The 67,261-nt window shown below is 48.0% G+C and overlaps 1 protein-coding gene across 2 annotated transcripts; it reads left to right on the top strand.

Moving 5' to 3' along the window:
• The first annotated feature begins 13,040 nt into the window (after positions 1-13,040).
• On the top strand, positions 13,041-64,432 carry HELZ2 (helicase with zinc finger 2). Of its 2 annotated transcripts, XM_083447233.1 has the most exons (22): positions 13,041-13,218; positions 26,816-27,934; positions 28,963-29,146; positions 29,978-30,085; positions 31,221-31,747; positions 32,635-33,267; positions 34,601-35,387; positions 37,073-37,148; positions 37,809-41,319; positions 43,782-43,867; positions 44,884-45,018; positions 45,374-45,529; positions 47,704-47,848; positions 48,880-48,996; positions 51,391-51,586; positions 54,038-54,172; positions 55,216-55,437; positions 56,697-56,853; positions 58,947-59,114; positions 59,744-61,756; positions 62,184-63,490; positions 63,756-64,432. In XM_083447233.1, exons 2-20 carry the CDS (start codon positions 26,934-26,936, stop codon positions 59,866-59,868), a joined length of 8,469 nt encoding a protein of 2,822 aa, XP_083303359.1. In that variant the 5' UTR covers positions 13,041-13,218; positions 26,816-26,933; the 3' UTR covers positions 59,869-61,756; positions 62,184-63,490; positions 63,756-64,432. The 2 variants fall into 2 exon arrangements, with proteins under 2 accessions (XP_083303359.1, XP_083303360.1); XM_083447234.1 differs by lacking the exons at positions 47,704-47,848; positions 48,880-48,996; positions 51,391-51,586; ... (5 more) ...; positions 62,184-63,490; positions 63,756-64,432 and adding an exon at positions 46,435-47,284 and having other exon boundaries at positions 45,374-46,042.
• The last annotated feature ends 2,829 nt before the right edge of the window (positions 64,433-67,261 follow it).

Below are 67,261 nucleotides of genomic sequence, written 5' to 3'. Positions count from 1 at the left end.
ATCGGTTGGTTGGCATCTGTCTGTCTCAGGAGACAAATGGAGGAGTGCAGCTTTGGGGATGAAGTCAAACTGTTGGGAGGTTGCAGTGCCTGCCGTGGCTGTAGAGACACATATGAGAGAGACATGTTTTGTTACAGCTGGGGCAGGTGAAGGTGTCTGGTTCTGCTGCTGTAGGTGCACCGTGGTCTTTCTTGTCCCTGCGCATCTCCCAGCGGTCATTTCTCCTCTGGTCATTGCTGTGGCTGCACAACTTCACTGCTTTATCTCCAGGCTCTGCGGTCATCTGCAGACATCTTTGCCAGCTTTCCCCAGATTTCTGCATCTGTCTTTCTTCCATTTTGGGGGAACATCCTGTGCTTATGTATTAGAATAAATACCCGTGGTGCTTTACAATGCAAGATCAAAGTCCTTGAAGAAAGATCCATAAAGCAGATTGCTCCAAAACCTAAAAAAAGTCAGGAAGACTAGGAGAGGGGCATACATTGTGTGGACATATCCCAAGTTGATGTGGAAGAGACTTGATGTGAAAGAGAAACTCTTTCTTTTGCAGCCACTGGGTGTAGCTGGAGAGAAGCTTTTCGGCAAAAAGAACTAAGAGTAGATTCAGAATGAATCTTAAAATTAGGGAGGGTTTTGTTTTTCAGTAGGACTGATGTTTAAATGTCACCCAATAGTGAGCAAGCTTTCGAGTTCTCAAAAACATTAGTACTTCAGATCACTGCTAAGCAAAACAAGGAAAGAGGTAACAGCTGGAGCACAAACATTAATACCCAACAACACAGATTACTATGACGCTTGCATTTTTTTCTGATGCAATGCCATAACTATCAGGGGTGTGCATTGACCACAAGTTTCAGCATCAATCCTGATTCAACCCTGGGGGGAAACTCACCTTGGCTGAATAACTTGGGAGGCTGCCTGATTCATCTCAAGATCTTGAGTCCACTGGCGGGGGACAGGGACAACAAAAGTTTCATTTTCCCCACTACCTTTCAGAAACTGAAAACATTAAAATGATTGTTATTTTCTTTTTCTGTTTGACAGAACTGAACAGGGAGTAATTCCCTGCCCTGATGTTACCACGTTGTCTGCTGCTTTTAAGCAGAAATTATGCCCTCAAATAATACTTTTCCCCTATGGAAAGATGACACAGGATACAGAGAAGTGAGCAGTTGATGTTCATACTGGTTCTGCCCCTCCAACGGAGGCTTCTCTCCTGGTTGACAAATCACTAACACAATATCCATTTTAATTTTAGTGTTGCCCAGAACCTGATATCCCTTTATGAAGGGCTTGGTGAACTTGGATCAGTCTCTGCCTCTCGGTCTAACCAGGATTGTTGTGAGAATAAAATGGGAAAGTGGAGTGGGGTGGCGAGATCCTAATATGACGCCTAGAGATCTTGGGAGGAAAAGTAGAATGTAAACATATTAGCATTAGCATTTGCTCGAGGGTGTTTCCAATAGTAATCTATAGCGTTTGGTCAATAATAATAATAATAATAATAATAATAATAATAATAATTTATTTATACCCCGCCCATCAGGCTGGGCTTCTCCAGCCACTCTGGGCGGCTTCCAACTGAATATTAAAAACAATATAGCATCAGACAAAACTTCCCTAAACAGGGCCGCCTTCAGTTGTCTTTTAAAAGTAGAATACCCCTGGGAGGGGTGGCTAACACCCCAGAGGACAGGATCACACTTCAAAACGACCTTGACAGATTAGAGAACTGGGCCAAAACAAACAAGATGAATTTTAACAGGGAGAAATGTAAAGTATTGCACTTGGGCAAAAAAAATGAGAGGCACAAATACAAGATGGGTGACACCTGGCTTGAGAGCAGTACATGTGAAAAGGATCTAGGAGTCTTGGTTGACCACAAACTTGACATGAGCCAACAGTGTGACGCGGCAGCTAAAAAAGCCAATGCAATTCTGGGCTGCATCAATAGGAGTATAGCATCTAGATCAAGGGAAGTAATAGTGCCACTGAATTCTGCTCTGGGCAGACCTCACCTGGAGTACTGTGTCCAGTTCTGGGCACCACAGTTCAAGAAGGACATTGACAAACTGGAACGTGTCCAGAGGAGGGCAACCAAAATGGTCAAAGGCCTGGAAACGATGCCTTATGAGGAACGGCTAAGGGAGCTGGGCATGTTTAGCCTGGAGAAGAGGAGGTTAAGGGGTGATATGATAGCCATGTTTAAATATATAAAAGGATGTCACATAGAGGAGGGAGAAAGATTGTTTTCTGCTGCTCCAGAGAAGCGGACACGGAGCAATGGATCCAAAATACAAGAAAGAAGATTCCACCTAAACATTAGGAAGAACTTCCCGACAGTAAGAGCTGTTTGACAGTGGAATTTGCTGCCAAGGAGTGTGGTGGAGTCTCCTTCTTTGGAGGTCTTTAAGCAGAGGCTTGACAACCATATGTCAGGAGTGCTCTGATGGTGTTTCCTGCTTGGCAGGGGGTTGGACTCGATGGCCCTTGTGGTCTCTTCCAACTCTATGATTCTATGAATAGTTGTTTATTGCCTTGACATCCGCTGGGAGGGCCTTCCACAGGGCAGGCGCCGCCACAGAGAAGGCCCTCTGCCTGGTTCCCTGTAACCTCACTTCTCACAGCGAGGGAACCTCCAGAAGGCCCTTGGAGCTGGACCTCAGTGTCTAGGCTGGACAATGGGGGTGAAGACGCCCCTTCAGGTATACTGGGCCGAGGCCGTTTAGGGCTTTAAAGGTCTGCACCAACACTCTGAATTGTGCTTGGAAATGTACTGGGAGCCAATGAAGACCAGTGTTGTATGCTCTCGGCGGCCACTCCCAGTCACCAGTCTAGCCGCCGCATTCTGGATTAATTGCAGTTTCCAAGTCACCTTCAAAGGTAGCCCCACATAGAGCACATTGCAGTAGTCCAAGCGGGAGATAACTAGAGCATGCACCGCTCTGCCAAGACTGTCTGCGGGCAGGTAGGGTCTCAGCCTGCGTACCTGATGGAGCTGGTAGACAGCTGCCCTGGGCACAGAATTGACCTGCGCCTCCATGGACAGCTGTGAGTCCAGAATGGCTCCCAGGCTGCGCACCTGATCCTTCAGGGGCACAGTTACCCCATTCAGGACCAGGGAGTCCTCCACACCAGCCCGCCCCTTGTCCGCCAGGTGCCCAAAGGACAGGATGACGCCACCTTACCACTATTTAACGTACAGGTGCCAAGTGAACAAGCACTCAGATCTTGCTTTAACCCTGGCAAGGAGACAGCATCTTCTGTCCTCAGGATAGCTTGGTGTGTTCGCGGGGTGGTGGTGGTGGTTTAGGGCAAGTTGTCTGGTGAACAGCTCCAAATCAAATTCTCCTGATCAATGCAGGTAAAGTGATATGTCTGAGCTGGATCTGATACTCTGAGCTACCTTGTGTACTCTCTGGTAAAGTCAAAAGATGGTCCTTTTCTCAAAAGGAATGCAACCAACGAATTGGATTAGAGTGACCTCTCTGGGCCACAAACAAAATGATGCTATAGCTGACCCTTGACCGCTGTCCAAACATTGCGAGTCTGACTGCGGTTGGGTTGTTAAAGGGTAACTAATCCCTGCTTGGGTTGCAAGCTTAAGCATATTTATTTAGAGCATTTTTTGCCCTGCTCATCTGCCAAAAGGGCTCCCATAGTGGTTTGCAACGATCAATAAAAAAGCTAGTCCCTGCATCTTCAAGATTATAATCTAAAAACCATTATGCAAAATGAATTAGAAGTGATCGGCAGAAGGGACAAACACGGCCACTACTTCTTAGAACAACCAGCAAGGCTGGAAACAGCCCAAGGAGAGGGCGAACCGAAAGTTGCTGGGCGACGGAGTGGCCCTGCTTCTCTCTGCTGCAGCCTGATGGAATGGCTGCTGTTGGCTTCTGGATGGATGATGTTATGTACTGAGTTGAATAGGATCCAGAATGCAGCAGTCTGATTGGTCCGCAGGAGCCACCCAATCCAGCTCCAGGTGGAAGTGAATCCGCAACCTGATTGGCCCTACAGGAGAATCCCGGAATTAGCCAATCACGTGGGGCCCATTGTTTAAATAATGTATATAAAGCAGACACTTTGGGGGAACTGGCATTCCTCACTACTATGAGCCGAATAAAGAGCATGCAATCCACACTCAACTCCAAGTATATTTCAGATGAGCTTCATGGAGTTGCCCTCTGAAGAGAGCCAGTGAATTGGCCCATGAACTTCTTGGGAGGAAATTCAGCACAGAAATGTAATACACTTTCAAAATTAAGATGCGTTCATTGTGTTGCTTGTGAAATGAGATCTGATTTCAGCTTCTCGCTCTGCCTGCAATGCAACCCCACCATGACTCTCACTGGGTAACCTTGGGCCAGTCACCATCTCCCAAGCTGACCTACTTCACAGGCTTGTTGTGAGAATAATACAGAAGAGGGGAAACGATGCGCTCCATGGGCACAGCCAGGATTTTTGTGGGTGGGGGCAGGCCTTTTGTTGGGGAGGGGGACATCAGTTTGCTATGCATTTTTATTTATTGGGGGGGCAGCTGCCCCTCCCTGCCTGCCCCCAGCTACGTCCATGATGTACTCCACGTTGGGGTCATTGGAGGAAAGACGGGGTGGAAATGCATTGCTCTCTGCCTCAGCTGTCCATCAGCTTCCCTCTACAAAAATTAAGCGCTGAGTTGTGCCTTAAAGGTAAAGGTAAAGGGACCCCTGACCATTAGGTCCAGTTGCGGACGACTCTGGGGTTGCGGCGCTCATCCTGCTTTATTGGCCGAGGGAGCCGGCGTACAGCTTCCGGGTCATGTGGCCGGGTCACTGGCGAACCAGAGAAGCGCACGGAAACGCCGTTTACCTTCCCGCCGGAGCGGTACCTATTTATCTACTTGCACTTTGACGTGCTTTCGAACTGCTAGGTTGGCAGGAGCAGGGACCGAGCAACGGGAGCTCACTCCGTTGCGGGGATTCGAACCGCCGACCTTCTGATCAGCAAGTCCTAGGCTCTGTGGTTTAACCCACAGCGCCACCCGCGTCCCTTTGAGGTGCACCTTACCATGCAAAAATGAAAAGAGAGGAAAATAGGATGGGTGGTGGTTGTTTTTCCACAAGGCATCGCTCTTGAAATCCAACAGGTGCCGTAATCTGAAATCCAACAGGTGCATTTTCTCCTTATGTACAGGTTGGGGAAGCTTTGCCTTTTGGCTTTCTATCTGTCCTACAGGAGCTCTGCCAGAAACACTGGTCTTTAGCTTGTGGATCGTGACCTGTTCCGAGGTGGGTCACACAACAGGAGCACTACCAGCATGCAAATATATGGCAAAAGATTAAGAAAGGGGTCTCGAAATGGGTTATAAGAAGCAGGTCTTGGGTTTGAAAGGCTGAAGACCCCTGCTCTACGAAAAGCCAGCATCTTTCACCCCAATCCTCTGTTTTTGGCATGTATTTCTTTAATCGCTCTGAAACTATGGTAAGCAGGAAGTCATCCGAAATAACAGTATACTGTACAGCTTGTTTCTCTCTCTCTCTCTCTCTCTCTCTTGCAATTGGTTGCAACAGGCAGGCAGGCAAGCTAAAGCAAGGAGCCTGTGTGTCATTACTCGGAGCTGCAAGGCGGAGAGACGTCACTGGAAACCCGTGACAGGCAGAACCACAAAGGGGAAATGGAAACCGAAACTTAACTGCTTTACAGCTGCGTCTGGCTTAAAGCCCTAGTGCCCTTTGCTCTCTGCACATCGATCCTGGCTCCCTCCCTTTAGGAGCTGCAATCCCATTCAGAAGGACGGGCTCGTTATTGCAAAAACACTGCAGGGTGCCTGATAATTACCGGGTGAAACTCTGTCCATCTCTCCAGACCAGTATCACCTGGCAGTGGCTTTCCAGGGGGGGCTTTCCCAGTACACCTGGAGGAGGACGCAAGATAAAAAGGGGGGGATAAGGATGAAGCTTCGCTTGAGAGCTGGGGTTCATCCAAAATCTCTCTTAAATGCCAAGACTCAGCCAGGAATAACCATTGCTGCAGAGTTCATAGAATTGTAGATTTGCGATGCAGGAATCTTAAGTTGCTTTGAACATGTGCAGAGTGCCTCTTGAGCTTTATCAAAGGTGCCGTTTTCACCTGGGTTCCTCTGTTAAGATCATACCTGAGAAAGGATCCTTTCCACAGAAAAGCTTATTCACCTCCCTTCCCATTCCTCCAGGGGAGGAGTGAGTCGTGGACATTTTGTGTATTTTGCAAACTCCAATCCCACTGAATCCAACGGGGCTTACGCCCAGGTAACGTAACAGGTTGAACATCTGTTTCCTTCTGCTGCCACGCCATCAGTCTCCAGACCTTTCGCCATGCACTGAAAAATGGGCTCTAAATATTAGCCGCCTCATCATCCTCAGTAGACAGTCTCTCTCCTAACCAGCTACTCAGAGACACCGTGTCACCCAGTGGCGTAGCGTGGGGGGTGCAGGGAGGGCCGGGGGCAACATCTGGGCGGGGGGCGCGCTCGCACTCGCAGCTCTCTGCCCCCTGCTAAAATCCACGGGTTAGGGGGCGCAAATTACTTGCCTTGCCCCGGGTGCTGACAACCCACGCTACGCCACTGGTGTCACCTATACAGTACAGTATAGGCTTAACGTGCTGATTCGTTTTTCTGAATTCAGATCAAAGCTGGTTTTGGAGTAAACACACTGAAATGTGGTACATATAAGAAAAAACAGGATAAATATAGAGGGCAGCTAGCATTGGCCATATGGGCTCCCTGCTTCCCAAAACATCAGTGAGAGTGTGTACACAGCCCTTTTCAGGATAGAAGGGGAAAGGAAGAACGATGTTCACTGCCTGGAGCCCTAGTTTGGAGGAAAAGCAGAATGCAAATGTCTATAAGTGAGAAGGTTAGCAATACTACCAGAGGACACTAGCTAAATCCGCAGCAGGAAAAGACAAGTGAAATGGGCATAAAATAAATTTGCAGGACTGGATTGCTTTTGCTTTTCTTTTGAGAGTCTTCAGTTCACTTTCAAGGTTTCTTGCATCAGACATTTTCCTCTGCGGGAAATTCCTTGCAACAGTTTGAGAATGCCTGGGAGAAAGGAATGTCCAGGACAATTACAAAGCGAAATGGACTAGGGCTGTGGTGGTTTGCCTTACTAAATGGAAAGGGAAAATAGAACCCAGCCCTGCAGGAAGAAAGGGAATGGATCAAAACAGTTTGGATGTGTCAGTAATGACTTGGCTGACTAATATTCTACAGTCTTTTAAATGTGTGGAAAGGGAAGGGGTATTGTTTAGCTGTTTTATTTTAACCATTTACTTGTTTTTATCCTGTATTTTATTCCATGAACCGGAATAAATAACAGCAACTGCATCTCAGCATCCAGGACCCAAGTGACCACTCAGATCCATGCAAATATTTTGATCAGATTCAGAATGACAATCCAAATGGTAGCTCAGTCAGTAGAACTGGAGGCTCTTAACCGCAAGGTCAGGGGTTCGAGACCCTCATTAGGCAAAAGATTTCTACAATTCTATTATTCATTTGCAAACCCCCTCGCTCCCCCACTTTTCTTTCATCTAATGCGGACTGTGAGCTATGGGGGGGGGGGTTATACTAGATACAATGACTTGAACACTGTTCATGTTATATTTCAGTTATTAATTCAGAATTTTAATTGTGCTTAACAGTTTCAGCAAGAATCCCTATGTGGTTTACGGAAATTATAAAATCGGAGTAAAGCAAAGTAATGCAACCAAGGATAGGAATGAAGTAAATACATCATTATTAAATTTAGATCGCAGGGCGGTTTACAGTATAAAAACACAAAAATACATAACAAACAACAACCCCACCACCAATTTAAAAGGTCATCGATTGTTTAATTAGCCAAAGGCCTGGTTATAGAGGAAGATATGTAATGTAACTGAAGATATGTAATGAAGGTGAGAATTCCACAAACGGGGAGTCGTTGCAGAAAAGAACCATTCTTGTATTGCCCCCCTTCAGATGATTTCACATTTTAATTCTGATTGTGTCTACTCAGAAGTCCTGTAGAATTGAAGGGGGCTCAGTCCCAGGTCAGTGAGGATCACAGCCCCAAACTACTGAGCAGGATCATTTTAATGTTTTATCTTTTATGTAAAGTGATTGGCGGTTTTGATGTTCAAGCGTAAAATAAAGGAATAAAAATTCTCACATCCAACTAGTTGTGAGTGCCTTCAGTAGATGCAACTCCCAAACTTCTTTTGGGTGGTGTTTCCTCTTGCAATTGCTTATCTCTCCTCCTTTTTTCCTTGTAAAGGCAACAGTTTATTTCTGCAGGATTACCTTCTTGATCCTCACATATGGTACCCCTGGTTGTACCCCACCCTATCAATAAGCAGCTGACCATCACAAGGTGCCCCCCACCACATTTCTTCCTTTGAAGCAAGGCAAACTAAGTTTTAGAAACAGCATGCATTTTATTCCCTCCCCTTTTTATTTATTTATTTGCTGCAATACAAATTATTGGCTGGTTGCTGGCTACAAGAGCCTGGGGGAAAACTCCATCCAGATACTAGTTTAAAAGGCTTTAGTTTGGCTTCCAGTCTACAGTCAAAGCAGGGAGGAAGCAAGTCCCAAGAATAGATATAGTGGTAAATGGAAGTTGATGTGGTCATTCAAGGTCACCTTGGTTCAAAGGTAATCCCATCAAGCCAGCATAACAATAGGGTGCCCCTCCTAGTGATGGGCCCATTAACCTAGAGCCTAAATTCAATCACACTGGGGAAAGGATTGTTAAGACCACTCATCTCCATAAAGAAACAAAGGAGTAGCCCAGCCAAGGGGAGGGGAGAGGCTCTCCATCCTGCCAAAGGATGTTAGCCTAAAGGAAGTGCATGGATTATATATATATATATATTAAAGATTTATTAGTTTGCAAAAATACGCGTGTTGTCTCACTTTTCAAGCTGCATTTTCTGCAGATCAATTTCATTTGTTGCGAGACATTAGTACAGCATACAATGTTAGGCTAGGAAGAAAAGGGGAAAGAGGGGGAAGGGGGAATGGTGAAGTGGAGTGGGGCTGGGTGCCAATGCTTCTATTCTTTTTTAAAATATATATATATCTTTATTAATTTAAAATAAATACATTAATGAAAAACAGACGTACATACAAGTAAACGAACATACAATCAAACAAACAAACAACAGAAAAGTCAAACAAACCACCACATTATAAAAGATTAATATAATTATCATCATGTATACTCCTGGTATTGGAACAGAATTACAAAATTTATAGAAAAGAAATTTAAAACTGACTTCCAATTAATCTCACTGTACTTTGTCTATCCATTACTTTATACTGCACAGTTATGTATTTCTTATATAATTTCTTTTTATCTCCCTACAAACTTATATTTATACAATACAATGCTTCTGTTCTTTGAAGCCCATCCCCGTTCTGACTGTGATACCATTTGCTCTGCTGAAACATTCCTTGCTGAGAATTGCTTTGCTGCCTGAAGTTTGAGAACAGAATTAGAATCATCGAATCGCAGAGTGAAGGGGCCCCGAGGGTCATCCAGTCCACCCCCCTGCAATGCAGGAATACACAGCTGTGTCCCACACGGGGATCAAACTTGCAACCTTGGCATTATCAGCTATCCAGCTATTGCGGGTCCTGACTCCGTTATTTCTCCTGCTTTGCCTTCATCGTCTTCCTTCCTCTCTGGGTACCTGCCCAGGGAAGCAGAGATCCTTGCTGCCGTCCCTTCCAGAGCTCTCTGCCTGTTGCTACTTCCTTTCAGTGGCGTAGCGTGGGGGGTGCAGGGGGGGCCGGCCACACCGGGTGCAACATCTGGGGGTTAGGGTTAGGGGGTGCAAATCCACGGGTTAGGGGGCGCAAATCCATGGGTTAGGGGGCGCAAATCCACGGGTTAGGGGGTGCAAATTACTTGCCTTGCCCCGGGTGCTGACAACCCACGCTACGCCACTGCTTCCTTTGCAAAGTCCTTCTCAGGGTTCCTTTTCCCTGCTCCTTTCCTTGCTGCTATTGCTGCCTGCCTGACCCACACATTTCAACTTGCTGGAGGTGATTTCCTACTAATCGTAGGTTTCGCCTCTTGCTCCCCCTTCCTATTTTTAACAGTGTGTGGCTGTGCTTGAGATAGTTTTTGGTTTCCTATCTTTAAGAGGGGTTGCTGTATTTTGAACCTGTCACTAGACAAGCATTCTGGTCTTCCTGAAACTCAGCTTTCCGCTGAGTTTATTATGCCAGCCACACATGGCTGAGGCCTAGCCTGCAATGTCAGCTCAGAGAACAGGTGGGGGGGCTTCCCTTCGGAAATCCCACTTTGCCTCCTGTGTCATAGGCTCACCTTGCATGATTGCTCTTCCACATATGGTGTGTGTGTGTGTTTAACCGTTATTTTAATTATCTTGCCAATTCTCTCAAGCGAAAGGGCTTTTCGCTAAGCTAAGCTATTCCTGTTGCCTCGATAGATGCACAATACGATATGATACAATAATCTTTATTGTCATTGTCCCATACAGAACAACAAAATTGAAAAATCTACACAAAACATTCAAAACCCAACAAGCCTGCTATGCCAGGTATCCCAACCTGGCTAGCCCCCTAAAAACTCTGATACCCCATTTTTAAATACAATATACTCCCACGGAGACTCCTTACACTGCGTTTAAAACCAAAATCGCATTTGGATAGAAACTGTTTCTCTGGTTCGCCAGAAGCGGCTTAGTCATGCTGGCCACATGACCCGGAAGCTGTACTCCGGCTCCCTTGGCCAATAAAGCAAGATGAGCGCCGCAACCCCAGAGTCGTCCACGACTGGACCTAATGGTCAGGGGTCCCTTTACCTTTTATGCCTTTCCTCAAAATTTAAAAAGATAATGCTTTTTTCATCCTTCTGGAACCCATTGTTCGCTTGCAAGTAGAAGCTGCATTCATAGAAAGAGTTAGAAGGGACTCTGGAGTTAAGGTTACCAGATATTTTTCCAATGAATCCGGGGACTTTTCAACTACAGTAGGAATGATAGGATTTTGTCAGGGGACCGATTTGTAAATCTGGGGACTGTCCCTGGGAAACGGGGATATTTGGTAACCTTATGGAGACCGTCTGAGCCAAACCTCCAAGATGTCCTCAAAATTTTCTGCTCACCTGTCTCTAGAATTTGGACAATAGCTTTTGTTAACCAACTGCAGGTATTTCCTGTGATGGGACGTTGACCAATCATGTTATGGAAAGGTGGACTTTTATTTGTCAGTTACTGGAACATTGAACACCCCTATGAATAATATATTCCAGGGTATCTTGAGGTGGGGAAGGGATATTGTAAGCCCTGCTACTGTAGTGATAGTGATGCCATGCTCTCTCTGCAGCTCAGAATCTGCTTCGGAGGCAGAAGGCCCTGGGTTCAGTTCCTGGCACCTCCAGACAGGCCTGGAGATTTCTCTGGAAGCATGGAAGAAGAAGAAGAGTTTGGATTTGATATCCCGCCTTTCACTCCCTTTAAGGAGTCTCAAAGCGGCTAACATTCTCCTTTTCCCTTCCTCCCCCCCAACAAACACTCTGTGAGGTGAGTGGGGCTGAGAGACTTCAGAGAAGTGTAACTAGCCCAAGGTCACCCAGCAGCTACATGTGGAGGAGTGGAGACGCGAACCCGGTTCCCCAGATTACGAGACTACCGCTCTTAACCACTACACCACACTGGCTCTCATGGAGAGCCACTGCCAATCAATGTAGATCAGGGGGAGGCACTGTGGTGTCTTCCAGGTGTTGTGGACTACAACTCCCATCATTCCTGGCCACCCGCCATGGTGGCTGGAGCTGATGGGATTTGTAGTCCACAAAACCTTCCTGGAGGGCTTCAGATGGACCACTTACCTACCACCCATGTAGACCCTGCTGAGCTACATGGTTCTCCCTCGAAAGCATTCTGCGTTCCTATGGAATTAAAAACAGAAGGGCAACATTCCCTGAGCTGCCATTCTCTTGTGAGTTCCTGATCTCCAGTTGTCCACTGCTGGGTTTTGGAATCACAGAATTGTAGAGTTGGAAGGGAATCCCGGGGGTCATCTAGTCCAACCCCCTGTTTTGCTGGAATCTTTTCCCCAATGTGGGTAGCCAACTTGAATAAAATATTGGGGGGGGGGCACACACAATTGATCACATGATGCAATGCGTACACACTACAGTGGTACCTCGGGTTAAGTGCTTAATTCGTTCCGGAGGTCCGTTCTTAACCTGAAACTGTTCTTAACCTGAAGCACCACTTTAGCTTATGGGGCCTCCCGCTGCCGCTGCACGATTTCTGTTCTCATCCTGAAGCAAAGTTCTTAACCCAAGATACCGTTTCTGGGTTAGTGGAGTCTGTAACCTGAAGCGTCTGTAACCCGAGGTACCACTGTATTTGAATGGCAATGCCCATCAACTTTGGGGGCCAAATATTTTATTGGGGGGACCGAAGGGACCTCAGCCCCTAGGAGTTTGCTCTTATGGCCACTGTGAACATATCATGTGGTCATTTTGCTTATTCCTTGTTTGATTTGAATGCTGATCACTCCCCCCACCCCAGCCCACCACATACTGGAACAATGACCCAGGAGGGACCTAGTTACAGGTAGGTAGCCGTGTTGGTCTGCCATAGTCGAAACAAAATCAAAAAATCCCTTCCAGTAGCACCTTAGAGACCAACTAAATTTGTTATTGGTATGAGCTTTCGTGTACATGCACACTTCTTCAGGAAGACCTGCAACTTATTATTATTATTATTGCACTGCAAATTTGCTATCTATCCATTTAAAAGAAGACATGGGATGGAGAGGCAAGGGCCCCGCGCCGAAGCACGATGCAAGGCCTCCCGGGTCATCCTGGCGCCGGAACCCATCGCGTCCGCGCAATGCCCCGACTTGCTCCAGAAAGGCGGAGGCGCGCGCAGAGGCAGCCGGCTGCGCGGATCTGGCTGCGCCGTCGGGGCCGAGCAGGGGCGGGCGCGGCTTGCCGGGCTGCCCCGCCCCGGGGCTGGAGCACCGCCTGATGTAATTTCCGAGAAGCGCTGCCATAGGTTTGGTCGGCGGTGAGGCCCCAGAAAACGAAACCGTGGCCGGGCTTTAAATAACTCTCCGGCTGCCTCCTCCTCCACCGGCGCATCTTTCCGTCCGCCCTCAACTTCATCCCAAGGCTGGTCGCGGGCATCGGACGCGCATCGCGATTCGGCCGCGTTCCCACGGTAAGGCTCTGCGCGGGGCAGGTTGAGCGGGCGCTTCTTCCGCCGGCGTTTCCAGGGGGGGCATGATCTCGGCCGCCCCCATCTCTCCCCGCCACCCTCCTGCTCCTAGGGAGGTTGGATCTCGCGTGGGAACCGGAGCGGCGGCACGACCCGTGTCTGAACCCGATCGTCTGAATCCAACCCTCCCCCGGGGGCTTGGAACGGGGATCGCGAGGCTGCTGGCTGCTCGGAGTTGCGGATCGGGGAGCTTTTGTTGCGGGGGTGGGGAGGGGGAGAGTCGGGACTCCCCACGTGGCGAGGGCAGGCTGGGACGGGCTTGCTGCGGACCCCGTGGCGGGCGAGGGAGAGAAGGTATTAACGTGGGAATGGACGGTGCCGCTTCTAGCCTGGTGCCGGGATGCGCTCTCCATCCCCACTCCAGGGATCTGGGATCCGCCGCGTCTCTGCTTCCCTTCCTTGCCTCTCCACAAAAGAGAGAAAAGGAGAGACAAAGGAAGGGAGAGTTGAGAGCGCCAGGCGGCAAAGCAGGTTTGCTTGCGCCGATCCAATCCCTAGGATGGCACGGAGGAAGGGAGGCTAGTGCGCCCTCGGGGCGCGCGGAGCTGCCGGCGCGTCTCTGTCTTAGTCTCCGTGCGGGTGATGAGATCAGCCGGCGGAACTCCCCGAGACAGCATCTCTCTCATCTTTCCGCAGAGCGAGAGGTGTTTCTCAGCACTGTCTCTCTCTCCCCTTGACCTTTTGCCGTCCTTAATATATATATTTTTAAATAGAAAATATGTATACTAGTCTCTATTCAGATAGATACATGTTCCTGCGCCCTGCAGCCTTTCGCAAGCTGGCTCCCTCCAGATGTTTTGGAGCACAACTCTCCCAGACATCTGGAGGGCACAGTCCATAGCAGTTTGGGGGGCGGAGATCCTGCAAACCTGCCAGGTGTGCTTCTGCCCCTGTGGACTTTGCCAGACTTTGGTCTTCTCTGCATGCATCTGAGGAAATCGCTCCAGCCCCATCCATTGTGAGCCTTGCAAGGTCACACTCCCCCCCCCCAATCTGTGGGTTTGTATTTGTTTTTCTCCGCCTCTGGAACTGCCTCCAGGTTTCGAGGTGGCTCAGGTTGCCAGGCAAGACTTGCCCGCATCTGTTCAGGGCTGTCCTTCCTCCAAGGCTTAGTGTTTATTCTGAAGGCTGAACAACAACAGGGTGACGTAGCAGAGTCTGGCTGGGCTGCTGCTGCTGCATTAGCAACAAGGACTTCTGTGGCACCCGAAAGCTTGCACATTGCGGCAGGAAGGATTTTCATGTATTCCCCACCCACCCAACTGCTGCCTGAGCTTATTTTTTGGGTTTGCGGTTTTGTTACATTTCCACCCCACTTTTAAGGAGCACAAAGTGGCTTGCATAATCCTCCTCCTCCCCATTTATCCGCACAACAGCCCTGTGAGGTAGGTTAGGTGGTGAGGGAGTGACAGGCCCAAGGTTGCCCAGCCAGCTTCATGGCTGAGTGCAGATCTGAACCCCGGTCTCCCAAGTCATAGTCCTGGCACTCTAACCCAGCCCTTTCCAAACTCTGTCCTCCAGCTGTTTTGGGACTACAACTCCCATTATCCCTATCTACCAGGGCCAGTGGTCAGAGATTATGGGAGTTGTAGACAAAAAAACAGCTGGAGAACCAAGTCTGGAAAGCACTGCTCTAACCACTACACAACACTGCCTCTCACAAAATTGTGTAAAAACATGCTCCCCCCAAAAATAATATGAATATATTTGCAATCTCTCTTTCTTTCAAGGATTTTGGGGTAGCATTCATGGTTCTTACCTTGTCCGTTTTATCTTCACAACATCCCTGTCACTCAGGGAGCTTTGTGACTTAGGTTCATCCTCTTCACTCCCCTCTGCATTTTATCCTTAGGTTAGGCTGTTTCTAAGGAGCTTTGCAGGAAGGTGGGGATTCGAATCGGGGTCTTCCCAAGCCTAGACCGGCATGCCAGCTGCGAAGCCACCCTGTTTCTCTCTCCTTTCATCTGGGAAAGTGGGCTTTTTAGTCCACAGACCCAGATGCCACAGTAATTATATCAGTCTTCAAGCTGCCATAAGAAATCATGAAGGCAACAGGCTTACATATTTACTGTGGTGTCCAGTTGTTAGTTTTGCTGGAACAGATAAAAACTTTATTTTCAACATTTTCCCTGTGGATCTGGAGGGCTGGAAAGCACAATAGTAATTGCTCCACAACCCCTTGACTCTTCCCCCTTTCCTGAAATCCACAACAAATTTCTCAGTTTTCAGACTTTTGACGTTGCCGGTTGACGTGGTTGCTAGACAGTGATCACAAAAGGGCTCGTCCTATTTTTAAATGCTATGCGGAAAGTTGTTTTTTTTAAAATACTGCCTGTATTTGAACAAAGCTCAAAAGCAGGTTTTTGCAAAGCAGGTTGAAGCGTCTGAAATTAATTGCAAACGTACCCCCACTCCACACAATAATTTCTGTTTGTGCATTACTCGCGTGTAATGCGCAGGCAGACGTGTTGAAGCAGGAGGGAGGCTGAAACTGCTAGCAGTAGTAGTGATTCAGTGGGGAATCATGGAATTGTAGAATTGGAAGGGACACCTGAGGATCATCTAGTCCAACCCTCTGCATTGCAGGAATTGAGTGCCTTTGTCCACCTAACCCCACCAGCAGCGGAGGTTTTTCAATTAAACAAAAATTGCATGAGAACTAACAAGACACGTAAGCTGTAACTTCACTATGAGCTTAGTCCTGGTTCTGCTTGTGGATGCAGCGGGGGGGGGGGGAGAGTTACAGATAGCAATATGGAAACCCAACAAAGCTAATTTCTAGATTTTGAGCTAAGGTAGAATACGTGGCTCCACTGGTGCAATTGCGCAGCAGTGACTTCCCTGCCATTTTGCTCCTCTCCCCCCCCCCCCCGGTTCAAACGCAGACGGTTGCATCAGAAAATGACAGCATGTTTATTTTACTTTGTCTTCCCCCAAGTGAAGCTAATAACCCGGAGACGGCTAGGATTGCACAACGCTGTATTTGCAGTTTGCAAAGCCACCCGATCCTCAGTATCGCTGACTGGTGAAGTTAAGGAACGGGAAAACCTTCTGCAGAAAAATGAAGCCCTGGGCTTTTTCCCGCCTTGCATTACTAGGACATAAGGGGGTTCATTTTTTCGGCTGTTTGCATTCCATGTGCAGGCCTTTGTGTGTGTGGAGAAGGGGGGAAATTTAGCCTGGGGGTGGGGAATGCCAGAATGAGGGGCTCTCTAGACCAGGGTGTGGGAAACTATTTCAGCCCTAAGGGCAAATCCCAGGGGTAGACAGCGCCAGAGGCAAAGGCGAGCAGAGCAAAAGGCTCTGAATGTTGACATCGTGTAATCTGAATGTTGACATCGTGTAACGTGGGAACTTGTACAAAACTGCAGCTTCTGTTTTTGGGATGCCCAGCTGCGGCTTTGCAATGAGTTGTGGTTGTGCTGATAAGTTCTGCTTTGGGGTGTGCCAAACAGTGAGCGCTTGTTCACACCCACCAGTTATCAGTGTGCAATTAGGTTTCAAACAGGGGGGCTGACTTCTGAGTTCCAGAACTGCGTATCCTCCTTTTTTCTTCCAGCCACAAAGAAGATAAGGTTCAGGGTCCTATTATTTCCCCTCCTGCACAACACCCGTTGTTCCTTAAGTTACTTCCGCTAGATGACCAGGAGCTAAGGAATTGTATCTTGATATTTCATGCTCAAAGCCTGCTCCCTAAATACGGTTGTGTTTCCACACCCAATATTTCTGTTATCTGCTCTCCAGAGCTAAAGGAGCCGTTCTCTGTGTGCTGGACAGAGAGACACCCGGGGGAGAGTGAAGAGTGTTGCAGAGATTTTATTATAAGCTACTTCTTATTGATTATTTATGCACCACTCTTGGGCCCAGCGGTGCTCAGCAGCACGAATGCGAGTGCCAGAGGGTGATAAGTTAGGAAGGAAGCGTTGGAAATCCTCCATATCGTAGCAAAGAGAACCCGATTGACAACAATTTGAATGCAGGGACCATAGGGGAGGGAAGCAGTGTTAGAAACTAGGATAGAATCGTAAAGGTAAAGGGACCCCTGACCGTTAGGTCCAGTCGTGGCTGACTCTGGGGTTGCGGCGCTCATCTCGCTTTACTGGCCGAGGGAGCCAGCGTACAGCTTCTGGGTCATGTGGCCAGCATGACTAAGCCGCTTCTGGCGAACCAGAGCAGCGCACGGAAATGCCGTTTACCTTCCCACCAGAGCGGTACCTATTTATCTACTTGTACTTTGGCGTGCTTTTGAACTGCTAGGTTGGCAGGAGCAGGGACTGAGCAATGGGAGCTCACCCCGTCGCGGGGATTCGAACCGCCGACCTTCTGATCGGCAAGTCCTAGGCTCTGGTTTAACCGACAGCACCACCTGCGTCCCTTTAGGATAGAATCATAGAATTGTAAAATGGGAAGGGACCCCAGGGGTTATCAAGTCCAACCCAATCTCAGCAATACATCCATGACAGATGGCACCTTAAACCTAAGTTAACAGTTGCCATGGCAGAATGTCTCTGGGCACCATTGTCCCCTCCAATAAAGTTTTATTTATTCCCTGGCTTTTTTCTGGCCCATGTAGGATCAGTCTGGATAGTTAGCCTTGGTGAAGACTTGACGTTTTCATCCCCCAAAAAGTTTTTAATTTGAGTTTCCATTGAAATGAGGCTGTATTTTAATGTTTTAACGTTGTATTTTAATCTTGTTTTTAAGTTGTATTTCAGTCAATTTGTTTTTATATTGGGTGTTAGCCACCCTGAGCCCGGTCTTGGCTGGGGAGGGCGGGGTATAAATTTATTTATTTATTTATTATTATTCATGTCATTTCTATACCGCTTCATATTTTAAAGATAAAATCTCAATGCAGTTTACAACACGTCAAAGCATCAAATGAAATAATCTAGAATAAAAGAAATTCAAGCTTCCAGGAAAATATTTCAGATCCTTCTCTAAGTGGCATTTTGCATTCCCTGTATTTATTTACCTACTTAATTTATAGAGCTGCCCCATGGCCGAAGTACTCTAGGCAAGCAGTGTAGTATAGTGGTTAGAGCACTGGACTAGGACCCAGGAGATTGCATGGCTCCCCACTCGAGTCATGAAGCTCACTGGGTGAACTTGGAGTAGGCCGCAGCCTCTTAACCTACCTCACAGGGTTGTCATAGGAATTAACTGAGGATGGGAGGTGAAGCATGTTTAGTGGTACCTCAGATTACATACGCTTCAGGTTACAGACTCTGCTAACCCAGAAATAGTGCTTCAGGTTAAGAACTTTGCTTCAGGATGAGAACAGAAATCGCACAGTGGCAGCAGGAGGCCCCATTAGCTAAAGTGGTGCTTCAGGTTAAGAACAGTTTCAGGTTAAGAACAAACCTCCGGAATGAATTAAATACTTAACCCGAGGTACCACTGTATTCTTTGGAGAAAAAGGTGGGATATGAATGCAATGTTGTTAGCCGCCCTGAGCCCGGTTTTTTAACCAGGAAGGATGGGGTATAAATGAACATTTATTATTATTATTATTATTATTATTATTATTATTATTATTATTATTAAGCTCATCTGCTTAGCTGCTTAAGAAAGCTGGAGGGGCCAGCCAGATGGAGATGTCTGTTGCCAACCAGGCATCCAGGGATCTCCGCGTGATTGCAGTTGGACCTGCGCCAGTCCTAAAACATGCCTGGTGCCTGGCTAATTTCCAACACTGGATAGAATCATCAGCGATGAAGACACAGCTTTGTGTCTGACTGATGCTTGCGAACAGATAAGGTTCAATCCCTGCAAGGGACAGCTGCGCATTCCTGTGTTGCGGGGGGTTGGACTAGATGACCCTCAGGATCCCTGCCAGCTGTCCGATTCTATGATTTAGTCCAGGTTCCAGGCACCTCTTGCCTTGACAAACAGAAGCCACTCAGATCTGCTCCCCTGCATCTGTTCAGACGATGTGGCAGCCGTCCTCAAACCCTGTCCTGCTGCAGGACTGATAACAGTCAAAGCAGCTGGGAAAGGCAGAGGGGGAGTGAGGTGGGATGGAACTGGGGGAGAGGCATTTACTGGCAACTCGAGAGTACCGTATTTTTCGCCCCATAGGATGCACTTTTCCCCCTCCAAAAATGAAGGGGAAATGTGTGTGCGTCCTATGGGGCGAATGCAGGCTTTCGCTGAAGCCTGGAGAGCGAGAGGCATCGGTGCGCACCGACCCCTCTTGCTCTCCAGGCTTCAGGAAGCTATCCGCAAGCCTTGCAAGCCCTGTGGGAGTTCCCACGGGCTCACAAGGCTTGCGGGCAGCAGCCTGCCGCCCGAAGCACGGGGAGCCCTCCGGAGGACTCCCCGTGCTTCGGGCGAGTGTCCGCAAGCCTTGCACACCCGACGGGAGGTCCCGCCGAGCACGTGAGGCTTGGGGCGGCAGCCTGCGCCCAAAGCATGGGGAGCCCTCCGGAGGACTCCCCGTACTTTGGGCGAGTGTCGGTAAGCCTTGCGCGCCCGGCGGGAGGTCCCGCCGGCGCGCGAGGCTTGGGGCGGCAGCCTGCCGCTTGAAGCATGGGGAGCCCTCCGGAGGGCTCCCCTTGCTTCTGGCGGGTGTCCGCAAGGCTTGGGGCGGCAGCCGCAGCTGGGGGGGGGAATAATTTTTTAAAATTCATTTCCCCCCCCAAAAAACGAGGTGCGTCCTATGGGTGCGTCCTGTATTTCTTTGGAAACACAGCGACTGCCAGCTCGGTTCCAGGAGTGTTCTCCCTGATGCAACAGGAGCTGTTAATATTTGCAAACCAGAAAGCATTTTATTCCTAGCCTGCATTCTGTGCCTGTTTGTGGGTCTTCGCCCGGGCTCCGTTATTGCACCATTGCGCAGAGGCGTGGCTTCGTATATTTGTCCTTGGTCTTGTGACAAAGGTGGGGTGGAACCTCATGTGAAATAGTGGCAAAAGTGTGTAAGCTCTGAATCGGGAAGTCAGTTTCAGATCTTGATTGTGCCGTGAGCCCAGAAGCTGACCTTAAGCAATCTGCCCGCATTCTGCAAGATAAGGTTAAAAATGCGGTCTGGCGTTACAGGTTTGTTGTAAAGCAACGCTGGGGAACTTTGCCCTTCCAGATGTTGAAGGACTCCAGTTCCCATCAGCCTCAGCCAGCGTGGCTTTAGGACTGATGGGAGTTGGGATTCTGGCAACACCTTGCTTGCAGTCCCATAAGACACCTCCTCAAGTGTCCTCAAATGCCACCCCCTGCTTCTCTCTGCTATGTTACCGCAGGTTTGCTGTGGTTTATTATCCTATTTTGCCTTGGAAACAAAAGAGCGTTTATTAGTGTTTGTCCCCTCCCCACTCCCAATCACACAAAAACGATTTGCATCTTTGGCTGCTCCCAGGCAAAGCAGTCAGAATCAGGAAGTGAAAATTAAGTGGCATTTATCACCTTGTGAGATGAGAGGAGTGCTTGTGTCTGGGCAGCAGTGCCCCAGGTGGAATCTGAGCCTGAAATAAGAACAGTGTGGCACAGGGGAAGGTGTGGATGTATCAAAAGGGTCCATAGATAGCACAGTGCGGTTGGTGAGATTCTTTCTGTAGCTGCTACCTTAAAGGTAAAGGTACCCCTGACCTTTAGGTCCAGTCGTGGACGACTCTGGGGTTGCGGCGCTCATCTCGCTTTGCTGGCTGAGGGAGCCGGCATTTGTCCGCAGACAGCTTCCAGGTCGTGTGGCCAGCATAACTAAGCTGCTTCTGGCGAACCAGAGCAGTGCACGGAAACACCGTTTACCTTCCCGCCGGAGCAATACCTATTTATCTACTGGCACTTTGACATGCTTTCGAACTGCTAGGTTGGCAGGAGCAGGGACTGAGCAACAGGAGCTCACGCTGTTGCGAGGATTCAAACTGCCAACCTTCTGATCGGCAAGCCCTAGGCTCTGTGGTTTAGACCACAGCGCCACCCGTGTCCCAGCTGCTACCTTGTTGTTTAGTCGTTTATTCATGTCTGCCTCTTCGTGACCCCCTGGACCAGAGCACGCCAGGCACTCCTGTCTTCCACTGCCTCCCGCAGTTTGGTCAAACTCATGTTAGTAGCTTCGAGAACACTGTCCAACCATCTCGTCCTCTGTCGTCCCCTTCTCCTTGTGCCCTCCATCTTTCCCAACATCAGGGTCTTTTCCAGGGAGTCTTCTCTTCTCATGAGGTGCCCAAAGTCTTGGAGCCTCAGCTTCAGGATCTGTCCTTCCAGTGAGCACTCAGGGCTGATTTCCTTCAGAATGGATCGGTTTGATCTTCTTGCAGTCCATGGGACTCTCAAGAGTCTCCTCCAGCACCATAATTAGGAGTCCACATATTTTGACTTAGAAAGGCTATTCATCGGGAAATAAGGATTTGTTTTAAGTTTTTCATGTGTGCTAAAACTGTCTTGAGGTATTTTTTAATCGTTTAACCACATTAACAAACATGGATACATATGCTATAATATTACTGTTTTAGTTAAATAAATTGTTATTAAGGACATGATTATTTTTCTCCTTCCAATAAAGTACAGCAGAAACGTTGTCCAAACATAAACAGTTAACTTAATAAACCTCACAATAATTTCATCGTTATCTATGTATTTCTAATAGTATAACCAAATCAGTAATTTTTGATATAATTGTAAAAATTACTCTGAAAATTTATTATTCCAAAAACGAAACCTTCATCTGGTTGTAAATGTTAAGATTATACCAGCAAGAACGAGTCTTTCTGTAAAAAAATGACAGTCCCTGCATGTATTCTGAAAGTGGCGAAGGGCAAGCTGGCGAGTTCCTTTGGACTTGGCGGGGAAAGAGGTGTCCCTTAAACTAGTTTAAACTGGCAGAGTTTAAGGCTGCTATCGAAAAGGGCAGCTTGCCTGGTGAACTGTGACATTTTGGGTTGAAATGTCACTGCCCGGTACTTATCAACCAGGATTCAGTTTACATTGGCTGCCCTCTTTGAGTGCACGATTAGGCCCCTTCAGTCCATGAAAAACAAAGAAGCCCACATTTTCAGAGTTGCAGAGGCTAGGTCTTTCTGTATTGTGCCCATTATACAGACCAGAACCACCGAGGCACTAAACCTGCCTTCCCCACAATCAGGTGCCCTGGAGATGTTTTGTACTACAACAGCAACGACCCTGTGAGATAGGTTAAGGGGCTGCATCTGACTCCAAGGTCACCCAGTCAGCTTCCTGGGAATTTGAACCCAGATCTCCCAGGCCCTAGTCCAACACACTAACCACACTGCTAGAGTCCTCCTGCTAGGGGGGCAACTCTATAAACTGAGTAGGTAAATAAACATGGGGAAAGCAAAATGTCACTTAGAGAAAGATCTGAAATTTTCCCCTTGCATTTCTGTTATTCTGGATTGTTTTATGTGATGTTTTAATGTGTTGCAAACCACTGTGATATTCCCCCCTCTTTAAAATATAAAGCGGTATAGAAATGAACTGAAAAACAATTATTATAAGGTGGCGTTTGGCGATTAGCTTTTATGTCTGAGTTTCTAGCACTGCCTGTGAAAGCACATGAGCAGCCAAGAGTGCCACGTTGGCAATCCATGGTTTTGTGGTTCTCTAGCATGGGGTGTGTGTGTTTCCTTTGCATTGGGGGTGCCCCAGTGCCAAGCAGATGCGGATGTCCACCTTTGTTTTTAGTTTTTGTCCAGTTCTCAGAGGACCTCAAAAGAGTGCTTTGCATTTGTCAGAGCGAGCGATGCTGGGAGTGACTGTTTGCCCAGCTGGAGAGCAAATCTCATCTCGCATCGCCTGTATCTCTGCAAACAAATGATGTTGTGGTCTTGCCCCACCCAGTTTCTGGGTCAAGCTGCCAGTGACTCACAGATTCTGCATTTTAACTTTCAAGGGCTTCTCTTGGGACTCCCTATTTGTTTAATTTTTTTTTATTTTGCTTGCTGGAGACATTTCCCTTTCGGTTTTGAGAATGACTCGACCGATAGTCATTCCTTCAGGCTCACATCTGCTGATGCAGCTCCAACACTCACGCTGCGTAGTCTCCTTGACTTTGTTCATCCTCCCCAACCAGCCATCCTTCTCCCCGGGGCAAACAGTGTTAGAAACTCGGGTATACAGTGGTACCTCGGGTTAAGTACTTAATTCATTCTGGAAGTCCGTACTTAACCTGAAACTGTTCTTAACCTGAAGCACCACTTTAGCTAATGGGGCCTCCTGCTGCCGCCGCGCCCCCGGAGCACAATTTCTGTTCTCATCCTGAAGCAAAGTTCTTAACCTGAAGCACTATTTCTGGGTTAGCGGAGTCTGTAACCTGAAGCGTATGTAACCCGAGGTACCACTGTACAGTCGTACCTTGTTTTGCGACTGGGATCCGTTCCGGAGCCCCAACTGCTAGCCGAAACAGACGCAGGGCAAAGCGCCTTGTCTGCGCATGTGCGCGGAGCGGTTAGCACTTCTGTGCATGCATGAGTGGCAAACCCGGAAGCAGCCCGTTCTGGTACTTCCGGGTTTGCTCGGACGTTCGCTGGAATGGACGCTAGACAAGGCAGATGTTCGCGGAGGTATTACTTTATAAGCGAATTGCCAAATGGCACTTTAAGTGAAGTTACAGTCGCCACAACAAGAGTTTTTAGGTGCCATTCCCCCCATAAAGTTGGTTGTTGTTGTTTCTATACCGCTTTAGATTTTGAAGAGGAAAACCTCAAAGCGGTTTGCAACACATTGAAACATCAAATAAAACAATTCTGCTCTGGTCAGACCTCACCTGGAGTACTGTGTCCAGTTCTGGGCACCACAGTTCAAGAAGGACACTGACAAACTGGAACGTGTCCAGAGGAGGGCAACCAAAATGGTCAAAGGCCTGGAAACGATGCCTTATGAGGAACGGCTAAGGGAGCTGGGCATGTTTAGCCTGGAGAAGAGGAGGTTAAGGGGTGATATGATAGCCATGTTCAAATATATAAAAGGATGTCACATAGAGAAGGAGGGAGAAAGGTTGTTTTCTGCTGCTCCAGAGAAGCGGACACGGAGCAATGGATCCAAACTACAAGAAAGAAGATTCCACCTAAACATTAGGAAGAACTTCCTGACAGTAAGAGCTGTTCGACAGTGGAATTTGCTGCCAATAGGCCCTTGTGGTCTATTCCAACTCTATGATTCTATTCTATGAAATCCAGCCTTCAAGGAAAATATCTCAGATCTTTCTCTAAGTGACATTTTGCTTTCCCTGACATGGCTTAGCGTTATGTCTGAATTGGGAATCATGGCTTGTTCTTGGCTTACATCCCATGGTTTGCTGGAGGAGAAGTGGAAAGTTTAGCTTTGCTGGCTGAGGCTCACGAGAGCTGTAGTCCGTAACATCTGGAGAGGGCAGAACCATTGTGTTTGGCACACAGAAAGTCCAAATTAAGTCCTTGGTCTCTCCAGCGCAAATATCTCTGTTGCAGTATTCGAAATTAGCCAGGTGCCAGGCCCATTTTGCAGCTGTGGGTTAAACCCCAGAGCCTAGGACATGCTGATCAGAAGGTCGGCGGTTTGAATCCCTGCGATGGGGTGACCTCCCGTTGCTCGGTCCCTGCTCCTGCCAACCTAGCAGTTCGAAAGCACGTCAAAGTGCAAGTAGATAAATAGGTACCGCTCCGGTGGAAGCTGTACGCCAGCTCCCTCGGCCAGTAAAGCGAAATGTGCGCCACAAGCCCAGAGTCGGCCACGACTGGACCTAATGGTCAGGGGTCCCTTTACCTTTACCTTTATCAAGCACTGGCCACCAAGTGAAGATGCCTGGCCCCAGGACAGTGCCTGACATCTCCACCGTCTGGAGATCATTATTTCTCACTGTTTCCATACACTAAGATCCCATCCTGTTGAATTTCAGGTACCAAAATGCCTTTTCCGTTCAGCCTGAGCAGGAGCAGGCACCATTAAGGAAAAGAGGTCGGAATAGGCTGATAGACATGTGGACTATCCCTGGATCAAATGCCCTTTCTTCTTTGAGTTCTCAAAGTTCTTAAGGTAGCTCACGGTTGTCACCTGAACTAGCCAGATGTTTAACTGATAATCACTCACAGCCAGCCCATCCTTTGAAAAATAAGACTTTTAGAGCCACCGTGTCCCAAAATGGCCACTAGACATTCCGTTTTGGCGACTGTAACCTTTTGTTTAAGGAGCCATTTGGCACCCGGTTTCTATACCTGAGCTTCTAACACTAGTCTGTTAGCACAATGGAGCAAATCAGCATTGCTGGCTTAGGGCGATGTATAGGGAGGAAGAGGGCTGGGAGAGCTGGTTCCTGTTTTGCTGCAAGCAGGACGTGGCTCTGATGATCTGGTGCAACGCAGTTGGCAGAGAAACCAGTGCCTGGTGGAGCAAGGTTCCGAGAAGCCCATGGAAGTCAGCCAGGTTTGGGGGCAAGGAAGGTTTAGGAGAGGATTTTCGGTCACAGCAGTGATCCCGATATTGTACTTGGCAAGATGAGAGAGAGAGAGAGAGACAGACAGAGAGAAGGTACTGCGTCGTATTGTGTGCTGCCTACCCCTTAAAGGTGCCTTTGGATGAATCTGTAGTCCATAAACGAGGTTTGTTAAATTCTACCCCTCCAATCCACTGCTGGCCATTCTCAGTACATCCATTAAAATACAGTCATACCTCAGGTTACAGCTGCTTCAGGTTGCGTTTTTTGGGGTTACAGACCACTGAAACCTGGAAGTACTGGAACGGGTTACTTCTGGGTTTCAGCAGTTGCGCATGAGCAGAAACGCTAAATTGTGCTTTGTGCATGCGCAGAAGCACCAAATCGCAGCGTGTGCAGATGTGGGTTGCGAACGTGCATCCCACACGGATCATGTTTGCAACCCAAGCGTCCACTATATTTGAAAGAACTGCTACCCAGCTTTGCTATCTAGGGAAATTAAAGTTGCTTGCAAAACAGAAGGAAAACAAATAAGGGCATAAGGGCCTGACTTCTGGATTAGGCCTAAGAGAGCCCATCTTGTCTGGCCTTCTGTTCTCCTCCTCTGAAGGGTAGGACTCGAACTGATGGCTTCAAGTAACAAAAGAGATTCTGACTGAAGATCAGGAAGAACTTTCTGACAGTAAGAGCTGTTTGACAGTGGAATGGACTTCCTTGAGAGGTGGTGGGCTCTCCTTGGAAGCTTTTAAGCAGAGGGTGGATGGTCATCTGTCATGGATGCTTTTGTTAAGATTCCTGCATTGCAGGGGTTGGACTGGATGACCCCCAGGGTTCCTTCCAACTCTACCGTTCTATGATTCTATGAACAACAACAACATACTTATACCCCACCCATCTGACTGTTTATTTCCTTGACATCTGACAGGAGGGCATTACTCAGGGCAGGTGCCACCACCGAGAAGGCCCTCTGCCCCATTCCCTGTAGCTTCACTTCCCCTCGGAGCTGGACCTCCGTGTCTGGGCTGAACGATGGGGGTGGAGGTACTCTATCCCTGAGGCTGTTTAGGGCTTCTTGTGGACTTTTGGAAACAGTTCTGAATAAAACACCAATTCCTTATTAAAAAGAAGGGTGGACTTGCAAGGCAGATTCCTTATTCTCCTCTTGTTCTTAATTCTTAGGCGTTTTGAGAGCTGCGACGGGAGCTACCCTTCACTGGGCATCCATAGCTGCCTTGGATCGACATCTCACAGAACCGATTGTTCTCTGCTGACTGAGCTCATAGGACCTTTTCAAAAGATGCCCCTGTTGAACGGGGCGGTTGCAACACCGCTGGACGGTCTCCAGCAGCAACTGACCTTGCACTTGGCCTGCTCAAAATGTGCCCAGCAGGAGAACGAGAGCACCTACAGGTTGAAGGAGGTGGCGCACCGCTGCATGATGGAGATTCTCCTGGGCCGGCGCAGAGGCAAACGGGGGAAGCTGTGGCGAAAGGTAGACCGGCGGCCAAGCTTCCCAAACCCCACGCACTACGACGTCTGCCGGTATTACATCGCCGGCTTGGGTTGCACCAAGCACCGCAACCGCTGCACCTTCGCTTGGAGCTGGGAGGAGGTGTTAGTGTGGACGTTTGAGCGCGCCAACAACATGGAAAGGCGGGCCCTGAAGAGGCTGGTGCAGCAGGCACAGGTCGGCAGCTCCGCCAACGGCCTTTCCAAACCTCCGGCTCTCAGCATCTCGGAGGAAATCCGGAGCGAGTTCGGGGGCCGTTTCCAGGAGATCTGCCGGGTCTGCTTTTACCAGACCCCACAGAGGATCTCTGTTAAGGACTCGGCGCCAGCTTGCCAGGGGCACTGGGGATCCCTTTTGGTCCACGTGATCTCCGACGGCAAGAAGAAGGAGCAGTACACGGAAGTCCGGCCCTGCCCAGGAGGCTTGAAGAAGTTCAGCCACTGCAGATACGTCTCCGCCGGCAAACCTTGCCGCCACACTGTTCACCGGTGCAACTACTCCCACAGCGAGGTGGAGCAGGCCGTCTGGGAGGCGGAGGCGAACCGAGGCTTGGAGCGCAGAGATCTCCTCCATCTGCCAGGGGTGGAGAGCAAGCCGGGCGAGGAGGCCTTGCAGCCCAGCGTGCAGTTCTACTGCAGAGTCTGCCTGGTGACCTGCAGCTCCCAGGAGTCCTTTGAGAACCACTGCTCCTCTGTGGAGCACACCCAGCTGATTGCCACAGACACCGTGACCGAGTGGGCTCACCGCGCCCCTCCCTACGGCCTGACGGCTTTCGCCCTTTGCAAAAGGTAAGCGCTGCGGTTATTCTTTCCTGGGCCCGGGTCTCTCTGGCGGCCAGGAGTGCATTTGCGCGGTTAAAAGTTACATCCCAATTAGATTATTGCAATAAGGCATGTTTGGTGGAGACGGAGGACAGGGCCTTCTCGGTGGCTGCTCCCAAACTTTGGAACTCCTCCCACCCTGAGAAACCAGACTGGCTCCCCTCCTTGTCCTTCCGATGGCAGGTGATGACTTTCTTGTTCTAAGTGGCTTGGGGGGGGGGTCTGACTGCTTTTTAATAAAATGGCTGGCGTTATTGCACTTATATGTATGACATGCGTAGAACCATAGAATTGTTGAGTTGGAAAGGACCCCAAGGCTCCTTATATAGTCCAAGCCCCTGAATCTCAGCATGCATACATATTTAATTGTTTATTAATGATGGGTTTTTTGTTTTTAGCGGTAATTATTTTAACTGTAAACCACCTTGATGCTCTGTCAGGGAAAAAGCCAGAGTGTAAATAATAATAATAATAATAATAATAATAATAATAATAATAATTTATTTATACTACGCCCAGCCACTCTGGGCATCTCCCAACAGAACACTAAAAACAGAATAAAACTTCAAACTTTAAACACTTCCCTAAGCAGGGCTGCCTTCAGATGTCTTCTAAAGGTCAGATAGTTCTTTATTTCCTTGACATCTGATGGGAGGGAGTTCCACAGGGAGGGTGCCACCACTGAGAAGGCCCTCTGCCTGGTTCCCTGTAACCTCACTTCTCGCAGGGAGGGAACTACCAGAAGGCCCTCAGAGCTGGACCTCAGCGTCCGGACTGAATGATGGATTTAACTCAGATTACCCAGAACAGTTTGCAGATCAGTTCCCATTCCCCCTTTGCATCACTCAAAAGGTGATCCAGCCACCTATGATTTTTTGGCGCCCCTGGGCGTGGCTATGCAAATTGAAGGGGCGTGGCTGTGCCAAAAGCACCTGTCTTGATTCCTTTATCCCATTTAAGTCAACTGCTGTCTCTGGGTTGGTGTCTTCCTGCAGAGTCGATGTCTGTGAATACGGAGAGGACTGCATCTACGCCCATTCTGCCCAGGAGCTGGAAGAGTGGATTCAGCGGGCAAAGGTCTCTGAGAAGAACAAGCGGACCGCCAAGCAGTATGGCCTCCTTTCGTATCAGGACCGGCTTCTTGCTGAATACCAGGAAAGCCACAACGAAGTCTTAATCGTAAGTTTCACCATTTCTGCATATTCCATAAGTTTTGGTATCCATTCCTCCTTTGCTGGGACTTCTGCTTTTCCATTTTTGAGCAAGTAACATTCTTGCCGCTGGAGTCCACATTTAGGTAGTTCTGTCCCTATAATTCCCAAAAGAAAAGCTTCTGGGTTTGTTTGTTTTTTGCAAAGGTTATTTTAATCCTTTTAATTCATTTCCCAGTAAGCTTTAACCTTACTACAAGACCACCACATATGATAAAAAGAACCTTCTTTCTCTTTACATTTCCAACACTTACTTGATTTAGATTTATACATTTTTTGCCAGTTTATTCGGTGTTAGAAACCAACAATATATTATTTTCATATCATTTTCTCTTAGACCATAACATGCTGTAAATTTTATATTACACATAATCGCTCCCATGCCTCCATGTCTGTATTGTGACCAATATCTTTTGCCCAATGTATCACTGAGGATTTTACTTGCTCATCCTTTGTCTCCCATTCCAATAATATTTTAGACATTTTAGACAGCACTTTTACATTACATTCCAACAGTTCTGTCTCCAGTTGTGATATTGGTTCCCCAAACCCTCATATCCTATCTTTTTTAAATACCTCATTCAAATGACGATATTGTAACCGTGTTGTTTATTTCCCTGATAATTCCTTAAATTCTTTTAATTCATGCTCTCCTCCCTCTTGTTTTAATAAATTTCTATAAGTAGTCCCAGAGGTATCTTTTCTCTGAACAGTGACGAAAAGGGGGAAGGCTCCCATCTCCCCTGGCCAGGCTGTTGGCTACTGGCCGCTTGGCTCATCTGGTTGCCTCTCTCACCAGATTTCCGAGGATGTTGACGGCGTTAAGGTCACCTGTCCGCAACCTCTGCGCGTGCAGTCGGAGGACAAGAAGATGCGCTATCGATGGGTTTTCACTGTTCATTCCAAGGTAAGCTTGAGAAGACAAAATAAATCCTAGAGATGTTGAAGGAGGGAGTCTCGTATCCTTACTTTAGGAAGATAGGGCTGGATTAAACCACCCCATTCTGCAGGTGGGAGTCAGTGCCAGATAATAATAATAATAATAATAATAATAATTTTTTATTTATACTGCGCCCTTCCCGGTTCAAATACCAGGCGCAGGGAGGCTAACAACAAATTTAAAACACTTAATTGTAAAAGCAGCATGAAATACAATGTGAAAACATGAATAACAATAAAATCCAAAATTCAGAAATCAGTTTAGGGGAAATAAGCATTAGATAATCCCCAGGGGCTAGCTGGCTGAATTGGTCCTACTTGGGCCAGCGAGGCGGCCAGGGGAAAATTAGCTGTGGGGTCTCAGAGAGAGTGATCTTCATAAAAAGGGGAGGGGGAGGGAAGAGAAAGGAAATAAAAGACCAGGCTGAATTCAAATTAAAGGCCAGGCAGAATAGCTCTGGCTTACAGGCATACAGTGGTGCATGCTCTGGTTATCTCCCGCTTGGACTACTGCAATGTGCTCTACGTGGGGCTACCTTTGAAGGTGACCCAGAAACTACAACTAATCCAGAATGTGGCAGCTAGACTGGTGACTGGGAGTGGCCACCAAGACCGCATAACACCGGTCTTGAAAGACCTACTCTGGCTCCCAGTACGTTTCCGAACACAATTCAAAGTGTTGGTGCTGACCTTTAAAGCCCTAAACAGCCTCAGTCCAGTATACCTGAAGGAGCATCTCCACCCCCATCGTTCTGCCCGGACACTGAGGTCCAGCTCTGAGGGCCTTCTGGTGGTTCCCTCCCTGCAATAAATGAGGTTACAGGGAACCAGGCAGAGGGCCTTCTCGGTAGTGGCGCCCGCCCTGTGGAATGCCCTCCCACCAGATGTCAAAGAGAACAGACTTTTAGAAGACATCTGAAGGCAGCCCTGTTTAGGGAAGCTTTTAATGTTTGATGTATTATTGTATTTTAATATTTGGTTGGAAGCTGCCCAGAGTGGCTGGGGAAGCCCAGCCAGATGGGCGGGGTATAAATGATGATGATGATGATGATTATTATTATTATTATGTGACGTGAGATAACATGGCCGCCTTCCAATTTCAGAAGCCGCTGGTGCATGTGGCCCTGCTGAAGCGTGTTCCTGGCGCTGCCTTCTACCTGGCAGGGAGCGGGCTCAAGCGAGGTCTCACCTACGCCTCGGGAGAAAGATTCAAGGCCGTACGGGTGTCTCCGCCGGCGACGGAGGTGGAGGTGTGCCTGGAGTGCCAGACCTTCGGTGTCTACGAGCAGTGGCTGGTTTTCGACTTTGGCGCGCGCCCGGTCCTGCTCCGGAAGCTGCAGGCCCGGGTGGGGCAGAGGGAGGCCCCCTGGCAAGTGGACCCGTCGTCCGCGGGGCAGAGCAGCCGCTTCGTGGACTTTGAGCGGTGGCACAGCGGCAACCGGGTGGTGGTGCCCAGCGTGGAGCGCACCGGGCAGGAGCTGGAGCTGCTGGCCAAGTACAAGGCCCCGTCCCTCTCCCTGGACTTCCAGCGTGGCGCCCAGGGCAAGCCCATCGCCCGCCTGAACTACCGCGAGCAGATGCACAACTTCCTGTTCAGGGAGGAAGAGGCGCAGGAAGCCCTGATCGCCAAGTGAGTGAGGCCAAGGTGGCCTGAGGCGTGCGGCTTGCTTTTTTAGCCTCAGCTTTCCCTTCTGCATTATGGGGATAATAATACAGGGTTGTTGTCTCTAGGAGATGATGTAATACAGGGATGTCCAACTCCCAAGAGACTGTGATCTACTCACAGAATAAAAAAGTGGGAGTGATCTACCCATTTTTTGGCGTGGTGGGTGGGTGGGTTAGATAAACAATAAGTCATAGTGCCAGCGGAGACTCCGCCTTCCGCTCTTCAAATTGTACACAGATAAAGGAAAGAGGGAGGGGGACCAAATGCTCCTTTTTAGGTAAAGGTAAAGGGACCCCTGACCGTTAGGTCCAGTCGTGGCCGACTCTGGGGTTGCCGCGCTCATCTCTCTTTATTGGCCAAAGGACCCGGCGTACAACTTCCGGGTCATGTGGGCAGCATGACTAAGTCGCTTCTGGCAAACCAGAGCAGTGCACGGAAACACTGTTTACCTTCCCACCCGAGTGGTACCTATTTATCTACTTGCACTTTGACGTGCTTTCGAACTGCTAGGTTGGCAGGCGCAGGGACTGAGAAACGAGAGCTCACCCCGTCGTGGGGATTCGAACCGCCGACCTTCTGATCGTCAAGCCCTAGGCTCTGTGGTTTAACCCACAGTGCCATCCACGTCCCTTTTTACCCGCAGACAAAAATGAGCCTGTGATCAACTTCTGACAACCGGGGGTCGACCTGTCGATCGCAGTCTACCTGTTTATTATTATTACTATTTAGCATGCATTTAGCTTTGATCATTCAAGATTTTAAATTCATGCCTCTTTGCCCCTCTTGCCTCCTCCCCTTCTTCCCAACCTCTTTCCCTACTTTTTGATCCCCCTTCTTGTTCTGATATACAGGCTCAACTTCCAAGTGACCATCTCCCTTCAGCAGATGATGGAGACCCTTTCCATGGGGATAAAATGTGCACCCCCAGGAGAGCTCTTTGCCCACCTCCCCACCCCTTACTCCCTGACCCCGGACTCCGAAGAAGGCTACCTCCTCTACCGCTTGGTCAAAACTGCCTTTCTGGCCCCGGACCCTCCGGCCAACAACCGCGTCTTTGAGGTCTCCGTTGAGATGAAGGCCGAGAAGAGCATCTGGCTTCTCCTGCCCAAGCGCTGCTGCGTCGAGCTGGGTCTCCAAGCAGAAATGTCTCTCAAGGTGGAGGTCCAGTTCCAGATTGACCAGCTCCAGTTCCGGCAGTGGCACTGGGCCGTGGACCAGCTGAAGGACGAGAAGCTTGTCTTCCCCGACGTCGCGGCCTGCTCCATCCCACGACCCCTCGGTCAGGTTCTCCTGCAGAGGGCGAACAAGAAGCAGAGCCAAGCCATCTCCTTCATCACCGGGCAGGCGGCTGGAGTCCGGCAGGTGCCGCCTCTCTTGATCTACGGGCCGTTCGGGACCGGGAAGACCTACACCTTGGCCATGGCCACCTTGGAGATCATCAAACAGCCAAAGACCCGTGTCCTGATTTGCACCCACACCAACAGGTGAGTTGGGTCCTTGGAGAGGAGATGGCTTTGCTTCTGAATACCAAGGGGTGGAAACCACAGGAGAATTCAGGGAATCAGATCCCTTTACCTTTTTAATGTGCTTTAAAGGCACATTGGAAGCTCTTTAAAACATATCAGCATAGAATTGTAGAGTTGGAAGGGACCCTGAGGGTCATCTAGTCCAACCCCCTGCAATGCAGGAATCTCAGCTGGATGATCCATGGCCGAGGGCCATCCAAGCACTGCTTAAAAACCTCCAAGGAAGGAGAGTCAGTGCTTCTGCTTCAGGCCCTAAGGGCCTCTGGAGCAGGAGAAAACAAGCTTGCTCCATCCTCCATGTGACAACGTTTCAGAAGCATTTTTTAGTTCCTTTTGTTGTTGTTTAGTCGTTCAGTCGTGTCCGCCTCTTTGTGACCCCATGCACCAGAGCACGCCAGGCACTCCTGTCTTCCACTGCCTCCCGCAGTTTGGTCAGATTCATGTTTGTAGCTTCGAGTTTCATAGATTGTAGATTCATGTTTGTAGTTCCTTTACCTGCTTGATATTATCATAGCGTGGCAGAGGTGGAAGGGATCCCAAGGGTCATCTAGTCAAACCCCCAGCAATGCAAGGATCCTGCCCACAGCCAGCCCTGGCTGGGCTCCAAACTCCAGCCTTCTGGTTACCATTGCAGTTCTGCATGTTGTGGAGAAAGGGGAGAGAGAAATGTGTTGCTCACACTCTCATAACACTGATATAAGATCCACACCATGCATAGGTAAAGTCTAAAGGGACGTGGGTGGTGCTGTGGGTTAAATCACAGAGCCTAGGACTTGCTGATCAGAAGGTTGATGGTTCGAATCCCCACGACGGGGTGAGCTCCTGTTGCTCGGTCCCTGCTCCTGCCAACCTAGCAGTTTGAAAGCACGTCAGGTGCAAGTAGATAAATAGGTACCACTCCGGTGGAAAGGTAAACGGCGTTTCCGTGTGCTGCTCTGGTTCGCTAGAAGCGGCTTAGTCATGCTGGCCACGTGACCCAGAAGCTGTATGCCGGCTCCCTCGGCCAGTAAAGCGAGATGAGCGCCACAACCCCAGAGTTGGCTACGACTGGACCTAATGGTCAGGGGTCCCTTTACCTTTACCTAAAGGGCTGTCACATGGAGAGTGTCTGCATTGGAAGCAAAAGGTTCAATCCCTGCTGGCATCTCTGTGAGGAGTTACTCCTGCTCAAAATCCTGCACAGCTGCTGCCAGTCTGTGTAGACAGCATGGAGCTGCATGGAGCAACGGTCTGATTTGTTACAAGCTCTGTGTTTTTAAATGGTTGCAGTAAACCCATCTTATTTCCCCAGTGCCGCCGATATATACATCCGCGAGTATTTCCACGATTACGTGACATCCGGGCACCCCGAGGCCGTCCCGTTAAGGGCCGTGTACATCAAACGTAAGATCCATATGATAGACCCCACCGCGAAGCTCTACTGCTGCTTCTCCCAGAACCGAGACTCCTTCCGCCTCCCCACAAAGGAAGAACTGGATCGGCACAGGATCATCGTCACCACCGCCATGCAGCCCCGGGAGCTTGGGCTGACCCCTGGCTATTTCAGCCACATCCTGATCGACGAAGCTGCCCAGATGCTGGAGTGCGAGGCCCTGGTCCCCCTCTCCCTGGCCACCTTCGAGACCCGCATCATCCTCGCGGGGGACCACATGCAGACGACCCCCAAACTCTTCTGCCTGCAGGCCGGGGAGCAGTCGGCCGACCACACGCTGCTGAACCGCCTCTTCCAGTACTACCAGAAGGAGAAGCACGAGGTGGCCTTGAAGAGCAGGGTCATCTTCAACGAGAACTACCGCTCCGCGGCGAGCATCATCGACTTCGTCTCCAGGCACTTCTACGTTGGGAAAGGGGACGCCATCCGCGCCATGGGGAACATCCCTCCGCACCCCGAGTTCCACCCGCTCATGTTCTGCCATGTCGCCGGTTCCGCCGAGTGGGATTCCACCGTCAGCTCTTGGCGCAACGCCTCAGAGATCGGGCAGGTGGTGGAGAAGGTGGAAGAGATGGCCCAGAGGTGGCCGGATCAATGGGGAGAGCGGGACTTCAGGAGGATATGCGTGGTCTCCTATGGGATCCAGGTGCGTCATGAGGTTACTGTGTGGTTGGGACTGTGCGTAATCAGTCATACTAACAGGCTAAAAAACAGTTTCGATCCGTGGGCTGTTAGGCTGCTGAACGGAAAATAATATAGTGCAACTGACTTTTGGGGTTGGTGTGTTGTGCGGCAAGCACACAGAGTGCAAATGGATTGAGTGTTTGTGTGTAGGGGGGAGGCTCGGTTAATTTCATTGTACAGTGGTGCCTCGCAAGACGAAAAGAATCCGTTCCGTGAGTCTCTTCGTCTAGTGGTTTTTTTGTCTTGCGAACCAACCCTATTAGCGGACTAGCGCTATTAGCGGTTTAGCGGCAATTAGCGGCAATTAAAGGCTTAAGGGATTAGCGGATTAGCTGCTAAAAGGCTATTAGCAGTTTAGTGCCTTAGAAAAAGGGGGTGGGGAGCGAAAAAAAACCCCCAGGAATCGCAAGACATTTTCGTCTTGCGAAGCAAGTCCATAGAGAAATTCGTCCTGCGAAGCACCTCCAAAACGGAAAACCCTTTCGTCTAGCGGGTTTTCCGTCTTGCGAGGCATTCGTCTTGCGGGGCACCACTGTACACAGGTTGTACATTGACAATAAAGGTATTACAGTGGTACCTCTGGTTGCGAATGGGATCCGTTCCGGAGGCCCGTTCGCAACCTGAAAGAAATGCATCCCCCGTCTGCGCGGGTCGCGACTCGCTGCTTCTGCGCATGTGTGTGACATCCTTTTTTGCATCTGCGCATGCGCGAGCGGCAAAACCCGGAGGTAATCCTTTCCAGTACTTCCGGGTTGCCACAGGATGCAACCTGAAAACGCTCAACCTGAAGCAAACATAACATGAGGTATGACTGTATTATTATTATTATTATTTATTATGTGCTCAGTGACAGGAGGAGCGACATTTTGTATTATTATAATTTTTTTACATATAACATTTACACCAGACATACCCAACTTTCGGCCCTCCAGAAGTTTTCGCCTACAACTCCCATGATCCCTAGCTAACAGGACCAGTGGTCAGGAATGATGGGAACTTTATTGCCTGGTCACCAAGACATTTAAAAAAACCAAAAAATGCTTGCTTTATAAGCCAGGAGGTTTGTATGCAGCAAGACCAAAGCTAAAGCTCTCCAAAGCCAAATCTTGCAAGCATGCAAAATAACCACATGCAAAATAAATTGGGAAAATATTGCAGGTGAGAGCAAAGTTCCATCCTACCCAAGAGTAGCCAGCAAGATGAGGATAACTATCCCAAACATCGATATGGAGACTGCTAATTACAAGTGCTCCTGTTAAGACCTTTTTATTTGCCCAAGCCAATTCTCAACAACATTTTTAATTATTGCCCACTGATTCTCTTTGGGCATTGTCCTGTTATTTTAACTGTGATTATGTTCTGTGTCGCTTGTTTAATTTTGGTTCCCCATGCACTGCTCTGATATTTTACTGTGCAATCAGTTTAGAACTCCTTTGAAGCAATCAATCAATAGCAAACATTGCCAACTCCCCACTCTCTTGACATGATTCCAACAGCTACATGAGAGGCAGAAATGCAGCTGGACCCGTAATGGCAAAAAACATACATCCCTTGTGCAAGGGAGCCTTGCTGCAGAAGGACGCAACCAGCCTTGTTAAAGCCGCGTGCCTGTTGGTGAACTGACCGGCTCCTCTTTATTTTCACCAGGTGAAAGCAATAAGGCAGGAGCTGAGGAAGAAGCACCTGCGGGATGTGGTGGTGGAGGGCTACGAGAATCTGCCAGGTTGGTACTTGCCTAGCTGCCAGGTGTACTTGAAGCCAAAGAAGGAACCACAGCTTATGAGAAATAAGGACGCTATCCCCCATAACCCTTTCCAAGCAGCCACTCCCTGTCACAAGGCCAGAGCTCAGTGACAGAGCACCCATTCACCACTGCCTTTCAATGTAGACAATGCTCTGCTAAATGGACCATTGACCTGACTTGGTCTAAGGCCTGTTCTCCTAGGTCTTAGCTTGGTTACAGAGCATCCCATTTTGCATGTCCCAGATTAAAACCCTGGTTGGTGCCTTCAAGTAGGGCTGGAGCAGCTTCCGTCCCCCTCCAGAAACCCTGGAGAGCCACTGCCAGTCGAGTAGACATCACTGAGCTATGTGAACCCAATGTTCTCGATCCAGCTAAGTCCTGCTGAAATCAATGGAAATCCTGTGAGTAGGGCTTCGTTGCGATACAAGTCTAGGTTGCATTGGACTTGGTTGGATCGAATTATATGTTTCAGACCACCTCTCAGTTCCCACCTTTAGCCTTTCCCTCCATGATCAGATTTTGGCAAATCTGGATCCCGTTTGAGGGACTCTTGACTGTATCTACCTCTGCTTCATGGTCTCCATTTGGAAGCCGCATCCCTTCCCATTTCCTTGCAATTCTGTCTTGTTTTTGAAACAGGGAGGGAGTTCCGCGTTATCATCATCAGCACCGTTCACACCAGGGAGAGCCTCTGCCACGTCAACTGCTCCAACCTGGAATTCTTCAACGATGCTCGGATGCTGAACACCGTCATGACGAGGGCCCAGTCCCAGGTCGTTGTCGTGGGGGACGCAGTGGCTTTGTGTTCCTTTGGGCAGTGCAGCAAAGTCTGGAAAGGCTTTCTCAAGGAGTGCATTGACAAGAAGACCGTGACTCCTGAGACCTTGACGCTGGAGGAGATAAGGCAGGCGGTGTGCGACCGGGCCAGCTGGAACAGGGGGAGCCCCCAGCTCGAGGAAGAGGGCAGCGACACCGAATCCTGGCTGTCGGATGCCGAGAGCTTGAACGTCGACGACCCCATACTGCAGGAGCTCCTGGACGAGAGCAAAGACATGGTGGTGACGGTCTCTGACGAAGGGCTGATGAACGTGAAGTCCGAGGTGGCCACCGTCCAAAGCAGCAGGCAGGAGTACGTCAGCTTCCACCTGCAAACCATGCAGGAGTGTCTGCGCATGAACCCGAACATGTACAAGCGATGCGAGCTCATCAAGGAGCAATTTGACCGAGCGTCTGCCTTCACTCTGGACGACGTCCCCCCCTTGAACATCCACATCAAAGGCCGGGTTCACTGTGGGATGGGCTTCACTGGGGACCAGGTCTTGGTGGAGATCCTGCAGCCCAGCCCAGCCCGTGGCGAGGGAAGTCTCCGTGGGAAAGTGGTGGGGGTTCTGAAGAAGGCTGAGCGGGACCGCATCTTCACCTGCATGATGGACGAGTTCGATCCCCGCGTCATGGTCCCCATTGACCAGACTGTCACCAAAATCTTCGTCCCTGGGCTGAGAGATGAACCCAATGTCATTCCCATCCGCAGGGTGGATCAAGGGGGCAAGATCAAGCTGAAGACCCGCAAGAAGATAACCCAAGAACTGAGGAGGAACTCCCTCTTTGTGGTCCAAGTCCTGAATTGGCGGAACGGCTTTTACTTCCCCTTAGGGATTATTACGGAGGTTCTTCCTCTGGCTAAGACCCTAGAGGAAGGGTTGCGTATCCTTGACACAGAATACTGCCTCAAGAGCAAACACCCACCCTCAGTGAACAAAGAGGTGGCCACGATCTCCTCTAGCAAGCTCTCTCCTACAAAGGGTAACCGGAAAGACCTTCGGGCTTACCTCACTTTCACCGTTGACCCCCCAGGTGCAAGGGATCTGGACGATGCCATCAGTGTCCGAGACCTGGGTGACAAATATGAGATAGGGGTCCACATTGCCGATGTTGCTTCTGTGATCCCCAAAGGCTGCGCTCTCGATACGGAAGCGAAGAACCGGGGAGCCACCTATTACGCTCCCGGAAAGGAGCCGGTTTGCATGCTCCCGCCTCAGCTAAGCCAAGACCTCTGTAGTCTCCTGCCGCAGAAAGATAGGCCTGTGATCTCTCTCTTCGTCACGGTGGATAAGAAGACGGACCAGATGGCGAATGTCTCCTTTGCTGTGTCCACAATCTGCTCAGACCGGCAGCTGACCTATGAGGAGGCAGAGGGTATCATCAAGAACAGCTACAAGGCAGAGGCGCCATCCCTACGCTTTGATACCCTGGAGGATTGTGTTGCGGTTGCGTACCACTTCTCCCGCGTACATCGGCTGTCCCGGCTTCATGAAGACTGTTATTATGATCAACTGGACGAGGAATGCCCTCTGGGCCAGAGGTCTTCCCACCAGATGGTTGAGGAGTTCATGATCATGTTCAACAGTTCCGTGGGCGAGTTCCTCACCAACAAGGCTTCCACCAGAGATCGAACCCCTCTGCGCTGCCAGGTGGAGCCCAACCCACAACAGATGGCTCAGATGAGGGACAAATACCGTGATATAATTCCTCTGTCCACCCACCTCTCCCATCATCTGGGAGCTGCAGCCACAGGGGTCCACGTGGGGACCAGCGGGAAGTTTACCCTCCTGACTTCATTGTGGGACCACCTCAAGTCAGCTGCCGATGCTTGCGATGTCCCCAAGATGCTTGACCTTATTACAACGGACGACATCCATCCCAAGCTGGCCCCGGCGAACATGGAGTTCCGGAAGCTTCTGTCCCGCTCATTTTTCCTTCGCTCCAATTCATCTCCTCAGTCCAAAGTGGGCCACTATTCCTTGCACGTGGACTCTTACACCTGGGCGACTTCCCCCATCCGACGCTACATGGACCTGATCCTCCAGCGTCACATCCTGTCTGTGATTTCAAAGAAGCCAGTGCAGTACTCCTCAGAGGACATTGAGTTCCTCTGCCACGATTTCAACAGGAAAAACAGCATGGCGAACGCCTATGAGAAGAAGGCCCACTCGCTGGAGATGGCGACTCAGCTGAAGCAACAAGCCCAACAGAAGGTTTCCTTTGTGATGTGCGTGGAAGGGATGGCCAAGAACTTCAGAATCATGTTTCCTCTGAACAAGGAGACACTTCGAGACCCTCAGCTTGTCAACTACAGAGCTCTTCAGCTGGTGGCACAACCGGCCTTCATCGAAGAACGGAACAGCGTGAGGCTGATGTGGAAGAAGAGGATCTACTCCGTGGTGACCTTGAAGGAGTGCACACCAAAGTCACCAGTGCTGTGGGACAAGAGTGTCTCCCTCTTCAACGTGCAGGCCTGGCGCAACATCCTCGCAGCTGTCAAGAGCAAAGATTATGAGGAGATGATCTCCCTGGTTGAGAAGGGCCACAGCACGCAGCTGAGGACTCTGGGCCGGATGGAGAGAAGCAGGTGCTCACACTACGTAGAACTGTCCCTGGAGCTCAGCGCCGGAGATGTTTTGTGCCTCCAGCTCACCACCGATATCCAGCGGGGCTTCCTGGTGCCGTCTTTGCAGCTGTGGACTGTGGTCCCAGGCTTCGACGTATGTCTGCAGCACTCTGAGAGGCCCATCGACTGCTTCTCCAAATACGCCACTCTGGCCTCCAAGGAGGTTTACAAGGATCCCTCCGATTATCGCAAGGTGTGGCTGCCCATCTCCGACATGGAAGCCGCCTCCTGCGCCGTGGCAGAAAACGACTCCATCGTCTTGCACGACGTCAAGATCTTTTGGGAGAAGCAGAGGTCAAAGAAAGGACATCTCCTGGGGACGTTCTCCTTGACCAAGGAGTTCATGAAGGAGTGCTCCATTGAAGTGCACCTCAGCCACTGCTACCTCTGCGTCCGCCTCTCGGGCCTGAAAGCTGATGGGGCCCAGGATGATGCAGAAGCCCTCAGCCGTGGCCTCCAGCAGCTCAGCTTGACTAAGGGAAGCGCTGAAGCTGGCAAATTCACCATCGACCCTGCTACGTACACCTGGGTGGCCCACGGGCGGACCGACGAGTTTGATGACAACGAGAAATCTGACCAGCGAGGTGCAACGATGGTGCGTTTCAGCATCCACTTTATGTCCATGGAAAAGATCCCTGTGGAGGTCACCCAGGAGACGTCAAGGTTCACCGTGGAGCTGATTCCAAAGTTGCTGCCTGATATGTAAGTCCATTGCTCCGAACCATTTTGGTTGTTCTACAGTTGAGTTTCAAGAACTTTTATCATTGCGGGTCATATGGGTAGGCAACAGTTCACAATGTAATAATAATAATAATAAAATTTATACCCCGCCTTCCCCAGCCGAGACTGGGCTCAGGGCGGCTAACAACCAATAATAAAAACAAGTTGATTGAAATACAACTTAAAAAACAAGATTAAAATACAAAATGCAGCCTCATCACAGGAGGAGAAAGGAAAAAAGAAAGAGGGGGAGGGAATCAGACTGATTCTAAGCCAAAGGCCAGGCGGAACAACTCTGTCTTACAGGCCCTGCGGAAAGAAATCAGATCCTGCAGGGCCCTGGTCTCATGAGGCAGAGCGTTCCACCAGGCCGGAGCCAGAGTTGAAAAGGCCCTGCCTCTGGTTGAAGCCAATCTAACTTCCTTAGGGCCCGGGACCACTAGGGTGTTGTTATTTATGGACCTTACGGTCCTCCATGGGGCATACTGGAGAGGCGGTCCCGTAGGTACGAGGGTCCTAGGCCGTGAAGGGCTTTAAAGGTCAAAACCAGCACCTTAAATCTGACCCTGTACTCCACCGGGAGCCAGTGCAGCTGGAAAAGCACTGGGTGAATATGCTCCCATGGCAGGGACCCCATAAGGAGCCTCGCTGCAGCAGTCTTTGCTAACCTGGTGCTGTCCAGTTGTTTACAAGTCCCGTCAGCTCCAGCCGAGCTGATGGGAATTGTAGTCCAAAATGTGGGGTGGGCACTAGGCCAGCAAAGGACACAGCTTGCCAGTATTGGGCACAACTGGTTTGCAGCAAAGGCGGGAGAGTGCAGTTTCTTTTCTTCTTTTTTAATTTTTTTTTTATTTCAATGCAAAATTATAACAAAAAAACAAACATTGAATCCAAAATAATACCATGCAAACAAGAAAAAAAGAAGAAAACAGAACACACACAAAAAGAACAACACACACACACACATCTACAAATAAAACCATATCATCATTCTAATCTAATCTAATTACATACATATACACATATTGACTTCCTTCCTTTGTTCTAAGACCTCAAAATTTTTGCTCTTAGTAAATTGTGTCTAATGTAGATTACTTCCATCATTGTACTTTTTTACACCATTTTTCCTTTTCTTTAACCCTGTAAAGCATCATTCATTACATACTGATATACTTACTCCAGAACAATGTTTTTTCATATACTCTTTAGCACATCCCCATTCTTTTAATAATTTCTGGTCCGATTGTCCCCTTATGAATGCTGTGAGTCTTGCCAGATTTATATATTCACAAAATTTAATTTGCCATTCTTTCATTGATGGAATTTTTCTCCATTTCCAGTTTTTTGCTATAAGAGAGTGCAGTTTCCATGGTGGTGCTCCCTTGCCTTCACTGCCAAGGTGAGCAGCACATATGGGCACCAATGACCATGAAGCAAAATCTCCCCACTTTGAGACATTTCCACCACATATGGTGATTGTTCCTTCTTTCTCTTTATGCAAAAGCAGCATTGGCCCTCTCCTGCTATACTTCCAAGGCCATTCTATGGCTATTTTAACACAGGGAGAGATTGGCACAAGGGAGGATCTCAGTTTTATTGGCACTTAAAGCCAGACCTAACAAATCAGCAGTTTCCAGAACAGTTTGAGAACTGACAGCTTTCAAAATTTGCACTTCTCCTTATTGTGCAATGCTGTTTGCCAGCAAAGTAGCACATGCATGAGAAGGGCATACGTTGGTGAAGGTAACATTCTTGAATGCATGCTCTTAGAGAAAAGCAAGTTTGCAGAAAGGTGCCTTTTATGCAAAAATTGCACACACAAATGTGTATATCTGGAGAAATTCACACTAAATTGCTGGTGTATTTTCACAAAGAGCTCTTTTAAAATCACACACTGACGCAGGGAATGCGAGGAACCAAATAATAATAATAATATATTAATAATTTATTATTTATACCCCGCCCATCTGGCTGAGTTTCCCCAGCCACTCTGGGCAGCTCCCAATCAAGTGTTAAAAACAATACAGCGTTAAATATTAAACACTTCCCTGAACAGGGCTGCCTTCAGATGTCTTTTAAAGATAGGATAGCTGCTTATTTCCTTCATATCTGAAGGGAGGGCATTCCACAGGGCGGGTGCCACTACCAAGAAGGCCCTCTGTCTAGTTCCCTGTAACCTCACTTCTCGCAATGAGGGAACCGCCAGAAGGCCCTCGGCACTGGATCTCAGTGTCCGGGCAGAACAATGGGGGTAGAGACGCTCCTTCAGGTATACAATACAAGTACAGTACAAGATTAGAAAAATGACAAACCGAGAAATCAGCACATTCTCCCACCCCTAGCTGGAACCTTTCCAGACTCTCCACTTCCTTTTTTTTCTTCCATGCCATCCTGCTTCTCATTGGCTTTAACCTTAACCTTAACATTTCTTCCTTTTCCTGCAGCCGGAAGGAGGCCGCCATTTGGAAACTGGAGCACGCGACTAAGCTTGCTCAGCAAATTGCCCTCGGCAAGGAAATCTCTGAAAAACGTAAGTGGAAGCAAACTATAGTGTTTTATAACAACCATAATAGGCTTTGATGCTCCAAAAGCAACCATGATTTGGATTGTACATTATTTCAACATTGTATATTTACATTGTTGTAACCGCCCTGGGATTTTTATGTTGAAGTTTGCATAAGAAATCTAATCCAATATTGTCACTGTCTATATTTTCCAATAATTAACTAGGGTTGATTGAGTCACGTGCCTTTTAACCGATTGACCAGTTGATTATCTACACAAATGAGTTTGCATATCACCAGAACCTTCATATTAGTTGTTATTTTGAGGTGCTCAAAATAGTAATAATCTTTAACGCTTTTGTTAGGGCTTGCAAGATTCAAGGTGCAATTGCATGCACGCTGATCAGGATTTTGCTGCCAATTTGAGGCATCAACTTGGAACTAGGGGTGGGGGACAAATTTGCTCAGCGTGGGAGAAATTTTTCCTGGGGATTCAAGTACAGAGGCTTACACCCATTTCGCAGTTGGTCAGACTTTATTCAGTAACGCATTACAGGACAAAGCCCAAAGGGTTTAAAGAGCCCACTTCTGCTCTATACCAGGGTCTCCCGCTGTTTTTGGACTACAGTTCCCACCATCCCAGACCACTGGTCCTGCTAGCTAGGGATGATGGGAGTTGTAGTCCAAAAACAGCGGGAGACCCAAGTTTGGGAAACCCTGCTCTATGCCTGCTTGGTGACTTTTTGCAGTTAGCTCCTTCCACCACCTTCAACAGTAATATATCACATTATATTACACCTTGTAATATAATGTAATAATGCATTGAATAACATGCTAAGCCCTCAAGATTCATACTTTAGTGTTGAGTGATACTTTAGGGAGGAGTGATACCATTTAAATGTGAAATTTTCACGCGTTTTTTAAAATCAGAAAACGAAAAGCGGGGTTTAGCAGATTTATGACTGAGCGCAGGCGAAATTTGATGCAATTGATGTTTTGAATGTGTGTTTTACATTGTTGTTGTTGTTTTAAAAATACACAGCAGTGAGGCAGTCTAAGTTCTGGGCACTCAAAAGCTTTGATCTTCCTGGAAGCTTCCGGAAACTCAACCCGAGCCAGAACTGTGCCATTTCAGAGGCCTTGAGAAAGCCTTTCACACTCATCCAAGGCCCGCCAGGTGAGTTGACAGCATGGGGGGGGGTGCGTAGTTGATTCTTGGCGGGATGGGGGTCGGGGTGTCGCTGATATTAAATCTGCCCCAACTGTTCCATGACTTTGTTTATACATATCTCATTAAAAATCCCATTAGAAGTCCAGTAGAACCAGCGCCAAGTCAGGGATATCTGCGCTGGTAGCTCAATCGGTAAAGCATGAGACTCTTCATCTCAAAGAGTTGTGTGTTCCAGCTCCATGTTGGGCAAAAGATTCCATCATTGCAGGAGGTTAGACTAGATGACCCTTGTTTTCCCTTCCAACTCTATGATTCTGTAACGGCAGGCCCCTCACTGCTATTTCCCCTCCTCCTTGTCCAGGGACTGGCAAGACCGTGGTTGGTGTCCATATCGTTTACTGGTTCCATCAGCTGAATCTGGAAGAAAAAGGGAAGGGTCCAACTCTGGATGCTGAAAAAGCAAAGAGCCACATCATGTACTGTGGGCCGTCAAACAAATCCGTCGATGTTGTTTCTGGTAATGGTCTTTGTTGAGTAAAGAAGATCCATTCTTACATCATGGAGAGGCAGTCAAAGTGGAGATTGTCTGGGGTGTAAATTTGGTTGGGCTGTTCCCGTCACAGCTGTGCTCCATCCCTCTGCTAAGACCCCTCTGTCATTGAAAGTCTACTCAATATTGATCCAGGGTAGATTCCAATCTATAGTGAGCAGAGTAACAACTTAAAACACGTTGCAGGATTCCCCCCAAAACAGACCAGAGGCAATTAATATTTCATCCAGAAGAGCCTTGCTGCTACTGAAGGCACATGAGCATCATGGTCACAAATCCAATACATTCAGGATTGGCACTGTCCATAAGAAATCCAGTTGCAGCAGACTTTAACTTAAAATATAATAAGACTAAACCTTAACACTATATACAGAACACCACACCAGAAGGAAGAGAGACAGAAAGAGAAAGTGAAACCCAGGCTCCTTCTGGCCTTTTATTAGTCAGCATGACCTTGACAGAAAGAGCTAACAGAACCATGTTTAGCCTGGGCATGTTTAGCCTGGAGAAGAGGAGGTTAAGGGGAGATATGATAGCCATGTTCAAATATATAAAAGGATGTCATATAGAGGAGGGAGAAAGGTTGTTTTCTGCTGCTCCAGAGAAGCGGACACGGAGCAATGGATCCAAACTACAAGAAAGAAGATTCCACCTAAACATGAGGAAGAACTTCCTGACAGTAAGAGCTGTTCGACAGTGGAATTTGCTGCCAAGGAGTGTGGTGGAGTCTCCTTCTTTGGAGGTCTTTAAGCAGAGGCTTGACAACCATATGTCAGGAGTGCTCTGATGGTGTTTCCTGCTTGGCAGGGGGTTGGACTTGATGGCCCTTGTCGTCTCTTCCAACTCTATGATTCTATGATTCTATGAGCCAGTTTACACCAGCTATACTCAGCTTCTCTGAAGGAATAACCCAAACACCATGAACCTTCTGCTTGTTTCTTTCACACATAGAAGCTTCCAGAACCCTCTTGAATTAAATAGAATTGGAAAGATCTCTTCACGTCAGATCAATACTTTCTGCACTAACTGACACCCTTCTGTTACTTCCTGAATGCCTTTAAATCCCCTATAATTCTCTCTACCTGTCTGAAACGTCACTTTTCAGGATGTGACCTGCAGTGAGGTGGAACTTCTTGAAGAGCGTCGACCCGATAGTCAATCCCAAATAAACGTTATTGAACAAGCAGGGAATAGCAAAAAGAAAAAGGAAATAAGCAAATAATAAGCAAATATTATTTGTTATAAGCAAATAAAGTTTAATAAACTTGGATTGTTGTTGTTAATAATAATAATAGGTCGCGCTGAGACTCAAAAGGGGCTTCCACAACTTCAAACAACACAGATAAAATACAATAAGCCAAAAACAAATAAAAGAGAATCATTAAAAAAAAATTGAACTGTAATAAAATAAAAACATTTAAAAGCAAATCTATTAAGATGCAGATAACAGAAACAATAAAAACAGCACTGTTAAAAGGAGATTCCTTAAAACTACAATCTTCACCTGTCAGCAGAAAGACAGCAAGGAGGGAGAGTCCTTTAAAAAGTTGTCTGGCGTCTGCTCTGCATAAGACACACTCCCTGAACTCCAGGGTGGAGTGGTAATTTGCCCCCTGTCCTGCTCCTAATAATAACAATATGTACAACCTGTGTACAATGAAATTAACCCTATGCCCTAAATGGATCCCCACTCCTCAGTCAAGCCAGCCTTCTGGTTTTCCTGCAACACAGGCAGAGCAATCCTCAGTATAAGAAGCTGCCAGAATTTATAGTGACTTAAATTCAGCCCACTTTAGTAGCACCAGCTGAGCCAGCATAGTTGTGCCTTAGCAAAGTTGAGGGTATTTCCCTGACAGACTTGTGCTAATGTAGCCCTGGCTGGGCCTCAGTTTATCCCCAACAGCCCAAGATCCACCAATTCCCAACAATTTCGTGCTGGTGGCTTTGGACTGCACTGTTGGAATGTTTGTGAATATTCTGTGACTTCGTAGCAAATTGTACGGGCAGGGCCTCTCAATTGACAGCCGAGTTTAATTTGTTGCATAGGAACAGCCTAGTGTCTGTAGCATCTTAAGCTTTGGGTCACTTTTCATAGGCCGCAGAGTTCATTTTTCAGCCTAGCTGTTTTGCTGCCTCTGCAGAGATGCTGTTGAAGATGAAGAATTATCTGAGGCCCTTGAGGGTGTATGGAGAAACGATAGAGACCATGGATTTCCCCTATCCAGGAAGCAGCCTACATGTGTCCCGGAAATCCCAGCGGGACGCGAAATCCAAGCCGGAGATCAGGTTCGAACTTCAATTTCCTCACACAATCAGATATGTAGACATTTTCCTAACAGTGCTTAAATTTAAACCTGCTTATTTATATGATTTGATACAGCTGAATGTTGTTTCTTTTCTAGTGGGAATAATATATATAAAACAGATGGGATACCAAACCATAGTTTGGTGCTACAAGGATGATCCTGGATGCAATATTTGGCTTGGGCACTTCCCTTTTCCTTTCCTTGGCCCTGTGATGAATTAGTTCCTTCCTGGTTTCTGGCAAACCATGGTTTCCCATTGTGTCTGAAGAGACAAACTCTGGTTTGTGCCTACCCTGGAAACTAGGATTGCAACTGCAATTTGAAGTTGGTTTGATGCAGCAAGCACAAACAATATTCTGCAGATCTGGATGTTGTGGCAAACTATACTTTGGTGCAAACCAGGAAGGAGTCAAGGAAACAAAGAACATTGGGTGGGGAAGAGAGAGAGGAGGGTGGAAAGAGAGTGGTGCAAATGAGCCCAATATTCCTTCCAGACTTGTGAATAAATAATAATTAATTGATTTGCAGTGTAACCCTTCGCATGTTCATTTGGAAAGAAGTTCTACCAAGTTTTCTGGGGCTTTCTCCCACATGTGTGTGCTAGGATTTCAGCCTCTGCATTTTTACAGATCAAAGTAAAGCAAATGACATTTTAGCAGAGCTAAATGGGGGTGCTTTTTTGAGAAGTGGGTTGGAGGAAACTTAATGAGCCCAGGCTCCAAACGACTTACAGGCAATGGACCTCTTCATATATCTTTCCATTTTGTCTAGTAGAAACACATCAGGATCCAAAACGGCCCTAAACAAAATGAAAAGGGAGTCTGAATTCTCGGTTTTGTCAATAAAATGGTCCTGTTGATTGACTAAAGCTTTAACTGAGTAATTAAATGATTTGAAAGTCTGTAGCCCTAGTAACTTGGAATGATTTGGGGCAATGCTTGCAAGGGCTAGCGCTTATTGCTTGTGCATTGTGTTTAGTCTTTAACTTAAAAGGTAATACTTTCTGCACAGGGACATAACTCTACACTACCTGATCCGCCGTCCACCGAACCCTTTTGCGAGACAAATCTGTGAATTCGATGCACGTGTGAACAGAGGAGAGGAGATAACAGAGGATGAAATTAACGAGTGAGTGCAACACAGACCTAGTTTTCTGCCAAGCCTTCGATGGAGAAACATTTTATCTTATTATTGCTTTGATTTGCATTCTTAGATTTCAGACAGTCCTTTGGTGATAGGCAGTCTCATGGGCCCAGTTCAAATGTAATGGTAAACCATAACTATGTGAATGAGCCCTGGGGGCCTTGCACTGTCCCGGCTCCCTTTCTAATGTGTGTCAGAATAGGAGATTGAAAGCTCCTGCTTCTGATTTGTAACAAACCATAGTAGCCTGTGATGTCTTCACTCGGAGAAGTATGGTTTGCTTGAACTATGGTTTGCTTGAACTGTGTTTGGAGAACAAGCCAGGTTATTAAACCTCGGTTTGATTCTGGTTTGTTCTCACTAACCAGTTTCAACAAACCACCATTTCCCAAGCATGGACATCACAAAGAACTATAGTCCTGTGGGGAAGCAGGATAATGGGCTAGATCAGGGATCGGCAAGTTTGATCTTTCCTGGGCCGGATTGGTCCTGCGGAGATCTCTCCGTGGGCTGGATTTTCAGCATCTGTGCCTGCGCACCTGCGAAAGCGAGTCCCTGCGCTGTGCTGCACCACTTTAGCGCAGCGTGCGAGTGGGCTTCTCGGTTGGGGGGCGGCTCGTGGGCCGGTCAAACGACCTCTGCGGGCTGCTTGGGCCTTAGGTTGGTGACCCCTGGGCTAGATGGACTTTGCTGTAATTCAACGGGACTCTTAGGTTGCTCTCAGTTGACTATGATGAAGTCTCCTGAGTCTTCATTTTCTTTCAAAAATGTCAAACTTTTTAAAACATTCTAGCCCTCGAGAGGTGCAGGAAAAATTCTGATGCTTGGTTTGCTGAAGTCTCAGGGAGGAAAGGGCACACCAGGCTAGATTTTATGGGGGTTTGGATTTGGGGACCTCATTCTGTTCAGCCTCTCCGCACCCCTGGTTCATATGTTCAAAATTCCACTATTGGACGGGGCTTGTTGCTACAGCCTCATAAAATAACTAATATGTGAACCAGCAGCTACTTATCTGTGGCTTGCCTCAGACAAAAATATACTCCCATGCCCACAAACATGGTGGCCCTGTATCTTGGTGACGTAACATATTACTTCGCCTGCTTCCTTCCAGGGCTCTCACACTGAGAGCCAGTGTGGTGTAGTGGTTGAGAGCGGTAGACTCGTAATCTGGGGAACCGGGTTCGCGTCTCCGCTCCTCCCCATGCAGCTGCTGGGTGACCTTGGGCGAGTCACACTTCTCTGACGTCTCTCAGCCCCACTCACCTCACAGAGTGTTTGTTGTGGGGGAGGAAGGGAAAGGAGAATGTTAGCCGCTTTGAGACTCCTTAGGGTAGTGATAAAGCGGGATATCAAATCCAAACTCTTCTTCTTCTCATGCAGTGGGAAAGCTAAGTTCATTCTCATGGTGCTGGGCTCTTAATCTGCTATCCAAACAGTATCTATGCTCCAATCTGGCAGAAACATGCCAAGGTACAAAATGTGCAGACTTTGCTCCCCTCCTAGTGGCGCAGCAATAAAACTGCTAGCACATTTGCAAAGCTAAAGCTCGGTCTGGATGCAGAATCCTACTCTTGAGATACTCAGCTTCCCTTTTTCCCCTTTCTGGGTCTCCCCCCCCCTTTTAAAAAAATTCAAGTCTCTAAGCCTTACGAAGTTAGGCTTCAAAGTGTGTGAGTGAAGCCTGCTGAAGTCCCATTGGCCAGAATAATAACAATAATAATAAATTTATTATTTATACCCCACCCATCTGGCTGGGTTTCCCCAGCCACTCTGGGCTGCTTCCAACAGAACACTAAAAACGGAATAAAACCAAACATTAAAAACTTCCCTAAACTGGGCTGACTTCAGATGTCTTCTAAAAGTCGGATACTTGTTTATTTCCTTGACATCTGGTGGGAGGGCGTTCCACAGGACGGGCGCCACTACCGAGAAGGCCCTCTGCCTGATTCCCTGTATCTTCACTTCTCGCAGTGAGGGAACCAGCAGAAAGCCCTCAGAGCTGGATCTCAGGTTGAACAATGTGGGTGGAGACGCTCCTTCAGGTATACTGGGCCGAGGCCGTTTAGGGCTTTAATGGTCAGCACCAACACTGCTCAGAAACGTACTGGGAGCCAATGCAGGTCTTTCAGGACCGGTGTTTATATGGTCCCAGCAGCCACTTCCAGTCACCAGTCTAGAAAAAGTTTGGCAAGATGGTCAAAATGAGTGGAATCAGTTATGAGAGGTTTTCGGGGTAGGGGAAGCTAGACTGCCAGAGTGCTGAATTGTATTACTATTACTATTTATTAATGGATTTAAAGGGGATATAGAGGCATCTGCCTCCCTGTAAGGTTTTGGGTCGTGTCAAGGTACTGAGCTGTCTCCATTGCGGTCTTGCAGTTATAAGCAGTTGCTAAACAAAGCCCGGGCGCATGAGCTGCAGCGCCACGATGTCATCCTGTGCACATGTACCACTGCCTCTGGCCCATCCCTGATGGACAACCTGCAGGTGAAGCAGGTGCTGATTGACGAGTGTGCCATGTCCACTGAGCCAGAGACCCTTATCCCGCTGGTGAGCTACAAGAAGATGGAGAAGGTGAGCCGGCCGCTTGCGATTACAGCCACGGCGGTTATGCTGATGGCTCGTTTATTTAGCCCAGACGGGCTCCTGTTTTATTTCATGAGGTTGCCGCAGTGGCGTAGCGTGGGGGGTGCAGGTGGGGGGGCGGTCGCACCGGGCGCAACATCGGGGGGGGGGGCGCTCGCACTCGCAGCTCTCTGCCCCTACCTGGCTCACTCACTCTCTCTCACTGCAGTGCTGGCTGTGCGAATCCGATCCGAGCCGCCGGGTCGCCGCACACTGTGGAGGGGAGGGTGCCAGGCGTGCGGTGCGGTGCGGAGAGAGAGCGAGGGACTATCTGAGGAAGGGACAGTGCAGTGGGGGGGGGGGCGCAAATTACTTGCCTTGCCCCGGGTGCTGACAACCCACGCTACGCCACTGGGTTGCCGCCAGGGTCCTCTGCAGATTGCTGCTGGACTGCAGCTCCTGCAACTGACTACTGAACAGGCTGCTTGGGAGTTGGTGGGAGTTGGAGTCCAGCAGAATTGGGGGGGGGGCGGCATGGGTGGCACGTTGCCAACCGCCAATTTATTTACTCATTCTGTTGTTGTTGTTGTTGTTATATTTTATTTATATCCCTCCCTCCCCAGCCAAAGCTGGGCTCAGTTTACATAAAATCACAATCAATTAATAGGAATACATTCTAAAATCAATTCATTCTATCATCAGTTCAGAATCAAATTACTGTATTTTTTGCTCTATAAGACTCACTTTTTCCCTCCTAAAAAGTAAGGGGAAATGTGTGTGCGTCCTATGGAGCGAATGCAGGCTGCGCAGCTATCCCAGAAGCCAGAACAGCAAGAGGGATTGCTGCTTTCACTGCGCAGCAATCCTTCTTGCTGTTCTGGCTTCTGAGATTCAGAATATTTTTTTTCTTGTTTTCCTCCTCCAAAAACTAGGTGCGTCTTGTGGTCTGGTGCGTCTTATAGAGCGAAAAATACGGTAATTCAGAATCAAATTAATTAAACTTGTCACTCAAAGGTATCCAAGTGACTTGCAGCAAATGATAAGGCACAATACATAATGTGACGGGGAGGGAATCATATAATACAGTGGTCCTCAATTGGTGGTCCGCAGACCACAGGGATCCATGACACATACTTGTCTGCTGTCTGGAACTTCCTGTTTTGGGGGGCTGTGAGATTGCAGCACCCAAAAATGTGTGTTTTAGGGCTCCGTGCTCTCTTCCGGTTCATGTGACTCGCACAGGCCAGCTTTGTGCTGGGACATGTTGGAGGGTATTATTATTATTTGATTGATTGATTGAATTTATATATCATTATATATTTTTTTATTTTTTATTTTATTTTATTTTATTTTATTTTATTTTATTTTATTTTATTTTATTTTATTTTATTTTATTTTATTTTATTTTATTTTATATTGAATTTATACGCTGGTGGGAGCCAGTGTGGTGTAGTGGTTAAGAGCGGTAGTCTGGGGGGAGTCGTAATCTGGGGAACCGGGTTCGCTTCCCCGCTCCTCCACATGCAGCTGCTGGGTGACCTTGGGCCAGTCACACTTCCTTTAAATCTCTCAGCCCCACTCACCTCACAGAGTGTTTGTTGTGGAGTAGGGAGGCAAAGGAGAATGTTAGCCGCTTTGAGACTCCTTCGGGTAGTGATAAAGCAGGATATCAAATCCAAACTACTCTTCTTCTTCTTCTTCTTCTTCTTCTTCTTCTTCTTCTTCTTCCGGCCTATACCCCAGGCGTCTCAGGGTGGCTCACAGAATAAAATCAAGATATTCACACACCAAAAACTACCACAGAGGTATCAATATTTCCAGAAGTTGGGGGTCTGCAGTACGTAGCTAATTGTGAACCACTTATATAATCCATTAATTTTTTCACATAACTCCATGGGGGGACGATGAAACCATAGCAGCCATATAAATAGTAACGAACAGCTTTGTTGTTGTTTAGTCGTGTCCGACTCCTCGTGACCCCATGGACCAGAGCACGCCAGGCACTCCTGTCTTCCACTGCCTCCCACAGTTTGGTCAAACTCATGCTGGTAGCTTCGAGATCACAGTCCAACCATCTCGTCCTCTGCTGTCCCCTTCTCCTTGTGCCCTCCATCTTTCCCAGCATCAGGGTCTTTTCCAGGGAGTCTTCTCTTCTCATGAGGTGGCCAAAGTCTTGGAGCCTCAGCTTCAGGATCTGTCCTACTAGTGAGCACTCAGGGCTGATTTCCTTCAAAATGGATACGTTTAATCTTCTTGCAGTCCATGGGACTCTGAAGAACAACACTAACAGTGCTCAAATAATAAACAAAGCGATACTCTGACTCACTAATTAGCAAATCGACAAAACCTCAACCTGCCCCCTAGTCCCAAAAACCATTCACATCACACCAACAAGTTTCGCCCGTTTTGCAGTTGCTCCTCCTCAACATAGTGGGCATCACCACAATTATTTCCTTCCAGGTGGTCCTACTGGGGGATCATAAGCAGCTGAGACCAGTGGTCCACAATGACTTCTGCAAGACCCTTGGGATGGAGACGTCGCTCTTTGAACGCTACAAAGACTGGGCTTTGATGCTGGATATCCAGTACCGCATGGTAAGGGATGCCGCTGCTTGTTGCGAAGTTGAGGCGAGGCTGCCAAGGCATGGCGTGCCGCCTCCTGGGTTCTTTGGAGGAAAGGAGGAATTGCAGCAGGATTCACAATACTTTGCTCACCTGTTCTGCCTTTTGTTTCTTGCTGGACCGTTCCCCCTTGTGTTGGTTTATTGGGGGATACTGTGCTAGATCATTGGTGTGGGGTTTTTTGTTTGTTTTAATCTGTTTCTCACATGGTAACATTATCTCCAATATGGTTGTTTACACTGCATGAGTTTTAGTGCTGATAGCTGCCTAGGGCACATTTTTTGGGGGGGAGGGGGAGGCAGGTGAACACCACTAAATACCATATTGGCCCAAATAAAATAATAATTTATTATTTGTACCCTGCCCATCTGGCTGGGTTTCCCCAGCCACTCTGGGCGGCTTCCAGCAAAGATGAAAAATACACTAAAATGTCACACATTAAAAACTTCCCCGAACAGGGCTGCCTTCAGATGTCTTCTGAATGTCAGGTAGTTGTTTATCTCTTTGACATCTGATGGGAGGGCATTCCACAGGACGGGTGCCATCACCAAGAAGGCCCTCTGCCTGGTTCCCTGTAGCTTTGCTTCTCGCAATGAGGGAACATCCAGAAGGCCCTCGGCGCTGGACCTCAGTGTCCAGGCAGAACGATGGGGGTGGAGACGCTCCTTCAGGGATACTGGGCCGAGGCTGTTTAGGGCTTTAAAGGTCAGCACCAACACTTTGAATTGTGCTTGGAAACGTACTGGGAGCCAATGTAGGTCCTTCAAGACCAGTGTTATGTGGTCTCGGCGGCCGCTCCCAGTCACCAGTCTAGCTGGCACATTCTGGATTAGTGTAGTTTCTGGGTCACCTTCAAAGATGCTTGTTTTACCCTATAGTTTATGGATGTGGATATTTTATAACTGATTTTTAGACTTGTAAACTGCTTAGAAGCCATTTTGGCACGTAAGCGGCTTATAAATTTGCTGCTGCTGTTGTTACTAACAACAAATGCCTTCCCTTTTTCATCCCATCAGCACCAGGACATCTGCCAGTTCCCCTCCGAGGAGTTTTACAACAGGAGACTAAAGACCTGTGCCAACCCTGCCCGCGGCCACAGCACCCTCTTCCACAAGGACAGGGCCGGCTGCTGCGCCATCGTCTTTGGCCACATAGAGGGGAAAGAAAAGAGTCTCGTGGTCTCCACAGAGGACGGCAACGAGAACTCTCGGGCCAACTTGGAAGAAGCGGAGCAAGTGGTGAGTAAGGAGTAAGGGTTTGGCTCCCTTTGGTTACCCCTCGTGAGGAACGCACTGAGAGTAAACCCCTTGCGGGACATCTTCGGGAGAAGATAAGGCTAAGCAATAAAACCTGCACAAATCTGGAGTCTCTAAGGTGGTTGGATGGCGCCTTGTCCGCCTCCTTCCAGCAACTCCTGCAGCCAAGCTGGTGCCAAACGCCTTGCTCTGCTTTTCTTTGGACCCTATCAGCCAGGCTGAGAAGGGGGGTCTTGTTGTCTGGGCAGCCTAGGACCTCCATACACTCTGCCCAGCCTTGCACCCCAGGAAGGTATCCTTGGTGCTGCCAATTGCAGCAAAAACAGCACGGAAGGCGGCAGTTGCAAGTTATCTTCCTCTACAGCCACAGCAGGCGCTGTGATTCTCCAGCGGTTTGACTTCAGCCTCGAATGCCCACATCTATCCGCCATCCAGCAGTTATTAAGACAGTGGCACCTTGCTTTACAAACTTAATCCATTCCAGAAGTCTATTCTTAAACCGAGGCGTGCTTTATCTAATGAGGCCTCCCGCCACTGGTGCCCTTCCACCATTCAGATTCCGTTCTTAGACCAAGGTAAAGTTTGCAAACTGGGACACTGCTTCTGGTTTTGCAGAGTTCTTAAACCGAATCATTCGTAAACAGAACTGTTCTTAAACCGAGATACGACTGTATTATTTGCTGTATTTATACAGGTCATCTAGTAACATACTATTTCTGTGACTCGCAAGAAATAAGACATTAAAATAGAAGAACCAAAGAAGTATATACCAGCGTAAACCCTTTTCAGCCTGCAAAGAAAAAGCTAGTTACACATAAGATGTTAAGAACCCAGATTTTTAAGATCACAGTTTATTTCTTTGCGTGATTTGATTTTTGTTGTTGTTTTTAAATATTGCAGCAGGCTTTCCACTGTTACCCTTTTGACTCATTTTTATCTTCATCAAATTCCTTGTGCACCATTTAGAGAGTATTTCAATTAGCCAGTATATAAGCTGTCAAAATAAATGAATAAAAATAAACTTTGGGATAGCTTTGCAGGGGCAATCAGATGTTGATGGACTTGCATTGCCTATCAACCCCAGTCAGCAGTCAGGGATGATGGGCTTTGTAGTCACAACAACATCTGGAGAGCCAGACCTAAATTGGAGACTCAAGCAGGTTTCCATCTTGGGTTCTGTTTCTGAGTCACACTACTGTGGTTGAAGTAAACAAAGATGCTGTCTTTTCGCTGCCTTTCAGGTGAGGATAGCAAAGCAGCTGACACTCGACAGAACCACCAAACCTGCCGAGATTGCCATCCTGACTCCTTACAATGCTCAGGTGGTCGAAATCAAGAAACTTCTTCTCCAGGCAGGGCTGCGAGATGTCACCGTTTGCACCATCATGAAAAGCCAAGGTAAGTCGCGCCCGTGTGACACGGGGCACTGTGTTTTAGCCAGCACGACCTGCCGGGCGTTGATGGCCTTCACGCAGTGCAGAGTTAACTGTGGAACTCTCTGCCACAGGGAGCAGCAATGGCCACTAGCCTAGGTGGCTTTCAAAGAGGATTGGACAAATTCAACTAGCCGTGATGACTGTTGGAGGCAGCAATTCTTATTAATACCAGTTTCTGGAAACCACAGGAGGGGAGAGAGGGCTCTTGGGCTTAGGTTCTGCTTGCAGGTTTCGCACGAGCATCTGGTTGGCCGCTGTGTCAACAGGATGCTGAGCTAAACGGGCCTTTGGCTTGGCCCAGTAGGCTCTTATGACCTGAGAAGCAGCCGCCCTGCACTGGGAAAAACATCCTGTGTCTGCACACAAGCGTTTATAATTATCCCCACGGCTAATCTTCCCTGCTCTTCCCACTCCCAACTGCTAGCTGTGTGAGCGGTGCAAAGGAACGAAGTTTGTAACTTCCGTTTGCTGCAGCAAGGAACTGCTCTTGATAAGGTGAAGTGCACCGCACTTGGGCCTATCTTTTTCTGATAGCGCAAGGAAAAGGGAAGAGCCTGGGAAGTGTTGGTGCTGACCTTTAAAGCCCTAAACGGCCTCGGTCCAGTATATCTGAAGGAGCGTCTCCACCCCCATCATTCTACCCGGACACTGAGGTCCAGCGCTGAGGGCCTTCTGGCGGTTCCATCATTGCGAGAAGCAAAGCTACAGGGAACCAGGCAGAGGGCCTTCTTGGTAGTGGCGCCCGCCCTGTGGAACGCCCTCCCATCAGATGTCAGAGATAAACAACTACCTGACATTTATAAGACAACTGAAGGCAGCCCTGTTCAGGGAAGTTTTTAATGTGTGACATTTTAATGTATTTTTAATCTTTCTTGGAAGCCGCCCAGAGTGGCTGGGGAAACCCAGCCAGATGGGTGGGGTACAAACAAACAAACAAATAATTTTTATTAAAATATAACTTTATTGAATAATACAATCAAATTTCAAAATTTGCAAAAACACAATTATTTACATATTTGCCAAACATAAACTGTGAAAGAAGATAGAAAATAAGAAGAAACGGAAAAAGAAAAAGAAAATAAAGAAAAAAGAAAATGCTGTTTTCCATAAACAGTAATTCCAGAATCACACTTACATACATTATAAAATGGGACGCGGGTGGCGCTGTGGGTAAAAGCCTCAGCGCCTAGGGCTTGCCGATCAAGAGGTCGGCGGTTAGAATCCCTGCAACGGGGTGAGCTCCAGTTGCTCGGTCCCAGCTCCTGCCAACCTAGCAGTTCGAAAGCACCTCCGGGTGCAAGTAGATAAATAGGGACCGCTTACTAGCGGGAAGGTAAACGGTGTTCCGTCTGCGGCTCTGGCTCGCCAGAGCAGCGATGTCATGCTGGCCACGTGACCCGGAAGTGTCTTCGGACAGCGCTGGCCCTTGGCCTCTTTGAGTGAGATGGGCGCACAACCCTAGAGTCTGTCAAGACTGGCCCGTATGGGCAGGGGTACCTTTACCTTTACCTTACATTATAAAATAAAAATCTTAATTAAAATATCTTAAAAGACTTCCACCGCCTAAACCAGACTTCTTTGGTTATTTAATTCTCCTTTGCCTCTGTTCTTCCCTTCCATCCCTTTAGATCCCTTACGATCTTCCATAATCCATATTATTATTATTATTATTATTATTATTATTATTATTAATTATCATCATCATCATCATGCTTGCTGGGTCATGTGCTGTGGCGAGCAGAACTGTGCATGAGAAGTCACTGGCCCCGAGTCATCCACCCCACGCTAGTGAGTTAGGGGTATTCAGAATGCCTCTGAATTCAGTACTCAGCGGTATCCAGTTCTCCTCCGAATACCAAGTGAATCACAAGCGAGGAGGATGCTGTTGCACTCAAATGCGCTCCCCATAATGTGCCCCTGCTTGGCCACTGTGAGACCAGGACGCTGGGCTAGAAGGCACTTTGGTCCGAACCTTGGAAGGGCTTTTCTTCTCGTCTTCCTACAAGGTTCCTGGGTGGAGCAGGGCTTAACCACGTTGCAATTTCTGGCCTCCAGGAAGCGAATGGAAGTACGTCCTGGTGTCCACCGTGCGGTCTTGCTCCCGTTCCGAGGTCGACCGGAAGCCTACCAAAAGCTGGCAGAAGAAACACTTGGGTTTCGTGACCGACCCGAACCAGATCAACGTCTGCATCACTCGGGCGCAGGAAGGGCTCTGCATTATAGGTAGGTGACCTATGCCCCACGGAGGACCTTAAGGTCCATAAATAGCAACACCCTAGAGGTCCCGGGCCTTAAGGAAGTCAGATTAGCCTCAACCAGAGCCAGGGCCTTTTCAACACTGGCCCCAGCCTGGTGGAACTCTCTGCCTCATGAGACCCGGGCCCTGCAGGATCTGATTTCTTTCCACAGGGCCTGTAAGACAGAGTTGTTCTGCCTGGCCTTTGGCTTGGAGTAAATTTGATTCCCTCTCCCTCTTTCTTTTTCCTTTCTCCTCCTGTTGATGAGGCCGCTTTTTAATGTTTTAATGTTGTATTTTAATCTTGTTTTTAAGTTGTATTCACTCAACTTGTTTTTTTTATTGTTTGTTAGCTGCCCTAAGCCTGGCCTTGGCTGGGGTATAAATTTATTATTATTATTATTATTATTATTATTATTATTATTATTATTATTATTATTAAAGGTACGTGGCTAAAGGGAAACAGTGAGGGGTGGGCAAGTCCATTGCTGTGGAGCCTTGTTCTTGCTAGGAAAGATGCCTTCTGCAGAGGATGAAGCTGCAAAGAGACGGATGGACTGCTTTTCATTGTTGCTTAACTCTTCTCTCTCCCCCCCCCCCGCGGCTTTGCTTACAGGAAACCGTTACCTCCTGGAGAGCAACCCTTTGTGGCGTAGACTCCTCGAACACTACAGGAGCCGCAGATGCCTCACTGATGCCACTGAGATCCAGGTCATGAAGGTGCAGGCAATTCGCCGATGAGAACCAACGGCTCTTGGGGGAGAACCCCTCTGCGTTTTTAAGGCACCTGTTTCACAGGCACCTTTTTAATGAAGACGGTAATTGCTGGCCGGAGGCAGAACCAGTGGCCTGTCCGGCGCATGGGAATGGCTACTCAGAAGCTACTGTGTAAAGAACACGCCTCTGGGATGATATGCAAGGCGCTACCGTTTTAGCCATTCAGCCGGGAAGAAAGCACAACGACCGACCTCCAACCTTATTTTGGTGATTGCACTAGACTGTGGCCAGCACAGCACCACATGACTCAGGCAGCATGAGCTTGTGATGTGCCTGGGTGGGCCTGACTCTGCCATGCTGCCTTCTCATAAACCAAGGGACACGGGGGCTGCGTCAGTGGTGCTGTCTTGGACGCTGGACTTCGCTGGATGGCACCACCTGCCACACTCTGCTGTTTTCTGAATGCATTCCTTTTGATTTTGTGTATATGTGTAGAGAATCTTTTAGAATGGGGGTGGGCGAAATGTTGGGTGGCTCTGTGGACCTGCGGCCTGTCCAGTTTGGGATGTTCATCTTAGCTTTTTGCTTTGGGGTCCAAATGGATGCTGTAGAAAACCAAAAGGAGATCCAAAATAGGATGTTCAGGATCCCACCCAATTCCTTGCTCAAAGCGAGCAGACCAGCTTAGTGCATTTGGGGAAGAGAGACACCGCAATGTACAGAGGACGAAGCCCAAGTTAAGTTTTTGTTTTTTTAATGATGAGGCCATCACAGCCATTAAACCCAAATCACTTACTCAAGGTGGCCTCTCTCCTGGGGAACTTTTTTGTACAAATGTTTTTAAAGTGGCCATTTTAAATTTTTTACTTGAAAAGTGTTTCCTCCTGGCAAGAATACAATGTATATTTTTGTAGCTTGCTTTTCAAAAGTTGCACCTACTGTAGAACCGCAAACCCTGTGACGCTTTGTGCTTTTTGATCCACCAGCAGTTCTGGACATGCAGTGCAAGTCTCCAGAAAATAACCTGGCATGCCAAGAATGACCAGGTGTTGCAAAGTAGCTTTTTCTCTACACACACACACACATGATCTCTGTATGGGCCTTGATGGCGTCATTTCCAATCCAGTGCCTGGTCAGGCTAGGATAACTGAATGTAGCTGTCCAGTTTTGCTGGGTACCGTCTCCCAATATCGCATGGCTTTGAGAACCTAGTTCAGTAGATCCATGTGCATTGCACTGTTTCCACACAGGTTGTGTGAACTGCATCAGAGGAGAGAACAGAAGGCTTACCTTTTATTATTCCATTAAGTGCCTACCTTAAAACAGAAAGTCTGCATGAGGCTTGATGCACAGTTGCCACTCAGTTTTTGCTGGACTCAGCTGTTCTGGCCTGGCCTCATCCAGCTCTGCAAAGCCCATGGAGGTGAACTGAGCCATGTTTGTAGTAATTTGCTGAAGCTAGACTACTTTTTCTTCAATAACGAGGGTTGTGGGGACTGTTTTTCTGTTCCGGCACCTCTCCACTGTCTTTATATTGTCGTGATGTATATATGGGGCTGCTTTTTAACAGCAGGTGTGATAGGACGAGGGTCTTAGAATTCTGCAAGCAGCAAACCTAATTATTGTGCAAACCTTTGGAATCCCCTTTCTCGTAGCATGAGGGTTTCCCCTCTAGAAATGTTTACTTGTTGTCAGGAGTCTTAATAGCAATAAAAAAAAAAGGGGGGGGGGAGACTCTTTTCCCCTTAGTTCTACCTCGATTGTTTTAAATGTGAATGTTTGAACTTTGTTAGTGCAAATGCAGCTTCGTGAATCACTTTGCTCTGGAACGGGAAGGAAGTTTTGGACAGGAGTGCTGATCTTATAATAACAGCAGTGGATGTATAAAGAAAGAGCAAGTCAATATACAGTGGTGCCTCGCAAGACGAAAAGAATCTGTTCCGCGAGTCTCTTCGTCTTGCGGTTTTTTTGTCTTGCGAAGCAAGCCTCTTAGCGGATTAGCGCGATTAGCGGTTTAGCGGCTATTAAAGGCTTAAGGGATTAGTGGATTAGCTGCTAAAAGGCTATTAGCGGCTTAGCGGGCTTAGTGGATCAGCTGATAAGCGGCTTAGCAATCAGCTGTTAAGCGGCTTAGCGATCAGCTGTTAAGCGGCTTAGCGGCTTGGGAAAAAGGGGGGGGGAGGGGGAAAAACCCCGCAGGAACTCGCAAGACATTTTCGTCTTGCGAAGCAAGCCCATAGCAAATTCGTTTTGTGAAGCACCTCCAAAACGGAAAACCCTTTCGTCTAGCGGGTTTTCCGTCTTGCGAGGTATTCGTCTTGCGGGGCACCACTGTACAGACGTAATCGTATCCTGGCACTCACTCGCCCTTTCTTTGTGCAACGGTGGTGGAAGCTTTTAAGCCAGCCTTGGAAATTAAAGCTGCCAGCCCATTTTCACTAGCCTTCATGCTTACTACATGGGTAGCAAGTGGCATAAAAAGAAAATTAGCTCCACATTTTATTACATAGAATAATAAAGCTTCCATTGCAGGCTACACAGAGGGCGATCCTTACTCGCCACAGGTGACTAGGCATATGGCTGTTTACATTTTCATTTTAAACTCTCCCACCTCTGTGCCCTGACTTGATATCTTCCCCGCCCGCATCCTGTCTCCCTTCCACAATCTTGTGCTTTGGCAACTCTCGCCAATGAGAGTTGCGGCCCCAAAGGTGGAGTTCTTGGGAAGGCAGTAAGATTGGTTGCTGAAAGCCACAGGAAGGGAGAGGGCTCTTGTTTTCGAATCCTGCTTCTGGATTTCCCAAAGGTCTCTGTTTGACCACTGTGAGAACAGGATACTGGACTAGATCGGCCATTGGCATGATCCAGCAGGGCTGTTCTTATGGGAGACACCAGGTTGTGTTCTTTCTGCCCATTCTACATTAGCTACTCTGCTCCTGGCCATCTCTGTTACTTTCTTCCACTTCCAACTTTGTGCCTTATACAGTAGCTGCTGCATACCTGGCAGAAATCTACAACCTGCACTGTTGCTCCTTCGCAAACCAAAATTGCCTCCACACCCTTCTGCTAGGTTAGCAAGCTGTTGACTCCCGCTTTCCCCTATCTGACCAATATCTTTATCCAGAGGGCACAAGCTAGGTTATAGCAAGGAAATACAAGGTAAAATCTTTGTTCCCCTGTAGCAGTGACCTCAGGTACCCATCCCTGCTGGAAGTCTGTAGTCGGGACCGTTTACAGTTCTGCGTGGCTGTGTTTGGTGATTGTTGGAGAGGTACTGCTAGGCGCAAATCCCTGGGCTCTTCTACTACACATACTTGCTGAAATGAATGGGATGTATGTAAGTGGACCTGTGCACAGGTCTGCATTGCAGCGGGTTGGACTAGATGACCCCCAGGGGTCCCTTCCAACTCCACAATTCTGTGATTCCAAGTCTGATTCATTTCAGTGGGGCTCGCGAAGGAGGACTTCCTCCTGGAGTCTATCGTGAGGAGCAAACGCTGCAGTAATTGGCTGCGTCCTGGCCTCAGCATCCAGCGAATGCAAGTGATCCACTTGCTTTTCGTCAGTAGAATTTTATCTTCAAATAGCTGCAACGTACGTGGCTTCAAGAAAATGTTCAACACTGAGTATTTTTTTAAGTACAGTGGTACCTCGCAAGACGAATGCCTCGGAAGACGAAAAACTCGCAAGACGAAAGAGTTTTTCGTTTTCTGAGTTGCTTCGCAAGACAGATTTCCCTATGGGCTTGCTTTGCAAGACGAAACGTCTTGCGCCTTTTTTAAAAAACAGCCAATGCATTCCTATGGGAAACCGTCAATACACATTGGTGATTCGCAAGACGAAAAAACTCGTAGAACGAAAAAACTCGCAGAACGAATTAATTTCGTCTTGCGAAGCACCACTGTATTTAGAGGTTTGTGCTGTGTATCGTCCCAATACATTTCTACTTAAGACAATCAGTATAAATGCAGAGGCAATTTGAAAACAAAACAAAAAACTTAGTGCAATAATGTCGTTTAAACACAAATGAAGTGCACGGTTCAGCCCTGCCCCACTAATGAACTGAGCAGGGCCTAGCTCTTGCACAGGCCCCATGCATTTCATGAGTTTCCAGCTGAATGAGTTTCCAACGCGTGAAATGTTGCTTTTCTGTGAAATGGACTGAAAGACAGATGAGCCGTAACCATAGAATCAGGATTGTAAGCGTTGGAAGAGACCCAAAGGGTCACTAGCCCAACGCCCTGAAATACAGGAACCAAGTTGCACGCTGTTTTTATACATATACTGCTATCTTTACTTGCTGGTTTTGATTGTATCTGTTGGATTCCATTTTTAGGATGCACTGTAATTTTTTTTTAAAAAAACTGGATTTGCATGTACAATTTCTTAAGCACCCTTTTTGAGGGCCTGAAATTAAGTTTAATAGATTTGAAGCTTTAATGTCTATAAATTATGGCTCCTTGTACTATTTTGTTTGTTTGTTTCAATTTACAGGCTGATTAATATATTTCTGTGATGTTTATATGAACCTTAACATTTTCAATGATGCTGATTGTATTATGCGAAATAAAACTTTTCTGAATTCTGATTGGGGTGATGAATTATTTGGGGTGTGTGTGTTTTAGAAGAGTCCTTCCCAGCAAACTCCGGAGAGCTGAGAGACTGAACCTGAGACCTTCCTTATACAAAAGTAGGAGCGTTCTCTCTACCTCTGAGTTACGGCCCCCTCACTTGAGGGATCACATTTAAAAAAAAATGCTCCCAACTAAATAAACCCCCACAAGGTGAAAGCTAATGGTTGCCCCACCTCTAAAAGGGTATTTGTTGTTGTTGTTTAGTGAGCACTCAGGGCTGATTTCCTTCAGAATGGAGAGGTTTGATCTTCCTGCAGTCCATGGGACTCTCAAGAGTCTCCTCCAGCACCAGAATTAAAAAGCATCAAAGCGTATTGCAGTTGGAAAAGGTTCAGAAAACAGCAACGAAAATAATCCAAGGGGTGGAGCAACTCCCTTACGAGGAAAAACTGCAGCTTTGGGGGAAATTTTTTAGTTTAGAGAAAAGGCAAGTAAGAGAGAACGTGACACAAGTCTATAAAATCATGCATGGAGCAGAGAAAGTAAAATTAGAATTCGATGATACTGAATGTTGGAAGAACCAGGATAAAAGAATACTTCTTCACAAAGTTCATAGTTAAACTATAGAACTCCAAGCTACGGAATTTATGCCCTAAGCACACACAGGCTTATTTGTTAATCGACAGACAACTACACAAGAGCCCCACAATACAATAGATATTTGTGATTGGGTTTTGGGAGCTCTTGTACATGTCAAGAACATGAGCCTGCTGGATCCGGCCATTGGGCATCTAGTCCAGCATCCTGTTCTCGCAGTGACTAACCTGATGCCCGAGGGAAGCCTGCAAGCTGGGCACGCACTTTGCCCACTTGTGATTCAGAAGCATAATGGATGGATGGATGGAGGGCATAGCCTTTGATAGCTTTGCCTCCTTGGATGTTTGCAAAAACCAGCTGGACTGGGGCATGTGGACTGGGACTATGGCCCTGGGGGAGGATGAGAGAATCCCTCTCACCATATTCCCAGTGACCCCCTTGTCCCCCAAACTGCTGTTGGCCCAGTTAGGGGAAATTTACACATACAATTATGAGCATCTTCAGGGGCAAAATGATGCTGGGTGAAAGGGCTGATCTCCCTCTCCTTTAGTCTCTAGAGGGACCGCCTCTCCTGATATGCCCCGCGGAGGACCTTAAGGTCCACAAATGACAACATTTTGGAGGTCCCAGGTCGCAAGGTGGTTAGATTGGTCGCAACTAGGGCCAGGGCCTTTTCAGTACTGGTCCCGACTTGGTAGAATGCTCTGTCACAAGAGACCTGGGCCCTGCGGGACTTGACATTTTTCCGCAGGGCCTGCAAGACAGAGCTGTTCCGCCTGGCCTTTTAATTAACCTGTATTTTAAATTGGGGTCCCACCCATTAAGTTTTTACTGTAATTTTATTGGTGTTAGCCACCCTGAGGCGGGATATAAATAAATATTATTATTATTAATTAATTAATTTATTAATTTATTTATTTATTTTTTATTACTACTACTACTACTACTACTACTACTACTACTACTACTATCCTATCCTACTGTTGTAAGGGACCCCCCAGGTTCATCCAGTCCAGCCCTCTGCAATGCAGGAATCTCAGCTAAAGCATCCATGACGGACAGCCATCCAACCTCTGCTTAAAAACCTCCAGTGAAGAAGAGAGTCCACCACCTCCTGAGGGAGTCCGTTCCACTGTGAAAAAGCTCTTATTCATTTCCCTTCCCATGAAACATCGCCAAGTGATTTGACAGCAAAATCATGAACAATAGAAACACGGTGTGGGTTTCGTGGGGGGTGTCAAACAGCTCTTACTGCCAGCAAGTTCTTCCTGGTGTTTAGTTGGAACGGAATTCCTTAACCCCTGTAGCCCCATGAGAATTTGGCTCTCAGTATTTAGAACTAGTGACCTGCCTGCTCTTCAGATGCCCTGGGGTAGTAACAACAACAATAGTGATTTGTGGGAAGCCAGTGAAAGAGAGAGGTGTTTCAAGTAAAACTCTCCTCTTTTGCTGCAGTCTGGAGCTTAGAGAAGCTCAGAAATAAAAGAAACGCCTAACACTCCACAGTGGGTGGAAGGACCCAACAATCATAGAACTGCAGTTGGAAGGGACCCTAAGGATCATCAATCCAACCCCATGATGCAGGAATATGCAGCTGTCCCATACGGGAAGCGAACCTTCATCCTTGGCATTATCAGCACAATACTTTAACCAACTGAGCTGTCCAGGCTCCAAATTATAGTTGCATATAAAGCTGGCGCGAATTTTGGAGGAGACCCAAGAGAAGGCAGAATAAACAGAACCGCGTGTCTAAATATGGCTGACAGAGGGAACACAAGCCATCATCTGTTTCCTGGACAGCAAGGAAAAGGCAGATGTCGCTGCCATCATCAGACCATAAGTAATGTCGGCTGGTGTGATGAGCTGGACTCCAATAACATCAGAGGGTCCACAGCTCTCCCATCCCTGCATTAGAGCATGTCAGGAGGATGTTCCCCATGCCTGGGAGAAAAGAGCAGTGGCCCTGAGGCAAGCCAGGCTATCAGTTTGAGTTCCAGCATCTCTCTGAGAAACACTGGGCCGCTAGTTTAAAGGAGGCTTGCAGTGGCCCAAGATGAGCCTTGATGGTTTAGATCAAGTCCGTTTCTCACTATGGCAAACTAGATTATTGATATATTTGGATTTTTATTCAGCCCTTTTGCCCAAAGGAGCCCAAAGTGACACCAAACAAAATATTTTTAAAATAAATTGAAAACAATCAAATACCCTCATGGCTAAAAAATGTCATGGTTGCCAAGAACTGAGAT

The sequence above is a fragment of the Podarcis tiliguerta genome (genome assembly GCF_965153285.1).
Source record: "Podarcis tiliguerta genome assembly, chromosome: 6".
In the NCBI taxonomy this organism is placed as follows: Eukaryota; Metazoa; Chordata; class Lepidosauria; order Squamata; family Lacertidae; genus Podarcis; species Podarcis tiliguerta.
The sequence above is the reverse complement of the archived record's forward strand: the minus strand, read 5'-3'. Positions and strand labels throughout refer to the sequence as shown.

Bases quoted from the DNA above. Each gene is read 5' to 3' on its own strand.
- HELZ2 (XM_083447233.1), top strand. From the start codon at position 26,934: ATGCCCCTGTTGAACGGGGCGGTTGCAACACCGCTGGACGGTCTCCAG. The intron at 31,748-32,634 runs GTGAGTGAGGCC...TCTGATATACAG, and splicing joins CAGGAAGCCCTGATCGCCAA to GCTCAACTTCCAAGTGACCA. The intron at 51,587-54,037 runs GTGAGCCGGCCG...ATTTCCTTCCAG, and splicing joins GCTACAAGAAGATGGAGAAG to GTGGTCCTACTGGGGGATCA.